Genomic DNA, 72,089 nt, shown 5'->3' on the forward strand with positions numbered 1-72,089 from the left:
CGTCTTATGGTATCACTCATCTCTAAAATTCTGCACTCGTGATCCAGTAGTTCCCGACTCCATCATGTATACATACATAAAGATAAAGATAAGGAAACAAACAAACAAAAAACAAGAAGAACCAGAATATGATCAAATATGATCAGGCTGGTGCATAGATCAGTGCCACACACTAGATTTTGGGCATATTTTGGTCTGTTAGAAGAAAGTGCCTCCCAAAATTTTAAAGAAAGAAAAACTTATATATGTACAAAAATAAGGGCAAATACGATGAAGGGATACAATATGAGTGTAAAGATGAAAATTATAAAAAATTTTATAAAAGGAATTGATAAGTTGGTTGAAAAAAGAAGAGGAATTAAAAAAAAGGGAGAGAATGTGAGACTAGAACAAAGGAGACTAGAACAAAGCCATACACTAGAGATTTAGGGTATATTTTGGTATGTTAGAAGAAACTGTATCCCAAAATTTTAAAGAGAGAACAATACACACACACACACACCCCCCAAAAATAAGGTTAACTACTATGAAGCAATAGAATATCACTCTAAAAATGAAAAATAAAAGATTTTTTACAAAAGGGATTGATACGATGGTTGAAAAAGGGAAAAAGAAAAATTTAAAAAGTTTGAAAAAAATTAACTTTTAAAGACTAAAGAATCATGGGGAAAAAAAGGCATGAATTCTATGTGCAGTATTCCCCTAGTGCTGGAGTTCTGCCATTCTCATTGATGGGTAAACTTGGTCTTGGCTGGCTGATCTTCTGGGGGAGGGGCCTGTTGCCGTGGTTCCCAAATGTCTTTGCCGGAGGCGGAATTGCCCCGCCCTTGCTGGGTCCAGGCTAAGTAATCTGCTCGGGTTTGCTTTCGGGAGCTTTTGTTCCCTGCAAGCTTTCCGTACAGCTTTGGAGAATGAGAGTGAAAATGGCGGCCTCCCAATCTCCACCCGGAGGAGCTGAGAACTCGGGGCCCCGCTCCTCAGTGCGCCCCCAGAGAAAAGCAGTCACTCCCGTGTCCCCGGTCTCCGGCCGCACTCCGTGCTCACCCGGCCTGTGACCGAGCGTTTCTATCTCTGGCACCCGACCCCGGGTGGAGTCTCCAAACCCAGCAGATCCCTGCAGTGCGCTCCCGCGCTGCTCCTCCCGGGGGAGGAAGGGGAGTCTCCCCGGATCTGCCACTTGGGTCCCTGCTGGAAGAGTAGTGGCCCGACTGCTGCGGATCACGGTTTATGACAACCCCGAGCTGAGAGCCCACTCCTTGGCTCCATCTCTGCAGCCGGCTTCCCTGCTCTGATACCTGGAAGCTCTGCCGCACTCAGGCACCCCGGTCTTTCTGTGACCCCGAGGGTCCTGAGACCACACTGTCCCCGTGAGGGTTCCACCCCCCGCTTAGCCACTGGAGTGATTTCCCTCAGCGGAGCGTACTTCTAAAATTTCCGATTTTGTGCTCTGATGCTCTATCACTTGCCAGTAACGGCCAACAGAGTCCCCCTCCCCTGCCGTCTATCTTCCCGAATATCACCTCGGATTCACTTCTCCACACGTCTTACCTTCCAGAAAGTGGTCAGTTTTCTGTTCAGTTACTCCTGTTCTTTTCTTTGATCTCCTGTTGAGTTCATAGGTGTTGAGAATGGTTTGATCCCTATCTAGCTGAATTCCTGGGACCAGACGAAATTTAGGTCTCCTACTCCTCTGCCATCTTGCTCCTCCTCCCCGTATATGTTCATTCTTAGGGAAAGCCTCAATCAGTGATCTTTCCAAATTACTCTAATGAAAGCTACAAGATGGGGGGGGCAGGACTGCTGATATCATATCTCTATTCCTGAAATTTTATTTCCTAACACTTTTCATATGTGCAATATATTTGCCTCTGGGCACCTGGCTGGCTCAGTAAAGCATGTGACTCTTGATCTTGGGATTCTGAGTTCAAAGCCCATGTTGGGTGTAGAGTGGGCGTAGAGATTAGTTAATGAAATATTTTTTAAAAAAATTATACACACACACCTTCATGTAAATCAAGGCCACTGCAAGTCATGGGTCTCATGTAGGCATAACAAAGGGCATGTGGAAGTATCACATGCATATTCATGAATTGTGCTTCAGATGTTTAGGGGGAGAGTCTAAAGTTGCACTGCTGTGGTATTTTAATCACAGCTACATACATATCCAAGGAGCAGACTGTGGCAAGAATAACTCAAAGGTGAGGACACATTCATAAAATTGTACGTCGTTTGGTTCCATCATGGAAAAAAATTGTTGCAGATGCCTCTCAGCCTTAACAGCCTGAAGATGTATTGTTAGTGTTTGTTATGAAGTACTATAATGAAACTATAGACTTGATCTGATAGAAGAAAACAAACATGATTCATTTAGTTTTGAAAAAAATGATTAAATTTTATTACTTAAAACATAAGTTTGATACATTCTGAGTAAAACAGCATCAGTGTAGTGGTTAAACGGGAATACTATACCTGTACACTGTATTCTGGTTGTTTTGATTAAGTTCTTCTGATAACTGCTCTTTAGTTCCCCAAAATAAGACTGTTTGCTCATCTTTGATATACAACCACTATTTTCATTAAAGGGAGAGGATGACCATCATTTCTCCATTATTTCTATCACATAAGCAATCCCTACTAACATATCATGAAAATCTCAAGTCTCTCAATCTCAAAGCCTGCTGTTTCATGCTCCTCTGGCAGAGCAGTGTTTTCTGATAATCCGTGGCCCTCTGTTACACAGACAAATCTGTAGAAGGGATCCTGAACATATTATTATTTACATCATTCTTTTACATATATTCTCTGCCCAACCCGTGTACTCATTCAATTCCACAAAACACTGTATGTTAAAATTCAGTGTTCCTTCAGGATATATGGATGTGAATGATTCCCATTTAATAAAGTAGGCCCTTTATCTTACTGATCTGCTCCCAGAGACCATCAAGGTAACACATGAAAAACATGTAATGAAGGTATAACATCAAATTCCAAACTTACATCAATAGTGAGTGATGCAGGCCTTTGAAGGAACCTCAAGTAATAGAAGTCTTTTTAAAAGAAATGCTACATTCCTAAAGCTCTCCTTGCTCCACTGACACTCATCTCTGAGTCTTAAAATGATTTTGACTTTTACTTACTGTGAAGAATTTAACATCTGAGGTTGACTAATCTTGGACTAGTTCTCCCTAGTAAAAATTCTCTGACGTATATATAGCGTATTGTGAAAAATGGTTAAATGATTTATGCCATTCATTACATTTCTAAGGTTCCTCTTCAGCATGAATTCTTTGGTGAATCCTGAGGTCAGACCATTGTCGAAAGGCCTTGCCACATTCAATACATTTGTACGGCTTCTCTCTAGGATGTGTTCCCTCATGACCCCAAAGGTGTGAACTTTGATAAAAGCCTTACCACACACATTTGTGTGGTTTCTCTCCAGGATGTATATTCTGATGTCTTATGAGGCTTGAATACTGCTTAAAGGCTTTGTCACATTCATTACATTTGTAAGGTTTCTCTCCAGTATGAATTCTCTGATGAATCGTAAGGTTTGAATTTTGACTAAAGGCCTTGCCACACACATTACATTTATATGGCTTCTCTCCAGTATGGGTTCTCTGATGTCGAGTAAGGCGTGAACACCAGTTAAAGGATTTGCCACACTCATTACATTTGTAAGGTTTCTCTCTTCCATGAATTCTCTGATGATCCCCCAAGCTTGAGCTTTGAATAAAAGCATTATCACATATACTAGATTCATAATGTTTCTTTTCAGTATGTATTTTCTGATGTCTAGTAAGGTGTATAAGTTGTGTATATGTTTTATTACAGTCATTACATTTATAAGGTTTCTCACCAGTATGTTTTTTTTTATGTTTAGTTAGGCTTGAACGCACAGTAAAGGCTTTGCCACACTCGTTACATTTGTGAGGTTTCTCACCAGTATGAATTCTCTGATGTTCCACAAGACTTGAACTTTGGATAAAAGCCTTACCACATTCATTACATTTGTATGGTTTTTCTCCAGAATGGATTTTCTGATGTTTCACAAGGCTTGAAATGTGGATAAAAGCCTTGGTGCACACAGTACATTTGTGTGGCTTCTCTCCAGGATGTACATTCTGATGCTTAGTGAGGTGTGAGCACTGCTTAAAAGCCTTACCACACTCATTACATTTATAAGGTTTCTCACCAGTGTGAATTCTTCGGTGAATCCTGAGGGTAGACCACTGCCTAAAAACCTTGCCACATTCAATACATTTGTATGGTTTCTCTCCAGTATGAATTCTCTCGTGATCCCAAAGATATGAACGTTTGGTAAAACCCTTACCACATTCATTACATTTGTAAGGTTTCTCTCCAGTATGAATTCTCTCATGACGCCAGAGATCTGAACATTTGATAAAAGCCTTACCACATTCATGACATTTGTATGGTTTTTCTCCAGTATGAATTCTCCAATGATTTGTAAGGTGGGAATTTTGATTAAAGACCTTGTCACAGATATTACATTTATATGGTTTCTCCCCCGTATGGATTCTCTGATGTCTTGTGAGGTTTGAGAACTGCTTAAAGGCTTTACCACACTCATTACATTTGTAAGGTCTCTGCTCAGAATGAATTCTCTGATGACTAGTAAGGACTGAGTGATGGCTAAAAGTCTTTCCACACTCATTACATTTGTATGGTTTTTCTCTAATTTTTGTTTTCTGGTGCTGTGTGAACAATGAAGGAAACATAAAAACCCTTCCATATTTATTACAAAGGTTGGTTTTGACACTAGGAAGAAATCTTTGAAGTGGCAAAACTGAAGAACAAGTTTTGACAGACTTCTCAACTTGATCACATTCATTAATTTTCTCCTCGGTTTGAAGTCTCTGCAGTTCAACCAGATGTGACTGAAAGCTTAACCCAATTCTATTTTCAAAACATTTTGTATACTTACTTCCTGCATAGACTATATTATTTTTTATTTTTAACAAATTTTTTACTAATGACTTCTCTTGTTTAAAATTTTGATAAGCACTTTTTCTTAAAGAAACACTCTGCTTTATAGGTAAATTAATCCAGGATTTGCTGTCTTGTTTATCTTTTCTACCAGGGAGATTTACAGTATCTGTCACAAGCACTCCTTTGGAATTTCTTTCTTCATATCCACACTTACTCTCAAATTCATACATATTTCCCCAAACTTCCCTGAAGTCAAAATTCTCAAGGCCATGGCTTTCATGTCTTCCCAAGACCACTAGTTGGCATAATTTTCTGTTATTTTCTTTCTTTGGTAATAATTCCTTGATCATGAATCTAGCAGAGCTTTCTGAAAGATATAGAAAACCATAGTCTTCAGTAACTAGAGTTGCAAAATGGATATTACACTAAAAGTAATACATTGAAGAGATAACAACTTCTCAACCAAAGTCTGCAAATGTTTAAGAATGCAAAGTGAATAGAATCCTTTAATAAAAGATGACATGTATTTCAAATTATTTTAAGGGAAACCTACTTTCTTTCTCTGTTTTTTGTTTTTTGTTTTAGAGGGGCAGAGGGTAGCAGAAGGAGGGGCAGAGGGAGAGATACAGAGAATCTTAAGCAGGCTCCACACCCAGCACGGAGCCCAGTGTGGGGCTCAATCTCACAACCCTGAGATCATGACCTGAGCCAAAACCAAGAGTCAGACACTTAGCTAAGCCACCCAGATACCCCTGGAAACCTGTTTTCAAACACCCTATGACCAAATCGTTCATATGTAAATTTACATAAGTTCTGAAAGAAAGTGTATTCTTTGACCACCACAACAAAACACACACCAATTGGCAGTAGACAAATGGGTGTCTCATACTGAAAAGAAAACAGATATTGAGGGGTCTGGGTTGTACAGTCGGTTAAGTGTCTGACTCTTAATTTGGGCTCAGGTCGTAATCTCAGGGTCATGAGATCGAGCCCCACATAGTGCTCAGCATGGTGACTGCTTGGGTTTCTCTCTCCCTCTCCCTTACCCCTACCCGCCTTTAAAAAAACAAAAAGAAACATATTCTACAAATGCATATTTACGGCATAATTATTATAACCCCTACCCGCCTTTAAAAAAACAAAAAGAAACATATTCTACAAATGCATATTTACAGCATAATTATTATATGCAAATAAATGCTGAATCACAGCTCTATATGAAGTAATAAGATTTTTTTTTGGACAAATTATCCATTTAAAAAATTAATGAGGGGCGCCTGGCTGGCTCAGTCAGTAGAGCATGTGACATACCAAGGTTGTAAGTTTGAGCCCCATGTTGGGTGTAGAGATTACTTAAAAAAATTTTTTTTTAATTAATAAGATAAATACACGGAAATTATGAATTGTAAAACTAAACGGGTAATAGGAAAATCAAGAAGAATTTAATACAACATCACTGGAATAACAAAATATTCTGAATATCTACTCTAAAGCTATCTATACTCTATGCAGAATAGGCATTTTGGAACATTAACAATTGGTGAATTGCAGTCATATTCCAAACTAGATGCTAAAATCCATAATCTGTAAATGACAAGTTATTAAATTCAACTTTTTAACTAAACCAAGATAAGTCCAACGGGTAAATAAGTAACCACAATTACACAAAATTATAGACTGTGAAATTCTAATGATTTCTCACTTAAGAACAAGAGAAAGGACTTATAGTCCAGAAAGAGCACACAAGATGAGAACTGGAAACTATGTTAAGAAAAGCTCCCACATATTCCTAGCAGTCTAAGTTACACACATGTCCACTGGCTTCTGAAATACCAGTTTTCAGAGAGTATTATAAAGAACTGGGTAAAAGGAACAGCATGAAAATCATTGAGTATCATAAGTGCATCTCTCCACAAAAACAGCAAGTAAGTTAGCAAAAACTGTCAGAATCAACTTTATCAGAATTCTGGAAACTAAACACAGGTTTACAGCAAACATGTAGATACTTAAGAAACAGGCAGCTGATCTCAGTTGAAGAGCTTCTGATATTTTAACTTCCCCTGGCCCAATCCCATTCTCCCCAGCATAGGGGCAGCCCATGTTCCTGGTATAGGTCTCCTGTATGGAGAGTGGCAGAACAGACTTGATTCTCTAAGAACTGTGGTTTTTACTTTGACCTGCCTGGTGGCTCACTGAAAAACTGCCTCAAAAAGTTTTACCTTTACTTTGCTTATTAATTCAAGAGGTGCTATGGGGCTGGGGTGGGGGCAGCATTTGACAAGCACATTTAAAGGCAAATGTATTAACAGATGACACTTGGGGCAGAAAGCAGACAAACTGAAAAGCCAGGGAATAAGGGCTGGGGAGTGAAATGCTTTGGGGAATAAGGACTTTGAAAGGCTGCTACACGTTCCTAGGAATCTAAGTCACGCACATGCTCAGGACTGGATCAGTGCTCAGAAAACACATGAGGCAGCCCTATGCCTCACCTCCTGCTAACCTTCAGGCTCAGCAAAAGCAGAAGGTAAAGGCTAAGGCATCGCTGTAAACTACCAAGCTGAGTTTCAGGTATTCCCAAACATACAGAATCTATTTACAAAGACTAGGAGTTTTTTGCTTTTTGGTTTTTTTGGTTCCAGGTGTTTGAGAAGTTCTGTGTTAAATCACTACCTGACCACTAAGCTAACCAGAGACTTGAGTGGCCACACATGACAAAGAATACAGACTTCACAAATCAACTCCAAAAAATTACTAAACAAAACAAACAACAACTACAATAAGCAGCAACATCCAATGCTGGGATGAGGATGTGGGTGGGGGAGAATGTGACTTCCAGAGTTGTCATAATATTCAAAATGTTTAGCTTTAAAGAAAAAAATTATGAGCATGCAAACCAACAATGATGTATAGCTCATATGCAGGAAAAAAAGCAATTTAACAAAAATTTTCCTGAGGAAGCCCAGATATTGGACTTTGCTAGATAAATAATTAAGTCACTATTTTAAATATGCTGAAAGAACTAAAACGAAACCATGTGCAAAGAACCAAAGGAAAAAGAACAATATTTCCTAAAATAGAGAATCAACAGAGACAGAAATTATAAAAATGAACCAGAAAAGAAATTCTGGAGCTGAAAAGTACAAAAACTAAAATGGAAAAAGCCCTAAAGGAGTTTAACACCAAACTCAACAGGCAGAAGAAAGAACTAACAAACCTGAAGATTAAGTCAACTGAGATTATCCAATCTTAGCAGGAGAAAGAAAAAAGAATGAAGAAAAATGAAGGGAGAACAAGAGACCTGTGGGATACCTTCAAGTGTACCAACAAAGATAATGAGAATCCCAGAAAGGACAGAATGAAGTGGGCAGAAAAAATATTTGAAATAATAAGGCAGAAAAATTCCCAAATTTGATGACATATCTACGTACCCAAATCTACGTATCCATGGAGTTTGGCAAGCCCTGAGTGAGGTAAACTGAATGTTGCCCACAGTGAAACACTTCATAATCAAACTGTCAAGAGCCAAAGACACAGAATCCTGAAAGCAGCAATGGGCAGTTCCTTTGGTGAAACTACCCACTGATTTCACACCAGAAACCATATGGACAAGAAGGCAGTGGGATGACATTTTCATAGTGCTAAAGAGAAGTAACGGTCTACTATGAATTCTATATACTTCTAAACTATCCTTCAAAATAGAGGATAACTTAAGACATTGCCAAAAAAAAAAAAAAAAACCACACAAAAACTGAGAGTCCCTTGCTAGTAGACCAGTCAACAAAAATGGTAAAGGGAATGAATGTCTCAGGCCAAAATGAAGGAAGAGACAAGAACTCGAATCCACATCAAGAAATAAGGAATAGTAATAAAGACAGTACATAGGTGTGTATAAGGTTAGTATTAATGTATTTTTGGTTTGTCATTCCTCTTTTTCCCTATTGACTTAAAAGACAAAACTAATTTTAAAATACATTGATGCCCCAAAGACACAGATGTAGTGGAAAGAAGGGCCATGTGCACCCCAATGTTCACAGTAGCAATGTCCGCAATAGCCAAACTGGAAAGAGCCGAGATGCCCTTCAACAGACGAATGGATAAAGAAGATGTGGTCCATGTATACAATGGAATATTACTCAGCCGTCAGAAAGGATGAATACCCAACTTTTACATCCACATGGATGGGACTGGAGGAGATGATGCTAAGTGAAATAAGTCAAGCAGAGAAAGTCAATGATCATATGGTTTCACTTATTTGTGGAACATCAGGAATAACATGGAGGACATTAGGAGAAGGAAGGGAAAAATGAAGGGGGGGAATCGGAGGGGGAGACGAACCGTGAGAGACTCTGGACTCTGAGGAACAAACAGGGTTCTAGAGGGGAGGGGGAGGGGTTGGCCCGGTGATGGGTGTTAAGGAGGCACGTCCTGCAGGGGGCACTGGGTGTTCTACGGAAACAATGGATTGGGGATCACCACATCAAAAACGAATGATGTGCTGTATGGTGAGTAACATAATAAAAGTAAGTCTATGTTGATGGTCACACAATATATGGAGACATGATTTCATGACAATAACAAGAGAGAAGGAGACAGGATGTAGAAGAGCCAAGTTTTCAGATAATACTTTGGAAATGTTGTGGGTTCAGGTCTAGAGCAATGCAATATAGTGACTCTAATGAATTTTTTCATTTCCCAGTGGCTGTACTGTGAGACAAAATACACTTTAAGTAAAAGTTTTTATGAGACAAAGGACAATATATACTTAAAAGAATAACTCATTAAGGAATTACAAATATGAACATATACACAAGGGAACCCCAAAATATATGAAACAAACATTTACAGAATTGAAGAGAGAAATAAAAATAGTTCTAGAATAGTGTCTGGAGACTTGCAGACCTCACTTTCAAAAATGGACAGTACAGCTAGACAGAAGTTCAGTAAGGACACAGATGATTTTAGGCCGACTATAAACCAATGAGCACTGACAGACATATACAGAGCACTGCACCCAGTAAGAGCAAAAGCCATTCTTCTCTACATGCATGTGAAACGTTCTCCCAGACAGACCATCTATTAGTCCATGAAGCAAGTCTCAACAAATTGAAAAAGAGTGAAATCATACACATTATTTTCTCCACAAAAGAACAAAACTAGAAAATGAAGAACCGAAGGAAAACCGGAAAGCTCAAAAATACATGAAAATTTTTAAACACTCTTAAACCAATGGGTCAGAAAAGGTATCACAAGGGAAATTAGAAAATACTTTGAGAGAAAAGAAACAAAACCACAACATAGCAAAGCTTACAGCATAGTGTGGTGTGGACATGCTTATACTCCTGCTGAGTGAAAGCAGTGTTACTGGTGGATCGAGAGACGCACCCCGCTCCCCGGTTAGACACTGTCCAATGTGCAGCAAAAGCAGAACTGAAGAAACGGCTGGGCGCCCTGAAGAGGCGGAGAGCTCTGGGGCCCCAGATGCTGATGTTTTCTAACCCCAGAAGAAGGTCGCCTAAGTACACAGAATGGGATGGATCCTGGAAGAGGCCTGGTGCCAGGACGGGGGAGGCTCCAACTCTGGCCCGTGTGGAACGGGAACAAAAATGGGACAAGGCTAAGGAAGGAAGGGGGCCGACCCCTTAAAACCAGCCTCCCAGTGCTCCTTAAGGGCAAGGGACCAAAGAAGTCATAGGGGCATAGGGCTCCTGGCCGGCTCAGTCCGTAGAGCATGCAACTCCTGATCCCTGGGTTTAGGTTCGAGCCCCACATTGGGTGTAGAGATTACTTAAAAATAAAATCTTAAAAAAAAAAAAAGGTCATAGGGGCATATAATATAGGGCCACAGGTCACGATAAAGATTTTGCTTTGGTCTTTGCATGAGCTAGAAGTTGGGAGGATGTACTTCCACATGTCTGAAGAAGGGAATGACAGGGGAAGGGAAATAAACTTTCCTCTAAGAGCTCGTAAGAAGGAAAAACTCTCCCACTACGAGAAAGTTGCCGAAACACTATTAACACTCTCTGCCCTTCTGAACTCTTGCCTGTGTTCCCACCCATTTGGCTTTTTCAGTGTTTTAACCTTGCTCTCCACAGTCTGGGGCTCTTTCCCTTGCTCCAAAATAAAGAAGATATTCAGGTCAGGAAGAGGGATTCCTGCTTATAAAAAGAAAGGAACATGATGTGCTGTGTCTCTTCCAGAATACAATTCCAGCCCTTTGTTCAACTGAGGAGAGAGGATGTTACAGATGTGTCTAGAAAAAAATTTTCACAAACTTGTTCAGTCTCTCCTGAAAGCTTAAGGGATATTTTTAAAGCACAGATATCCAGCTCTCTTCCAAGAACTACTGAGTCAAAAGTACAGGGATAAAAGTGGATCTAGAATCAGATATTTTTTAAAGTTTGCCCTAAGGTTTTGTTGTTACTTAGCTTCTGGAAGCGTCACTAATCTAGGGTGGAGTGGGGAGATCATCTGAAGAAAGGGGGAGGCGAAAGTCTAGATGCTGCCTCATAAACTTTTTCATTTCAGAAGGTACACGGCCTCAATCTCAGTCAAGCAGGGCAGGGGCTCCTAAGAAACTCACTGGGGCAGATCCCGACTTCTGGAGGAACATTATCCTCACCCAGGGAGACCAGGTTCCTGTAGTTCTCCACCATCACGTCCCTGTACAAGGCCCTCTGAGCAGGGTCCAGGCACTCCCACTCCTCCTGAGAGAATTCTATGGCCACATCCCTGAATGTCAAGCGTCCCTGAAATGAAAAACACATTTCACCAAGGAACGTTGGGGAGAATTCTCATGTTCACACAAAATGTGAGCAGGAAAGGGATGTCAGGATTGATTCAACTGAAATCAATGTTTGGACATCATTTTGAGCAAGAATAGATAACTGTGAGCAATTTATATATCCCTAATTTTGTTTTATTTTGTTTTTCCATCAGAGGATATCAGATCTACTAAAACACTGTAGATTTCCCATTTTTGTGGAAAATAGAACTATATAAATGAAAAATGTCTGACACACAGTTGTTTATGTGGACATGGTATATATTATGTTCTCTACACTAGTGACACTTCTACACACCTAGAGGATCTAGAGCACAAGAGGCATCTTCAGGTGTGACAAATTATCTGCAAAAATATAAATTACATGTTTCCATTTAAAGTCAGACATTTAACGATTATGGAGTTGATTAGCCAAATGGAGTTTATTCTACCAACAAAAAGAAACCCCAACGCATGAGGAGGAACTTTACCAACGCTGTACGTTAATTTAACAGACGAAGTAGGACACAGATTGATCACAGCAGATCTTGGAAGAAATACTGGATTAAAAATCATGCCAAACAGGACATTTAAAAACTTGTTATTGAGCAAGACCATTCCACCAAGCATCATAATCCATAGTAAGCACTGGAAGCATTTCCACCACAGGTGAGCCTGAGGCCCATGGGCTAGCCAGGCTCCTGCCAGTCAGCACTGCATGGTGTGCCTGAGGCCCGACTGGGGGGGGGGCACCCATTCCCATTAGCAGTTGTACCAGGACCTCTATTTGCAAGACATTTCCCAACTTACGTGAAGAGAAAACTTTACTGAAAGACAGAACAAAGACATCAAAGACTGACAAGCATAATTCTTACTGGAAGATGTGGTGACATAAAGACCTCAGTGATTTAGAAATTCAAAGCAATTCAAATGCAGAAGAAACATGGGAATTTAAAAGAAAAATCTCCATCATGTTGAGGAGAAATAATTTTGAGAAGAAAAAATGGAGAGCCTTGCCAAATGACACAGGAACCTGTTAATGTGTGTGTTACATGAAATTTTTCAATCAGTGAAATAAATAGCTACGAGATATACACTAAAAAGCCAAGTCAAAGAGATAAATTTAAACAAACAAAAGAGTACTAAATGGAACAGAGTACTTTGAGATTACACCAGGTGAGGTCTTCCAAAATAAGGTCAGAAAGCAGAGGGCAAGAAGGATTTAGGTTTCACTGCAAAACACTGATAATATAAGAAAGACACAAGCGTGTATGTAAAGAATTAAACTACGAAATATAAGATTGCTCCTAAAAATATATCAAAGGAAAACAGCAAAACATGAAAAACCATGTTTTAGTCCACAAAAATAATGAAAGTTACAAGTAGGTAGAAAATGGAAATACAAGGGATTGTCCTTTCCCCCCCCAATTTTCAAAACACGAAGAGATTACGGTACCAAGTTTTGCTTACATGGGGCGGTGGCGGGGCGGGGAGGTGGGAATCTCACGTGTCGTTGTGGGACAGGGTACTTTACAGCTTTAGGAGACCACATCGGACAGAATCTGTCCTTGTATAATGCACTGTCCTTGACCCGGTAATCACAGGTCAAGTGAGAAATCCTCAGACATCTGCAGAGAGGTCGGTCTACTCATACACAGCCACTGTGGCATTCTTCACATCAGTGAGAAATGGGAAAGTCCCACGCGTCTTCACTAAGAGAATGCTCCAGTGAGGATCGAAGAGCAAGCTGTGTCTGTGCTTATTAACATGAAAAGAACCTCTAGACATGCTGTGTACATTTTTTAAACTTGCAGAATAAAATGTTACAACAAACTTCATTGAGGAGTTTCTTCTAAAATTTTAGAACAATGTGTAAATGCATTTTTACAAGGTTTGGACTGACTCTTGCCACAGAACTGACAACAGTGGTTCCCCACTGAGACACGAATGGTGGAGGCCATGACAGGGAGGGGCGTCCCCTTCCCATCACATCTTAGTGCCTAAGCTGCTTCTTGGTTAGGAGTTTAATCAGTCAATCAATACATCTATTCATACATGACTTACTCATGTGATATTGGAAATAAAAGGGATATAATACTTAAAAATAATGGTGGAACCAGAATTTGGCTACAGCATCTCTGACGGCAAAGAGAAAGTTCTATGCTACGCATCTTGGCTACATTACCACCATTTTTACCTAAAACATCTGCTGCACAAGAGTCGCTACAGGAATGCCATGGTCAATGTGGGATACATGTGCTGAGAATGATTTTGAAAACCTCTTACCGTTGGCTATTTAGGTTGATTCCGTATTTTAAAGCCAATTATGGAATAAAACATCCTATTGATACCTACTTCTGAACTTTATTCTAAATCATTAGTATTTTAGAACCAGAAACACCACAGTTCACTTGTTTAGCTCTGAATGCATTTTAAAGTCAGGCAGAGCTGATTTCCTCTTATGGAGCTTGTTTTCCAGAATTTTCCAACTATTCCTACACATTAATACATGACTTCCACATGCAGCTTCTTTGATCCTGGCTACAGAGAGCTGACAGTGCATCCAGACGTGTCCCCTAAAACAATCCCTGCTGCCCAACCACACTGACACCACGGGGCCCACCCACACCTGTCTCCAATCCACGCCTGGTGTGAAGCCCATCAGGATGCGCCCAGGGCCGGGGGGCGAAGTGGGGCTCCTCAAAGGCTCCACATCACTGGGTCACCGTGAGGACTCGAAGTGGAAGGAGAGGGACGGAGGGAAGGCCTGGGGGAGTGTGCACAGACACGGCTCGGGCGGGACACGTAGAGAAGATCAGAAAGTCCAACAAGGGCACAGCAGGAATGAGACAGAACACCAACCAAGAATATGACTTTACCTGACAAACAGCCATTCCTGACTCCTCCCTTTCCTCTTCCAGGCTTCTTTCTCAGACAAGATCAGTCTTGAGAATTCAATCCTAAGGATCAAGAATCTGCAGTTTAATGCTTAGAATCAATCTACGTCCTTCCTGCACCACAACCTCACACAGGGAGACCTCTCCGTGTGGAAATGACAGTCCTCTGCTGCCCACTGCCACAGGAGGGGGGCTCAGGGACAGTGAACTCCTCCAGACACCAACAAGTGAGTGTCCCCACCCCTTTCTTCAGAACTGGCCGCAGCAGTGGGGACCTGGGCTGGACCCGACATTCCCCTCCAGGTCACAGACCCGCCCTGATCACACCCACGCACAGCAGGGCCCCCTCACCTCTCCCTCAGAAACGGAGGACCCAGAGCCTTGGTGCTCAGTGCTGGATACACATCAGAAGTGCCTGGGACACTTTAACTGGTACTGAGGCTGGGCCCTATCCCCCCGTGACCACTGGAAGGGGACTCTCTGGGAGGGCCACAAGAGCTGTATCTGCAATCCAGATTGCAGATCTGGGTGCAGCACACTCACAGGAGGCCAGCCCAGCACACCTCCCACCTTCTGGCTCTGCTCGCCCCTGGGGTCTTGCTGTCATGAGTATCCAGCCAGTGGAAGGGGAAGGAGCAGAAAGAAATACGCAGAGCAGGCAAAAGGGACCAGAATTGAGGGTGAGGGAGTAGATGGAATGTTAAAGAGAGTGGGGGTGGGGGACAGAAGCCAGAGAAGGCAGCCACTGAGGGGTGGTATCCGAACAAAGATCCAAGGAAAGAAGAGACTTTGCCACCTGCATGTGAGGGGCCAGAGACTTCTAGGCAGGACATCCATGTGAAGACCCTGGGGTAGTGGCATTTGGGGCTCCGGAAAGGGCAGGGAGGCCTGTACGGCTGGAGCCAGGTGCGTGGAGGAGAGCAGGAGGAGGTAAGATCAGAGAGTATTAAAGGAAGCAGATCAGAAAGTTCCAAAGCAGGTTAGAATTCTTCGGGCTTTTCCCCATACCTCAGACGACTTTTGGAAACCATGTATTCCCTTATCCATTTTGAGTAAACATCTAATTTTTATTTCTCTTGTCCTAAGTTAAAACACTAATAAGTAATGGGTCTTGTATACTTTGCAAACATGCCAAGATGCCCAGCTAGGCTGCAGGAAATACAGGGTCGCCCTATATGCGGAGGCAGACTGCAGGGGACACTTTTGGAGGAGTTTGGGGGGTCACTAATGGACATATTAAGGTGAAGACGCCAGACTGTTGTCCCAGCAGAGATGTTGAGGCAGCTGGATACAGGACCCAGGTTTCAGGGAAGAGGTCTGGAGGTCTGGGTGGAGCGGTGGAAGGAGACATCAGTGTTCAAAGTCATGAGATGGAGTGACGTGGAAAGGCAGGAGGTGGAGACAGAAGAGAAGGGGTTCAGGGACGAAGCTTAGGGGTGCTCCCGCAGAGACCAGGGAGTTAGGGGAAACAGGCACAGGAAACAGACACATGAACAGGGAGAAGAAAATTAAAACAGGTAACTGGAAGACAGATTTACTTTAAAAAAAGGTAGTGTGATGTGGAAGCCAAGAGAAAGTGCTTCAGGAAGAGGGAGCCCAGCTCGCTGTAGTTAGGACCAGCATGGTAAGAGCACACCAATTCCTGGACTGAGAAGTGGGGAGGTCCCCAGTGACTCAGACATGGAAAGTCTCAGCAGCATGGTGGGTATGAAAGTGAGAACTGGGGGGCGCCTGGGTGGTTCAGTCAGTTAAGTGTCTGCCTTTGGCTGAGATCATGATCTCAGGGTCCTGGGATCGAGCCCCACATAGTGCTCCCTGCTCAGTGGGGAGTCTGTTTCTCCCTCTCCTTCTGCCCTTCCCCCTGCCCATGTGCTTTTCTCTCTCTCTCTCTCATAAATAAAATCTTAAAAAAAAAAACAACTGGAAGCAAGATCTAAAGCAGAGTATAAGCATGTGTTTAGTGTATTCTGCTCTGAAATGGAGCATAAGAAAGAGCACTTACCAGAGTGGGAAATGTAGCTAATAGAGGATGTTTTATTTTAAAGAGGCGAGACTGTAGTAAAAGGCTTTTTTTTGTGGCTTCTTTTTAAGATGAGACATTACCATATGTATATGGTGAACAAAGTAACTGCCTAGAGGTAAGGTAAGAATTGATGAGCAGTGGCAGTGTGCAAAAGATCCTGAGACTGTCCGACCTTACCGCCCCTCGCTGCTGTTCCCAGAGACCCACTTCTAGCAAGCCTGCCCCAGTGAAAACACCCACCACCTGGGCCCCAGTCCCCCACTGTCTCCCTTCTTGACTCAGACACTCCTGCAAGTTCCCATGGTGTTTGTTCTACAAACCCAGTGGACACCCCACATTGAAGGACAGAACCTCCTAATCACCTATACACTGCCAAAGAATCCCACACTGTGTTCCTAACATCAATCTTCCGTTTTGGCAGGAAGACACCCACCACCCCAGGATCTGTTATGTTCCTTCTTGGAGATTGTCTAAACTCAGACACCTCCATAACGTCATAATACAAGAATAATGTCTGAAATGATCTACATACTCCAGCAAGACTCATGTATCTACTAATGAAATGCCCCAAAATGCCATTTGTAGCCCACAAAACATGTGTGCTACTTTCAGTAATAATGCTTTGCTTGTAATAATGAGATCCCCGACCAAAACCACTACAGATTACCCCCCAAATGGTGACACTTTCCCTTCAACCCCTTATGGGTCCTAAGAGACCCCACAGAAGTCAACCAAATAAACACCAGATGGGGCTTCTTGGATCCACCCCTCAGGATTCAGGCACAAACTGCCCCACAGCTGTCAGTTTGGCTGCAGATAACTAGACGGCTCGCTCCCTCCCTGTAAACGGACTCAGCTAAAGTGAGCAGTGGCCTCTCCATCACAGCACCTGGCTGGGCAGCCAGCGTCCAATGTCTGGTCAATGCAGGAAAGAGAAGCCTGTTTCTTCCCTCAAACTGGGCCAACTCTGGAAAGTCACCCCACCGCCAGAGCTCTCTGCTGTAGCCAGACAGTGGAGTCTGGATTTTTGTCCTGAGGGCAACCGGGAGCCAGTGAAGGGATTAAAGCCAGGGGATTCCTTCCGTGATGTCTGTCCGTCTAGTCCAATTCTCCTGTTCCTTCCCCCACGACCTCAGTCTGATGCATCTGCTCCCTGCTGTCCCGTCCCATCACCGGTTAAGGTCTCTCTCGTCCAGTGTGCTACCCTTCACCTCTCTGGAGACACCTTCTAATTTAGACTTCTCTATTTGCGTCTCCCTCTACTTTTCTCTGGTTCACTCCACTCTTACTGTCTCTCCACATCCACCTGCTCTACCCAGTTCTACCCTCTCTTCCTTCCCTTCTCTCACACGAAGTCTTTCCCATTCTCTGTCAGACTGTCTCTGCTTCGCCCCACACCCTCACACTCACAGGTATGGAATAAAAATGTTCTTTGCCTGGGAAGACCACTTTCCAGTAGGGCTTCAGGAATGGATACACACTATGACAAGCACAAGCACGTGGTTTGTGCGGCAGAGACCCCTAAGGCGGTGGGTGCAAAGTAGGCAAGGAGGGCCGGCTCCGGAGGTCGCGTCGGTGGAGGGGGCGTCAGAAGAGGATCGGTGCCTGCAGCATCCCAAGGCCACGGAGATGTGGCGTCGGGGTCTGCACGAGGGCCTCCGCCCTGGGGGCCACCGAGGGAAGACTTCACACGGCCTGGCGGAGAGGGGCAGAGGGCCAGAGCGTGGCGGGAGTCCCGGAAGGGTTTTCAGAGGAAAAAGACCGCAAGCGCTGTCTACCTGGACGGAAGGCGGGGACCCGCCTCAGCAACTTTAACTCGAAAAAGACGTGGACCCCCGGACCCGCAGAGGAGCTCCCAGGCCTGCAACATCTGACGGTGCTGCCGGGAATCATTGGGCGCGGACAAGCGCGCGAAGCGGTTTTATCTATGAGGCAACCCCAAACTCCGGGTGTTGCGGATCGGAGCCCTGGGGCGAGGGGAGGGTCCCACAAAGGCCAGGGTTGAACCAGAAAAATCTGTCACTGACTCACCTGTGTCCTTCACTGCGCTTCCGGGTCTGCAGGGTACTGCGCATGCGCGGCGCGCTGCGGGGGGGGGGTGGAGAAGGAGGGCGGGGGGACGGGCGGGGGACGGTGGCCTGGACTGGACACAAGGGGCGTGGCCCACGTAGGAGCGGGGTCTGGACCTCGGTCCTGCCTCTGAACGTTTCCTGCCCTTTCAGTCCAAAGGTACCTTACTCTTACGCTCCGCTTTTCAGTTTGTTTGAATCTCTTTGGTGTCTCGGGGACCGAATAGTCTCCTGGCTATTTTATTTTTTTTTAAAGATTTCATTTATTTGACAGAGAGAGGGAACACAAGCAGAGGGAGTGCGAGAGGGAGAAGCAGGCTTCCCGCCGAGCAGGGAGCCCGATGCGGGGCTCGATGCCAGGACCCTGGGACCCTGACCTGAGCCGAAGGCAGACGACTGAGCCACCCAGGCGCCCCTCTCCTGGCTATTTTAAATTAATGTTTCAAACAACTTAGTTGTGAGTGCCGCTTATATTAGAAGCTGAGATGTTTTCCTGTTAAATTGAAAGCTCAGCGGGTCGTGTTGGGGAATATAATTAAAAACAAAATCGTCTCCCAACCCAACAATCCTCTCCACAAAGGTAGTAGAGGAAAAAAACAGTTTCATAAGTGAATAAGCATTAAACCAGAATGTGATGTGCATCACAGGCAATCTTGAGAGATTGCAGAAATGAATTTCACCCTGTCATAAAAGACAAGGGGATACGAAGAATTGCATACATGTTCTCAAGATAGATCATAACTAGTTCTCAGGAAGACATGACAGCACCGTTTGTCACACATAGCTCATCCTAACATCACCAGGTAATCTGCATGGCCGTTTGTGTTAGATAACTGGCTTTAACCGGAGGGAAAACAAACTTCTCATATCTTTATGACAGGAGGGAGTTTTGCCACTCAGAGCAAGGCACCTGCTGAGTTAGGCACCTATCCTCCCACAGGAACTGAAAGATAAATATACTATTTCCTTTGATGTTTACATTTTAAAGAGATGGCTCCCAGATCCTTGAGCAAACATTCCTGAGTTACAGTGTTGGCAAGAGCCTTATTTAGCTTTTCAAAGACGTAAATACATTTCAAACAGGAAGACGAACTTAAAAGTTTTCTAAGGGAAATGCTCTAGGAAAAGAGAGGAAGAGAAGTCTCTTTGCTTTTTTTTTTTCCTCCCGAGAGACCTGTTTTCTTTCTCTCATTTTTAGTTTATATTTTTCCTTACAGAAACAATATGCATTCATTCACTAAAGCAATATTGTTTTTTAACATCTGCGATGTGCTCACAAGAATGGTAGTGTGCACTACATCTCAGAAACTGTGCTGGGAATGTCACATAAATTATGTGAGTTAATTCTTGTAATACCGTGGGAGTTGGGTTTTATATATCCATTTTCCTCAGGAGGATTTAGGTGCTGGGCTTTTCCCTATCTAGGGGTAGAGATTCTCTGTGTCTCTTTTGTTTCCCTATGACTGATTGTTAAAATGGTCTTCATGTGATGGTAGCTCAGTATACACGGAAGAAAAGAAGGCAAAGGAGTGGCGGGATTAGTGGTTCTGAGGGATTTTCTGATGGTTTGTTCATTTGTGCTTATGTATTTTGTTTTTAACATGTGGAGTGACCAGTGGGGCCCCCAGGAGTTGGAGACATCATGCTTTGAGGAATTCCCTACGCATAGGTTATAACCAAAAGAACAAATTTTCACTTATCAAATTTTAAGACTTTTGCTCCCCCTTTATGTGCGTCTGGGTATTCAGAAAACCTGAGTGCCAGTTCTGGATGGGCAGCCGGAGGAGCTGCCCTGAACTGAGTTCTCTAAGCAGTTCTCGGGAGGTAGGACCTCACGGTGGGTGTGGACGGGAGGAGTGCAAGAGGAAAATTCTGTATCTAAGAGGTTATTTGAGAGAGTGCCTGGTCTCACCGTTCTGTTAAACCCTGGGGACCCCAGCTAGGCAGAAGAGATTGCCTTCCAGGGTGCAGATTCTGGAGGCAGCTGAGCTCTGTGTGCATACTTTGTAAGGCCAGGAGTGTGACATAGAATTCTAAGAAATTTTGAGAGGAGCAGCTTTAGCTAGGACCTGGGAGGGCTTCATACGTTTATATAGCATGGGGTAGTTGTGGGCAGCCAGGGCCAGCCTCTGTGCGGTCCTAGAGACACATGGATTGTGGGAGGTGCTGCATTCAGGCCCTGAGAGGCCGCTGGCTTCTCTCTGTGTGCATGCTGAAGGGTTTGGATAGGAAAGAAGAGGCAGAATGGGGGAGAGTAGGGGAGATCAAGTACCCCCAGGGACAGCGCGGGATGGTGGTAGGAGGCCAGCCTGTGGAGTGTGAGGCCAGGCGCCCCTAAAGTTACTGATTTTTTAAAAGTAATATATTATTACACACCTTAGCCCTCCAAGTCCCACAGCTCAGGTCTTGTCCCTGGGAAAGTCTCTGGAACACCAGAGGGTTGAGTCTCCGACTCCGAGGTGAATGGAAAGTAGAAACGGAAATGATGTTCTGGGTGCACTAATGAGATTGCACATTCCGCCCAGGCAGGATCTGCATTTCTTTCTAGTATGCATCGCCTACACATATTCCAGTTTTTGTTTCGTTAAGTTGCAACAGTGTTCCAGGATCCAGCCACCGCCCACATCCACCTCGCACCGAGGTCCCTGCTCCCAGATCGCGGAGCTGCTCCAGCTTCTCTGGCGGGACTTGTAGATTTTGACTTGAACCGTTTTCAACCGTGAAGAGGGTAACATCTTACTCTCCAACCTAAGTGGCGCCCACAAAACTCTCAGCTTTTACCTTAAAATTGAAACATTAACTTGAAAAAGAAAGCAATGCTGCTGCCCAGGAGAAGAAACAGGACTCAAGCATACCTAAACCCTAAAAGCCCGGGAGCGAATCCCAGCTCCCGCCCCCGCACAGGCCCAGCCCAAGCCTGACCTCACCCCCACCAACGCCTCGTCTCTATGGTTACCGCCAGCCCCCTCCTCCCCCCGAGGCCTCGCCTCCCCCTCCCGCGGTCCTTTCGCAGGCTTGGCTTTGCTCCGCGCCCCGCCCAGGCCCCGCCTCTTCCCTCTGCGCGCGCGCAGTTGTCTGCAGACCCGGAAGCGGGTTTCGTGGAGCCGAGGCCAGTCTGTGGAGTGTGAGTTTCGTCTTTCTTGTTTAAACCTGCGCCTCGCAGTCCCTCCCCGAAAGCCCCCCAAAATTCAGACGCTTCCGTGGGAGGCCGGGGGCTTCCCTTGGGTTTGAAATCCGCGAGGTGGGTCCGCGCCTTTCTCGGCCCCTAGAGGGCAGCGCCGGCCGCCCCTCAGGAGAGGCTGGTTCTCACCTGGGCCGAGAGATTCTCAGCCCTCCCGGGAGACGCACGCGCTTCGCCTCCCCTCGCGTCCCCCTCGGCCGGCTCACCTGCTCCCCAGGCCAACGCCCGTCAGCCCCCGCCTCTCCTTACCCTGTGTTGGGGAGGTGACTGAAAAGGGCCTGTCTTGAGACAGTGAGTGCACCTCTTGGGGGAGGCGGGCATCTTATTACATCCCCCTTCTGGGTGAGCGAGGAACCCGAGAAGAAGAGACAGTGTCCACCTTAAAAACACAAGTCAGTCATTTTACTAGCAAAATGAGTTTATTCTGGAAGAAACAGAGGAATTTGCAGTTTGGGACACGCATGGCGTGCATAGGCAAGTCGGGAGAGAAAAGGAAGGTCAGCTTTTATTTTTAGGAGGAACTTGGGGGCGGGTTGCTTTAAACAAAAGTTCATTGGAGAACGGGATTGGAGGTGGTGGCTGTTTTTCGGCGGCTGCAAGTGGTGGTTAGTGCGTTTCCTCCTGCTGGGGCAGGAAGGGATCTTCCTTTTTTTCTTAAAAGCAGGTGAAATTCTCGTGTAAAAAATTTCCTCCCTTGTTAAAAATAATTCTTATCTGTTCTTTTCCTGCTGGTAAAGCAGGGTGCGGGGAGTGGTACTTGCCTGAGAGCTCCCACTTCGGGGTTTCCCACTCCTTTTTAAATGAGGTTTCCTTATTTATTTTCACAAGACCCACTGAGAGAATTATAGAAAAATGAACAAAGAAGAATGAGGGAGAACCACAAACAGATGGAAAAGTAGCAGCAGTGGGAGAAAAGAACATTGAGAAATTTAGAGTAAGAAGGAAATCTACAGGGAGATAGATGATGGGAAACAAAATGTGGAGAGGAGCCCCCCCCCCTTTCTTTTAAGATGGGCAATGGGAGCATAGGTAACAAAGGAGGAGGCACTTCCCAGGCAGTGAGGGGAGAGTTTAAAAGAACTGGAGTCGTGGCAGGGACTACTGGGTGTCCAGTCGGTTAAGCATCAAACTCTCCTGCTATCTCAGCTCATGATTTCAGGGTCATGGCATGGAGCCCCAAGTCAGGCTCCGGGCTCAGTGGGGAGTCTGCTCAGGATTCTCTCTCTCTCCCTCTGCAACCCCCACCGTACGATCTCTTTCTCTCTCTCTCTCAAATAAATAAATAAATCTTAAAAAAAAAAAAAGAGTTGACATCATGGCAGACAGAGCAATATGGTGCTGGAGGAAAGGAGGGGACAGTGGGAGACAGGAACAGAGGTAGGAAGCTGAGCAAGCTGGGGGTGCCAGAGAGTGGGCACAAAGGGGGCGTGGCAGGGAAAGAGCAAACTTTTTAAAAATTTTTTATTGTTATGTTAATCACCACACATTACATCATTAGCTTTTGATGTAGTGTTCCATGATTCATTGCTTGTGCATAACCCAGTGATCCACGCAGAATGTGCCCTCTTTAATACCCATCACCAGGCTAACCCATCTCCCCACCCCCTCCCCTCTAGAACCCTCAGTTTGTTTTTCAGAGTCCATCGTCTCTCATGGTTCGTCTCCCACCTCCGACTTACTCCCCTTCATTCTTCCCCTCCTGCTATCTTCTTCTTTTTCTTTTTTCTTAACATATGTTGCATTATTGGTTTCAGAAGTACAGATCTGTGATTCAACAGTCTTGCACAATTCACAGCGCTCACCATAGCACATACCCTCCCCAATGTCTATCACCCAGCCCCCCCATCCCTCCCACCCCCCACCACTCCAGCAACCCTCAGTTTGTTTCCTGAGATTAAGAATTCCTCCTATCAGTGAGGGCATATGATACATGTCTTTCTCTGATTGACTTATTTCACTCAGCATAACACCCTCCGGTTCCATCCACGTCATTGCAAATGGCAAGATCTCATTCCTTTTGATGGCTGCATAATATTCCATTGTGTATATATACCACCTCTTCTTTATCCACTCATCTGTCGATGGACATCTTGGCTCTTAGGGAAAGAGCAAACTTAACTGGGAGAGTAGATGGGAAGTAGAGATGGGGGAGGAAAGAGGCAGAAATGTGTGGAGTTGGATAATCAGAAAGGTTGGAGAGAAAGAGCAACAAGATGGGAAACAAGTTGCAGAATGGGGCAGAGAAGGGGAGAAGTTGCAGAAGGAATCCAGAGAAGGGGAGAAACAGCAAGACAGGAGAGGGGAACAGAATGAGCAGAAACCCAAGGGAAAAACAGAAAAGCAAAAAAAAAATAAAATAAAAAAATAAATATCAAGAGAGAGGGAAAGACAATAGTGAAGAAAGGGACCCAGATGAGTGATGAATTGATTGGATATGAATGAGTAAGTGTGTTACATTGATGCGTGGCTTTATAATACACTTAAAATTGGATTAAATTATGCAGATCAGGATGAGCATTGCAAAACTTCTGTCTAAAAGGCTTGTGCATTTTATAATTATTTATATCAGAAGATAACTTCTATTTGTAATCCTTGTTCAGTTAAGAGGACAGAGACTTGGGTCACCTTCATCCCTTTGCCTGGGTTCAGAGGAAGGTGGGGCAAGAGATGACTGTCACTACACGGTGCCTTTTTTTTTTTTTTTTTTAAGATTTTATTTGACAGAGACACAGCGAGAGAGGGAACACAAGCAGGGGGAGAGGGCAGGCTTCCCGCGGAGCAGGGAGCCCGACATGGGACTCCATCCCAGGACCCCGGGATCATGACCTGAGCCGAAGGCAGATGCCTAACGACTGAGCCACCCAGGCGCCCCTACACGGTGCCTTTTTAAGGAACATTAAAAGTGTTGCTTTTTTGTAATAGATTTACTTTATTTTTCTTCATCTATATTATTTTTCTTTTTGAAGCTTAAAATAAATCTTGTTTATTTAAGTTTTACTTTTCTATAAATAATTATTAACTTCTGAAGTAAGCTTTGGAGCTACCCTATAAACAGTTTATGGCATTCTTTTCTAACTATGACCTTCCCATTTTTAGGGGTGCCTGGGTGGCTCAGTTGGTTAAGTGTCTGCTTTCGCCTTGGTCGTGATCCTGGGGTCCTGGGATTGAGCCTGCTTCTCCCTCTCCCGCTCCTCCTCCCTCTGCTTGTGCGCACGTGCTCTCTGTCAAATAAATAAATATGACCTTACCACTTTTAAAAATTTTGATCTCATGCATTCAATTTAAAATTTTTTTTAACTTTTTCATTTTTAGATTTATTTATTTTGAGAGAGTGAGAATGAGAGAGAGAGAGTACATGACAGCAGGGAGGGTCCGAGGGAGAAGCAGACTCCCCACTGAGCAGGGAGCCCGATGTGGGACTCGATCCTGGGACTCCAGGACCATGACCTGAGCCAAAGGCAGTCGCTCAACCAACCGAGCCACCCAGGCGCCCACTTTTTCATTTTTAAGTTAATTGTGTCCAGTTCATACTGAGGTCTGCAGGCTCTCTTCTCTTTGTCATGTATATTGAGAACATTCTTTGGTCTCTAGTAAGTAATTTTAGATTGTTCCATGTGTACTTGGTAAATATGTCAATAATCTTTTATCTAAGTTGGAACCTGATTTAATCTGTTACTGTGATACTCAGTTTTCTTATCTTTTATGTGATCTATTGAAACAGTGGGCTACACGTGACCAAATAGATATTCCCCTCAAGTTCCTCTTGTCCATTCTTTGCAAATGTTGAAGAATGGGCTGATTTACTTGGAAATGTCACCTAACAGAACCCATCTGTTCCTGATGAGGAAATCTGTGACTATCTTGTTTCTATAGGTGACCCTCTTGCAGTGTTTACAGCAGGAATTCTTATGTGTTCAAAATTCTGTATTTTTTAAATGTTTTACTGCGATGTTCTGGAAAAGAGGAATTTAGTACCTGAGATCATTGTGATCATATCTTGACAAAAAGTTTCCTAGGGATGCCTGGCTGGCTCAGTCAGTGGAGGATGCGACTCTTGATCTCAGGGTCATGAGTTTGAGCCCCATGTTGGGCTCAAAGATTACTGAAAAGAAAAGAAATAGAAGTTTCCTTTGCTCAGACATGTGAAAGATGGTCCTGGAATTTTTAAGCGAGAAGAGTGATGTGGGCAAATTCTGCCCACTGGCCCCTTAAGGCCACCGTATGAGAATTCAGTTACACCAAGTTCTGCTTACCCAACGCAGACCTCCTCAGGATAACTTGGTGAAATGACTCCCTTGTAGGCCTCAGTGAGCCCACCCCAACATGGAGATGACAGACTAGACAGAAACTGATTTTGAGCAACACTGAACCCTGAATTGATTGGCAAAATTCAATGCATATCTTTGTGTGGCAATTCTTGGAGGGAGTGCCCAGTTGTCATTAGAATTTTAAAGTTGGGGGGTTGCTGAGTGGCACAGTCAGTTAAGCGTCCGACTCTTGATTTTGACTAAGGATCTTTAGATGGAGCCCTGCAACGGGCTCCAAGCTTGGTGTAGAGTTTGCTTGAGATTCTCTCTTTCCCTCTGTTCTTCCCCGTGCTCTCTCTCTCTCTCTCTCTCTCACTCTAGGTCTTGCTCTCTCTAAAATAAATAAATAAATCCTTTAAAAAAATTTTTTTAAATGGGTCCCGGTCCTCCAAAACTGAAACACAGAAACACTAGGGTGGAGGCAGAGAAGCAGGCTCCGAGTCCTAGACCATCATCAGGTGTCTTTCTCTGCAGCAGGGATAAATCTGTAGGCTGATGATGTCACTCCCTGGCATTGAACCCTCTGCTGGTCTCCCATTGTCATCAGGACAAAGACCACTCACTGTGGCTACGTAGCCCTGTATCATCAGGGCCACTGTCAGGGTCTCCAGCCTCATCCTGGGAACTTACACAGTTCACACAGCTCACTCTGCCCCAGTCAAGTTCACCTTGTCTCTGTTCCCAGACAACCAACCTTTTGTCACAGGACCTGGTCCCTACTCTTAACCTTTTGTCTCTAAATCATCTCGGCTCTGGCCCTTTCTCCTCCTTCAGGTGTAGGCTCAGAGATGTGTCTCCAGTCTCTCCCGCCCGCCTGTCATCTGAAGTGCCCTCCCGCAGTCAGTCTGCCATGTTACGCAGGTTGACTTGTCTCCATGTCGGTCACCCAGATGAGAAAAGCTCTTCTCCATTGACTGTTTGGAGTCTTTCCTGTTTTCCCTACAGTGGAGGGCGCCCAGACTGGCTGCTGCACCTTCCTTTGGGGTTGTGTTTAGATGCTAAGGGCTGTGGGTTGCACTGAGTAGTCCTCAAGGAGACCAAGGAGCTAGGGCAGGTGATGAGGATGGTGCCCATTATTCTGGAAATTTCAACACCAATTGATGTAACCCTCGCATGGCTGCTTATTTTACGGGATGTACTGAAGCCTAGAAAGCCGTGCAGACCAGGGTCCCCACATGTGTCACCCGTGGTGTCACTGCCCTCTGCCGGCCCCCGGGTCGTCCGCACTGTGCACATCGCCAGGGAGCAGCTGCATCTCAGGCAGGGGCTTTGCCTTCCAGCAGTTGATCTGCTCCGGGTCAAGGATCCGAATTTCCCTTCAGGAAGGGTGGGGACAAGGTCAGGAGCCTGAGGGGGCATAAAATAGACACGCTGAAGAACTAGAGGATCTTGTAATCTGCTGCGAGTGGGGCGAGGCGGAGAGATCTAGGGGCTTCTCTGTCTTCTGATGTCCTCACTGAACTCCATCCAGCCAATCTCCATCCAGTTTTTAAACTGACTCCATGTTGTCCCCGGTTGCTCACAAGTGTTCCCAGCAGGGCCAACTTCTTGGTCTCCATACTGAAGGCCCGGTGCCCTTGAGTTTGCCCTTGTGCCCATTACTGCTGTGGTCCCTGTGCCCAGTGGTCCCTGTGCCTTAGTCTAGTTTGCTCGTGTGTGCCTGGAGGAGAGGCCGGAAGATGGGGGGAAATGGAAGTGAGCCTAGAGGGGCCTGCAGGAGTGACGTGGAAGCAAGTGTGGGCCTCTAGATGGCCCAGTGAACGGCATGGGCATGTGTCCCAAGCATGGTTGTGGGGTTGGGAGATGTGTGCAGCCGTTGGAAAGGGGTGTCTCGGTTCTAGCAGGAGCTAGACCTGGAAGTGGGTTTATGGGTAGTTGTGGGGCTGCATGGGTCCGTTTGGAGTGCCATTGTCACAGCACGGGTTCCCAGGGACACAGAAGCTGAGACTGAGATTCGCCTGCTGGGGTTTACTGGGAAACTCGGGATGACAGCTGAGGAGGCGCGAAGGGAGTGGGCTTTGGCAGAGACACGTTACCCGGTGCTGTTGGTAGAACCAAGGCCTGAGCTGCGACCACAGGGAGAGCTGGCTGCAACAGGATGGTGCCTTGGTCCTGAGGGGGTGGGTCAGGAGGCGCCCCCAGCATCCGCTCCACGCAGTGACCTCTGTGGGGTCTGTGCAAGAGTCACTCATTGACTTCTGTGTAGGAATGCAAGACTTATCGTCCAATACAGAGGATTTGGAGGAAAGGTGTCAGAGAACCTTCTGGGGGATGACTTTGCTATTTTGGATTATTCTGATTTGCAAGTCAAGAACAATTCAGGTGCATTTTGGAGGATCTAAATGAGAGTTTGCAGTGTTTTTAGAAGATGGCGGGGTCTCATTGGGGCATGTGCATCCTTGTAGACATCTGTTGAGAGGGAGGAGGGTCTGAGTGAAGGACTCTTGGCTTTCTTTTTTTTTTCTTTAAGTAAGCTCTATGCCCAATGTGGGGCTCGACTTAACCCTGAGATCAAGAGTCACATGTTCTACTGACTGAGCCAGGCATCCCGGACTCTTGGCTTTCCGCTCCTGGTCAGCTCCCCCATCCCTCATGATGAAGACTGTTCCAAGGACACACAGGACCCCTGAACATTTCAGTTCCCCCAAATGAAGGCCATGCCGGAGAATGTACCAGTGTGACTTTGTGTGCCTGAGATTGTTCCGGGGTCACCAGCCCCACTCACCATCTCAGTACTGTATAGCATCCTTTCCCCACTGTGTCTTCAGTTTGTGTGTGTCAGGACTTAATTCAGTCAGGATACACAACTGATGGTTTTGCCCATCTTTCAGACGCACACACGCCCCAAAGCTTTGTATTCACTGTCTTCTTGCCCCTTTAAAACAAAACATTCTCTGTTAACTAATTGCCCCGCTAGTAAGCCCTCCTCTTCCATGCCCCCTTTCAGAACACCAGCCACTAAAAGCTTGCTTAGACCGTCTTCAAATCCTGCCTCCAGCTGTCACGTGAACCCCATCCAGTCAGGCCTTCAACCGCCACTGTGCCCCTGAGACTTTCTCATTCAGAGTCACCAGTGACCCCATTTCTCAGTCCAGGATTGACTTTCCTGCCTTCATCTTGCTTTTCCTGTCGGACACAGGTGGCCCATGTGAGCGCTCCCTCTTCCTTGACACGTCTGTTCTTGGCTTGAGGACATCCTGCTAAGCTTTACTACTCTGTCCTGTTGTTTTTCCTGATCACTGGTCGCCTCTCAGCTTTCCTGCTGGTGTCTGCCGAACTGCCTGATCTCTTGAGTGTGGGGCGCCCCACGGCCTAGTCCTTGTACCTCTGCTGTGTCTACACCCCTGCCTTTCCTCATCGCCTCCTCTCCTGGTTCTCAACACCACCTGCATTTCTCTCAGTTTCTGCTCCCCACCGGACTTCTGCCCTGACCTCCATCCCGTGTCCAGCTGCCTCGACATCTCTGCCGGGGCGTGGGCATCTTAATTTGTGCAAAACTGACCCAACCTCTCCCGGTGGCCCTCCCCCCTGCATTCTCCACATCTTGGTTAAGGGCGACCCTGTACTTCCTGAGGCCTAGATGCACATCTTGGCGTGATTCTAAATATAAGATGTTACCTTATTTGTAAATGTCTTAATGTATAAGATGAAGAAAATTGGATAATTTGCTTAAAATGAGAGGAGGAATACATGGTTTCTAAAGTTCTTTCAAGATGTGGGAGGCAAATGTTGCAGGACCACTCCCTTCCTGATCTGCTTCCCCAGGGGCCGCTCTGACCTTGTCTCTTGCTGGTCACCCGCCACCCTGCTGCAGCCATGCTGGCCTCTTCCCCTTTCCTGGGCCCAGGCTTGCTCCTGCCTCAGGGCCCTCCCAAGGCCTGTCCCTCTGCCTGCAACTGTCTGGCCCCTCAGATGCGGGTGGCAAACACCCTCCTTCGCCCAGGTCCTCGATCTGATACCGCCTTCTCAGGGGAGACTTTTGCCTACCCTCCCCCCCGACCTCTGCCGCCTGCCCTGCATGTTCCCTTCTGCCCCTTCCCTTTCCAGGTCTGGGTCCCGGTGACAACAGGGCCCCAGGGGCGAGCAGAGCCAGAAGGTGGGAGGTGTGCTGGGCTGGCCTCCTGTGAGTGTGCTGCACCCAGCCTCACACTGGATTGCAGATACAGCTCTTGTGGCCCTCCCAGAGAGTCCCCTTCCAGTGGTCACGGGGGGATAGGGCCCAGCCTCAGTACCAGTTAAAGTGTCCCAGGTGCTTCTGATGTGTATCCAGCATTGAGCACCAAGGCTCTGGGTCCTCCGTTTCTGAGGGAGAGGTGAGGGGGCCCTGCTGTGCGTGGGTGTGATCAGGGCGGGTCTGTGACCTGGAGGGGAATGTCGGGTCCAGCCCAGGTCCCCACTGCTGCGGCCAGTTCTGAAGAAGGGGGTGGGGACACTCACTTGTTGGTGTCTGGAGGAGTTCACTGTCCCTGAGCCCCCCTCCTGTGGCAGTGGGCAGCAGAGGACTGTCATTTCCACACGGAGAGGTCTCCCTGTGTGAGGTTGTGGTGCAGGAAGGACGTAGATTGATTCTAAGCATTAAACTGCAGATTCTTGATCCTTAGGATTGAATTCTCAAGACTGATCTTGTCTGAGGAAGAAGCCTGGAAGAGGAGGAAGAGGAAAGGAAGGAGTCTGGAATGGCTGTTTATCAGGTAAAGTCATATTCTTGGTTAATTTTCTGTCTCTCATTCCTGCTGTGCCCTTGTTGGACTCGCTAATCTTCTCTGACTCTAAAGTGTCCTGCCTGAGCCGTGTCTGTGCACACTCCCCCAGGCCTTCCCTCCGTCCCTCTCCTTCCACTTCGAGTCCATCTCTAGCTGCCTCAACGACGTGGAGCCTATGAGGAGGCCTCTTTGTGTCATGGAGAGATGACTTCTCTTATTTCAGTACATTTAAATGTGTATATATATATATATATATATATATGTTTGTGCATGAATGCATGGATGTGCAAGCCCCTAGTTTTTGAAAAGACATTAGCATTACTTCACAAATAAGTTATTAATTGTTGAGGTTAAATCTTAAGCATTTTCCATGGCTTTACATTTTTGCTACTCTAACACAAGTTAAACAGTATAAGAAGAATGACATTTATGTGCATGTGTGTTCATGTATAATGACCTTTTATCCATTTCCACGTTCTTAGCCTTGAACTTATTTCACATTGTCTCAGGGAACCCTCTGTTAGCGTACTCTTGATGCTGTCTGGTATATATGTTTAATTGTTTAAGTTCAGTTCCAAAGCCTAAACATCTGGATTCAGGAGCTTGTTCTGCCATTTCTTAGCATTTGAGCTTGGGTGGGTTTTGGGGAATGTGTGTGACACAGGTGTCTCCTCAGGACGATGGGAACAGATCTGTCTTTAATGCATGATGATGTTGTTACAGTTAGTGCGTGTAAAGCATTTAGTGTAATGCCTAGCACCTGGGAAGCGTTCAAGAGCTTTTATTCATTGCGGTTGCTATTATTATCCCAATTTTTAGATTCTGGCCTTTCTCTAAAGTCATTGTGGACATTGTCATTTCTGAAGATACCACTTGTGCCCTAGCTCATCTAGATATTGAATATCATTCAGTGCGTAAAACACAACAAATGACACTTCTTATAGGTAGCCCTGTATTGATTGTCTATTTTTTTTAAAGTTTATTTTTTCTTAGTAATCTCTACACCCAATGTGGGGCTCAAACTCACAACCCCAAGGTTAAGGCTCACATGCTCCTCTGGCTGAACCAGCAAGGCACCCCTGATTTCCTATTTTTATATTTCTTATATTGTCCACAAAAATGAAAAAAGCCATATTGATTGAGAAGCCATCCTAACCTCTTATGGAAAAGTATAATAGGCCAAAATAAGGGACACATAACTTGTTCAGAAATACCTTATGTGGATCTGTAAGAACACCCACTTCATCTGAATCCATCCTTACACATCTCTCCTCTTCTCGTTTTATGTGAAGATAAGAACTCTCTCCATAGTTCCTTGGTGAAATGTGTTCTCATTTCAGGGATGGTTGACCTTCAGGGATGTGGCCATAGAATTCTCTCAGGAGGAGTGGGAGTGCCTGGACCCTGCTCAGAGGGCCTTGTACAGGGACGTGATGGTGGAGAACTACAGGAACCTGGTCTTCCTGGGTGAGGAAAATGTCCCTCCAGCAGTGGGGGTGTGCCCTTGGGTATCTTTGTATCTCCCCTTGTTGGCCTGAGAGCCCCTGCCCTGCTTGACTGAGATCGAAGCCCTGTCGACTCAGTAATGAATGTGGCATCTGGACTTTTCATTTACACTTCCTTCCGATGATCAGCGCAATTAATCAGGCATGGTGCCAGAGCTCAAGTATGCATAAAGCCTCACGAAAAACAAAATATCCAATTCCATTTGTTCTACCCCTGTGCTTTTGATTCCCTAGTTCTTAGAAGAAAGTGAAATATTTATGTAAACTGTTCTCTAGGTCTTCAGAGGAGGCAGTGGGTGGATAAAATTTTGAAACTGTTGTTCAGCTTTTACTGAGGTGTAATTGACAAAATTGTAATATATTTAAAGTGTACCCCACAGTGATTTGAAATACACATAGGTTGTGAAAGGGTTTCCATAATCAAGTAAGACACATTACCTCACTTGTTTTTCCTTTCTTTCTTTTTCTTTTTGGTGAGAACACTTAAGCTCTGTCCTCTGAGCAAATTTCAATTAATGACATTATCAACTATAGTCACCATGTTGTACATTAGCTCCTCACACCTTATTCACCATGTAGCTGAAATTTTATCCCCTTTTACCAGCGTTTTGCCATTTCCCCTCTGCCTCGCCCTCAGCAGCCACCCATCCTCCCTTGTTTCTAAACATGGCTTCTTCCCACGTCATCATGCTCCCTCCGTGTTAAATGTCTTCCGTTTTGGCCCACATCCATACTATAATTCCTGCAGTTAAGAACGGGACAGCATGATAGTATTTGCCACACCAGTTCCTTCTTTTTTTCCAAGGTCGCAATTCTAACTGCCCTGGTACATTTATCTTCCCATAGATTGGCAAGTTCGATCACTTCTCCCATGTGCTCTTGACTTCCTGCCCTCCACTCCTCACCTTCCTTCTGGCCTCTCCTTACATGGTACCTTGATCGGGATGGACTGCGCTAGTGCTCACTAGCATATTAATTTTGTACTCTTAAACACCCTCATTCCCACAGGACCCCCTCACCAGCCACACTGCTCTCACTGTATAAGGAAGGATCCCTGTTTATCCACTGTATCACTGTTTCAGGACACTACGGAAATCTGTATGTGCAAGGGGTGACGAGGTACTCGGATGGCTGAGTAACACTGTTAGCAACATAACTCAGCTCTGGTGTCTCCATCGAAGTATTTATTTCAGAGCTTGTGGTCTTGACTGTGACGTGTAGGCAGTCGTGCATAAGAACACATTGTCTGAACCTGCAGGCCCAGGGCAATCCCGTTTCTCTAACTTTCTCTATAAATAGGAGTTAGAAACATAAACCCCGTGTGCCTACTGGCCCTATTTAAAAAACAGTGGTAATTTGGGGGCTCCTTGGTGGCTCAGTCAGTTAAGTATCCAACTCTTGATTTTGGCTCAGGCCTTGATTTCAGGGTCGTGAGTTCAAGCCCTGCATTGGGCTCCACTCTGGGCATGGAGCCTACTAAAAAAAAAAAAAAATAGTGATAATTTACTTCAGTGCTTTTTTTGTTGTTGTTAAAGATTTTATTTATTTATTAGAGCGCACATGCACACAAGTGGAGGGAGGGGCAAAGGGAGAGGGAGAAGCAGACTCCCCGCAGGGAGCCTGACGAAGATGCGGGGCTCGATCCTAGGATCCCAGGATCATGACCTGAGCCGAAGACAGACACTTAACTGACTAAGCCACCCAGGTGCCCCTTGCTTTGAGGCTTTTAACCATGTTAGCGCTATTAGAAGGTTTAGAATATTCCATGTTTTATAGTAAAGTCTCAGAAATTCCTTTGCTTAGTAAGATGCAGCAACCTTCTGTCATGATTTTAATCAGTTGGCCTTTTGCCTATGTCTTGGCTCAGCCTACCATAACAAATACCATAAACCAGATGGCTTAACTAACAGAAATTTATTTCTCACAGTTCTGGAGACTGGCAAGTCCAAAATCTTAGTGCTAGTCAGTTCATTTCTTGATGAGCATTCTCTTTCTGATTTAGAACACTGTCTTCTTGCTGTGTCTTTGCATGATGGAAAGAGTGAGAGGTAGCAAGCACTCATATCTCTTCTTATAACAGTTCTAATCCCATTCACGGTACTCCAACCTCATGACCTGCCAAAGAACCCACCTCCAACACCATCATATTGGGGTGGACACAGACTTTCCGACCATGCAGCCCGTATTATATTTTGTATGTTTTTATTCTGCAGTTTTGTCTAAACAGTGTTTGATCTGGCCTTAGTTAATAAGGTTTTCATGCACAAGCTCTTTATTACATATACTTTGTGGACAATGACCTAAAAAATTAAAGAACAGTGTGTAAAATAGAATTGCTCCATTGCTTGGCTGTTACATAACTGCAGGCATAAAATCATAATTGTGATTTATGGGGTGCCTGGCTGGCTCAGTCGGTGGAGCCTGTGCCTCTCGATCTCTGGGTCATGAGTTTGAGCCCCACGTTGGGTATAGAGATTACTTAAAATCATAATTGTGATTTCTGACTTCTTTCTCCAGCTATCATTCTTTATAATGTTAAAGTATTTACGTGACTTGATATTTCAAAAGTGAGTGGTCTTAACACAAATTCCAGTTCTCATATCGTGTGCTGGTTCTAGAATAGAAGCCCTTGCTTTTTTTCCTAAGAGAGATTTGTTAAGAATTCCACAAACTGTAATTTAATTTTGTGTAATTATGGTTACTTATTATTTCTATTGTGGTTTCACTATAGGTTACTAGAATGTTTTATTACTTGTCATGATTTATAGATGCTGGTTTTTCTGAACGTATTAATGCAACATAACTGACTTAAACCGCTTGTTAATATTGCAAAATGGCCATTCCAGGTGAATACGGTTTTATAACCAGTATTCAGAAAAATATTTTTGTAACTTTGTTTGATTAAATTCTTCCTCATCTCCCCAGTGCTGGTATGGTTTTCCAACTCCAAATTGCCATTTACTAGATTACTCGTTAGATAAGTTTGTTTCGGATTCTTTAGCATTGGAGTATTTCATGCTGTACTTGAGCATTGATTGGTACACAAGAAGTATACAGTAAACATGTATGGTATTTTTGTCTCTTCAGATATGACAGAGCCATATATATTCTGTGAAGTGGTGTGTGATTTTGGGCCACAATGGCAAAATACCCCTTCTTTCAGGGCTAGCATAAGTTTGTACACTGATTTTTTTTTTTTTTGCCATTGATTACTTAAATAGCCTTCTCTAAAATTAATTTGAATTACATATAATCACCCTTTTATCTTAAAGAATCCTATTTTGTGTTCCTAAAAATTGAAGATCATGGTTCCATTTCATAACTGATCAAAATATGTACTACTTTTGGTGTAATTTGTTTTTCAGTATGAAATTTTTCTGTAATTAATGGGAAACCTATGGTTCTTTATATCTTGTAGCCATCTCTTCCAAATGTATGATCAAGGAATTACCACCCAAAGAGAACAGTAATACAGGGGAAGTATTGCAGACGGTTATATTGGAAAGACATAAAAGCCGTGACACCGAAGATTATGCCTTTAGAGCAATCCAGAAAAATATTCGTGACTTTGAGTGTCAGTGGGGAGACGGTGAAAGAAATTACAAAGCAGTGCTTGTGACCCTTAACAAAAATCTCAATGGTGGAAGAGATCAATATGGTGGAAGAGATGCAGGAAATAAACCAATTGAAAACAGGTTTGGACTAAGCTTTCAGTCACGTCTGGCTGGAGTGCAGATACTTCATACTGAAGGGAAAATTTACCAATATCACCAAGCTGAGAAGTCTGTCAACGATGGGTCTTCAGTTTCACCACATCCCAGAATTCTTCCTAGTGTCCACACCAACATTTCTAACAAACGTGGGAATGATTTCTTGCGTTCTTCATTACTCACACAAGACCAGAAAGCACACCTTAGGGAAGAACCTTACAAACGTGATGAGTGTGACAAAGCAGTTAATCCCAGTTTACACCTCACTAGACATCAGATAATCCATCCAGGAGAGAAACCATATAAATGTGATGTATGTGGGAAGGTCTTCAGTCACAACTCACACCTTGCATGTCATCGAAGAATTCACACCGGAGAGAAACCTTACAAATGCGTTGAGTGTGGCAAGGTGTTCAGTCGCAATTCACACCTTGTACGTCATCACAGGATTCACACTGGGGAGAAACCTTACCACTGCAATGAGTGTGGCAAAGCCTTTAGTGAGTGTTCAAGTCTTACTAACCATCAGGTAATCCACACTGGGGAGAAACCTTACAAGTGCAATGAATGTTGCAAGGTCTTCAGTCAGAGTTCAGGCCTTGCAAGCCATCGAAGAATTCATACTGGAGAGAAACCTTACAAATGTAATGAGTGTGGCAAAGCCTTTACGTATAGCTCACAACTCACTAACCACCAGGTAATCCATACTGGTGTGAAGCCTTACAAATGTACTGAGTGTGGCAAAGCCTTTAATCAGAGCTCACATCTCACTAGACATCAAATAATCCACACAGGAGAGAAACATTACAAGTGTGACGAATGTGGGAAGGTCTTCAGTTACGATTCACACCTTGCACGTCATCGCAGGATTCATTCTGGAGAGAAGCCTTACCAGTGTAACGAGTGTGGCAGAGCCTTTAGTATGTATTCAAGCCTTACTTACCATCAGGTAATCCACACTAGAGAGAAACCTTACAAATGTAATGAATGTGGCAAGGTCTTCAGTCAGAGTTCGAGCCTTCCTAGTCATCGGAGAATTCATACTGGAGAGAAACCATACAAATGTAATCAGTGTGGCAGATCTTTTATTCAACGCTCAAACCTCACTAGACATCAGATGATTCATACAGGAGAGAAACCATATAAATGTAATGTATGTGGGAAGGTCTTCAGTCAAAATTCGAGCCTTGCAAGTCATCAGAGAATTCATACTGGGGAGTAACAAACATAATGAGTGTGATAAAGCCTTTATTGTAAGTTCAAGCATGAATTGGCATTAGAGAGTCCACCCTAAAGAGAAATCATATAAATGTAACGTATGTGGCAGGGGACTTACACAGGCTTCACAACTCACTAGGCATCAGGATATACATCTTTAATGAAACCACATTAATGTAATGTGCATGCTAAGGCTTTTGCCCGTGGATCAAAACTGCAGAACATCACAGGACTCATACTGGAGAGCAGCCTTGCAAGTTTAATGAATCTGAAGGCTTCCTGTCAAACATTCATGCCTTTGATGTCATGAGATTATTTATACTAGAGAGAAACCTACAGATTTACTGAACATCTAAAGGCCTTTAAAGCAACAGTGTGTCCTTGGGGTTCACCAGTTCATCGTAGAACAAAATAATTCATAATAGGAAGAAGTCTTACAAATGTAATGAATATTTTTATATTTCTTCCATAACTTTCACAACAGAATCCACATCAGGGAATTCTTATGAGGAATAAAATAACTAACTCTCAAGTTCTCTAAATTTAACCTGAGATAGTACATGCCACAGAATAATTTAAAGCCAAAATGTGTTAAAACTCTAGGTGGAAAAAAAAAGATACATAGAGATATAGCAAAGGTATATAGATCCTGAAGATATTATTCTGTTGTTTCTTTTCTAAATCTTTTCTAGGTTAAAGTATTATTGTTTTACATTTCACATTTAAAACTATGATCATTTTTTTTAAAGATTTTTATTTATTTAATTGACAGACAGCGAGAGAGGGAACATGAGTAGGGGGAATGGGAGAGGGAGAAGCAGGCTTTCTGCCGAGCAGGGAGCCCGATGCGGGGCTCGATCCCAGGACCCTGGGATCATGACCTGAGCCGAAGGCAGACGCTTAACCAACTGAGCTACCCAGGCACCCCACTATGATCATTTTTGAGCTACTATTTGTACAGGTGTGAAGTTTTCGCAGACACTTTTTTTTTTCTTTTTTTCTGGTATGGGAAATCAACTGGTCCAGCATCATTTTTTTTTTTTTTTTATTCTCTCTTCATTCAGTTGCCTTGGTACCTTTGTCAAACCTCAGTTGGAGGTACTTGTGTGGGGCCGTTTCTGGCCTTTTCCATTGATCTATATGTCTCTTATTCCACGAATACAATGTAGTCTTGATTACGTTTCACAATATTAGAAATCTAGAATGAGTGATTCCAACCACTTTCTTCTTCCTTTTCAGATGTTTTAGCTATTCTAGTTCCTTTACCTTTCCTTATAACTTTTAGAATAATCTTGTTTATGTCTACAAGATATCTTGATAGAAGTTGTGTTAAGCCTGTGTATCAATTTGCAGTCATTTGACATCATTTCTATGTTGTATCTTCCAATAAATGGCTGTGGTATGTCTCTATTTGTGTGATCTTTTATAGATTATTAGCATCAAAATCCCATCAGTGTTTTGTTAAATAACATATGTTTGTACTTTTTCCTTTTTAAGCAATTGTACCTATTGTATTTTTGATTTCAGTTTCCACTTGCTAATTGCTACTGCATTGAAATAAGATAGATTTTTAAAAAGATTTTATTTATTTAGAGAGAGCATGAGTGTGGGGAGCGGTGGAGAGAGGGGAAGAGAGAGAATCTCAAGCAGACTCTGCCCTGAGCACAGAGCCCGACATGGGACTCGATCTCACGACCCTGAGATCATGACCTGAGCCAAAATCAAGAGTCAGACACTTAACTGACTCAGCCACCCAGGTGCCCCGAGATAGATTTTTTAAAAATGTTGATCTCTCGTGTACTCAGAATTTACTCATCTCATGGGGTACCTGGCCAGCTCAGTCGGAAGAGCATGCAATGCTTGATCTCTGGGTCATGAGTTCAAGCCCCACATTGGGTGTAGAGATTACTAAATAAATAAATAAATAAATAAATAATTTACTAATCTCACTTACTTTAGAGATTTGTAGATTCCATGGGCTTTTCTAGGTATACTATTTCATTAGTTTCCTAATGCGGCTGTAAGAAATTACCACAAACTACATGGATTAAAACAAAATTTATTCTCTTATAGTACTCAACATAAGACGTCTAAAAGGGATCCACAGCACTGTTAACCTTCTTGATATTCCAGGGAGGAATATGTTTCCTTGCACTTTCCAAGTTCTGAAGACTGCTTATATGCTTTGCCTCATGGCCCACTTCCTCCAAGGTGACATCTTGATACCTATCCATCCTGATTCTGTCAGAGCAACAGCTTCTCTATGTCTCCCAACTCCACTGGCATCCTTCTTATCACACCCTCCTAATTATACCATGCCTATCAGATAATCCAGGATCATCGCCCATCCCAAGATCCTTAACTCGGGCACGTTTGCAAACTCCCTTTTGACATTGAATGTAACCCTTGCAGGTTATAGGGGTGAGGCTACGCCTATCCTTTGTGTGTGTTTGCGGGGAGGCATTCAGCCCACTGCAACTACAATACCTTCTGTCGATGGGTACACGATTATACCTTCCTTTCTGGCCTCCGTCACTTTTCTGTCCTTAACTTCATTAGCTATAGCTTATAGTATGTTGACTAGAAGTGGTAACAGAGGATATTGTTGCCTTATCCCCAAACTGTGGGGGAAGTATTCGGTCTTTCACCATTAAGCTTGATGTTCACTGTATATAAGGTTTTGTAGCTGTTCTTTATTGAGTTGAGGAAGTTTCCCTCTGTGGGTTGAGTTCCTTGTATATTTTGAATAATAACACCATATCAGATACATAGTTTGCAAATATTTTCTCCCATTCTATAGATTGCTTTTTCACTCTTGATGGATGCTTCTGCTGTGCAGAAAATTTTTAAAAAAATTTATTGATTCAAGAGAGAGAGAACACAAGAGAGAAAGCAGAGCAGGGAGAGGGAGAAGCAGACTCCCTACTGAGCAGGGAGCCTGAAGCAGGGCTCGATACGGGGCTCGATCCCAGAAACCTGGGATCATGACCTGAGCTGAAGGTAGACACTTAACCAACTGAGCCACTCAGGCGCCCCTGTGCAGAAACTTTGTAGTTTGATGTGGTCACACCTGTTCATTTTAACTTGTTTTCCCCCTGTGGTTTTGGTGTCAAATTAAAAAACCATTTCACAGGCCAACGTCAAGACACTTTTCCTTTTTTCTCTAGGAGTTTTACAGGTTCAGGTCTTGGACTTTAAGTTTTTGATACATTTTTAAAAATATTTATTTACTTGCCAGAGAACACAAGCAGGGGGTGTGGCAAGCAGAGGGAGAGGGAGAAGCAGGCTCCCCGCTGAGCAGGGAGCTGGATGCAGGACTCCATCCCAGGACCCTGGGATCGTGACCTGAGCCAAAGGCAGACGCTTAACCAACAGCCATGCAGGTGTCCCTTTGATACATTTTTAAAGTTGATTTTATGTATGATGTGAGGTAGAGTTCTACTTTCAACTTCTGCCTGTGGATGGAGATGCGATTTCCCCAGCACCATTTACTGAAGAGACTCTCCTTTCCCCGGTGTGTGTTTTTGGCACGTTTTGCACATCAGTTCGCTGTAAATACATAAGATTATTTCTCCTCTGTCTAGCTGGGGTCTTGCAGGGCCTAATAGAGAATTATCAGTCCAGCTTCCCTCTAAAATAGCCTCCTAGAGAATTGGGCTCTCTCACCCCTCCGCTTTGCCTCATCCTCACATTCTCCTTTCTCAGGACTGCTTAGAGGAGAACGGGTGGGGGCGGGAGGCCTCCTGCCTGTCAATCTCCAGACACCCAGATGCAAATAAAGGGGTGCAAAGGACTTAAAATTTGGTGATTGAGTTTGTAGAGTTTTGGTTGTTTTTGTTGTTAAAACCTGTGTTTCAGGGGTGCCTAGGTAGCTCAGTTTGTTGAGCGTCTGCCTTCAGCTTGGGTGGTGATCCCAGGATCCTGGGATCCAGCCCCACATCAGGTTCCCTGCTCAGTGGGGAGCCTGCTTCTCCCTCTCACTCTGCTGCACCCCCTGCTTGTGCTCTCTCTGTCAAATAAATACATTAAATAAATAAACAAATAAATAAATAAAATCTTAAAAACAATGCTGTTTCAAGAGTTCCTTTTTTTTTTTTTTTGAAGATTTTTATTTATTTGAGAGAGAGTGAGCACATGAGCAGGAGGGACTCAATCCCAGGACCCCAGGATCATGACGTGAGCTGAAGACAGACGCTTAACCGGCCGAGCCACCCAAGCACCCTCAAGAGTTCCTTGTAGCACCAAGTGTTCCACTCCTAGGGGGTCCGCTGGTTGCTCCACATGTCAAAAATAAAGAAGAGTCAAGAATGCAAATGAACAAACCATCAGAAAATTCCCTTGATACCATTTCTACTTCCTCTCTTCATGTGTGTTTGTTTGTTTGTTTGTTTTAAAGTAATCCCTATGCCTAATATGGGCATGAACTCAGGACCCCGAGATCAAGTTGCATGCTCTACCAACTGAGCCAGCCAGGTGCCTCTCTTCACATATATTTAGCTACCAACATACATAAGATCATTTTTAATCAACAATAGGGTGAGCTGTTTTACACACAACACTTCTGAGACCAAATGTATGGGGTTTTCTCTACACCAACCAATTCTCCAGCCCTCCGGACACCAACTGGGTGTCCTATAAATTCAATTCCGAAACCAACTGCTTGGAATTAGCGCAGACCCCAGAGATTTAGGACTCAGTCTCACAACACTGCCTCCACTTCAGATGCCAATTCCAAGTCCTGGGCCTCCGGTACTTCTAACCAACTGGCTATATACATGGCTACAAATTCCAGTATATTCCTGAGGTAGAAGTGGTGATATACAGGGATCATCCCTTCAATTCTTTATTCCTGATCTTAACAGAAATGCTTCTAACATTTGGCCATTAACATAAAGTTCTATATTCATTGTAGATGAAAACTGTGGATCAGATTAACTTTCCTCCTCATCTTATGTGCTGAGCGTACATTTCTATTTTAAATATAATAGAGTGTTGAAATGTTTAAAGTGCTTTCCCAAAGATGTTAGCATAATGGAGAAATGTTCTAATCACGTCACAACAGGGTGTATAACACCACAGAATAGTAAAATACAGGCATGACTGGAGTAAAACCTGCTGAGTCGTATATTTTAATGATTCATTTTGCATCAAACTTCAGAAGTCAAACTGCTTTCTTTTTGATGTCTCAATATGAGGGATATACGAGCAATACTACATACTTTCACGCTTTCTCTGTACTGGAAAAAGTCTGTAAATGAGAACTGCCAATACCTCGAAAAAGTGGGAAAGTTTCCTGGAAGGCGACCAGAGGCTTGTTGAATATTTCAAAGTTTTCAAGTCATTTACGTTTTTCTGATTTCCAATTCTTTTGAACTCTTTTAGGAATCTATATTTATGGAAACTATTCTCAATTTTCAAATTAAGATAAAGTTCAAAGTAATTCCTACAGGTTTTTTAAATCTCTTATTAATAATCTTATTTACTGTAATTAGTATTGTTCTTGTGTCTGCACATCTTAAAATGAGTATTTCAAAAGATCTACCTATTATATCAATTTTGATGAGACATTAGTCTTATGTATTTTTATGTGTTTTTCTACACTTCATTATATTCAATATAATTCTCATTTCTGCCTTTTGTTGGCTTTACACTATATCTTTTTAAAAATTCTTGATTTGGACCTGTAGGACATAAAATGTCCAGTGAAGTTTTAATATGTAAGTTTGCAGCTAACTTATTTCCTTTAAATACAATACTTCTTCATTAAATAAATACCACAGTTTGAACAAGAATTTTCTTACCCTTTCATACAAAAAAACTAGTTATCAAAACAAATAGTGACTTGTCTTTTAGGTTTTCAAAATTTTAAAGTTTCTGAAAGTAGTTTTCCATATATTATAAATTTGATAGATGATAAACCTTATCTGTCTTATTACAAAATAGCCTATATTGTGATGTTGACGCAAAATGAACGCAATATCCTATATTGTGATGTTACCTTTGTGGAGAGGATTTCTGGGTTGGGAGAAGACTTGTTTTTTATTTTATTTTCTCAGCTGTTGATACGGAATAAAGACTATGTCTGGGACAGTTCAGTTCAGTTTGTGTTTACTAGTTTAGATGCACTAAATCCTCACGAGGCCCTCACTGTGGGATTACACAAAGACCTTCCTGTAGGTGTCTGCACACACAGAGTTTTAAGGTAATTACCCAGTTCGTTCACATCTCTATGTACTCTCTACATGGCCAGTCTGAATGAGAATTCACATTACCAGGGCACAGAAGATAACCAGCCTTTCTTCACTTTAATAAAGAAAAGCTTATTCTCATCAGCTTATTTCTCTGATAAGGAGAAACTTTCTCTCACTTGAGAATAGGCAATGCTAAACTGACACCCAACAAAAGGGCATTTCTTTTTCTATTCCCCATTCACCCAGGAGGCCAAACTCCACCCTGGGCTCAGTTCCGAGGACTCTCATAGGGACAGGACCTGGGATATGAGGTGTGGTGGGCTAAGGCATATGATACTTTGGGTCACCAACCACTAACTTTTAAAACAAAACAAAACAGGGGCACCTGCGCGGCTCAGTTGTTAAGTGTCTGCCTTCCGCTCAGGTCATGATCCCAGCGTCGTGGGATCGAGTCCCGCGTCGGGCTCCCTGCTCCGAGGAGAGCCCGTTTCTCCCTCTCCTTCTATCTGCCGCTACGCCTACTTGTGCTCTCTCTCTGTCAAATAAATAAATAAAATCTTAAAAAATAAATAAAACACCAAAAACCTAGTAACTTTTAAAAAATTGTTACACACTGCCTTGTTATAATTTATAGTTGTTGAGACATTTTCAACTGTGAAAAGGAAAGCATCTTATTTTTTTTTTTTTTTAATTTTTAAGTAATCTCTACGCCCAACTTGGCGCTGGAACTCACAACTCTCTGAGACCAAGAGTTGCGCGCTCTACCAAGTGGGCCAGCTAGGCGCCCCCAAAAACGATCTTAGTCTCCCAACATAAATGGCCCCCACAACTTTAAACTTTTACCTTAAAACTGTGTGAGACATAATTGAGATAGGCAGGAGGCAAGGAAGCTCCACAGAAGAAGGCACGTTTCCAAACCAGGGAAACAGACCTGCGAGCCGAGAGGCGTGACTCGGGTCCCAGGCCCCGCCCACGTTCCGGCCCCGCCCCGACCAAAGGCTCCGCCCCGACCTCGCCCCGCCCCTTACTCTCCCCGCGTAGGCTCCGCCTCTCGCCCCAACCCCCTCGCCGCCCGTTTCTTCACGGCGCGCGTGCGGCTTCCTGAAGCCCCGGAGTGAGCAAAGGTCCCGCTGGGAAGCGTGAGTTTCCGTCTTTCTCGTTTAAACCTGCTCTTTGCAGCCCCCTCTCCTGCACAGACGGGGTGTGGGGGGGTCGCTACGGGCCTTCAGATCCTCGCACCCTCCCCTGCACCCCAAGTAAATGCAGACGTCGCGGGGCGGGGGGCCGAGCGCGCGTCCCTTTGGGTTTAAACTCGCAGCGCTTCCGTGTTGGGTCCACGCAGACGCCGGCTTCCCCGTGCGTGTCCTGCTGGGAGCCGTCTTCGGACCCCGGCGCCCGGCCCGCGCCCTGCAGAGCCCCCTTCCGCGAGGTGGAGCTGTGCCCTTGGCGCCCCACAGCCCCACAGCCTCGCGGTCTCGGCCCGGCTGGCAGCCCCTGCAGCCCCCTCAGGAGAGAGAGAGGCCGCGTCCTCCCCCGGGTCCTGGGGTTCGGGAGAGCTCAGCCCGCTTCTAGAACAGCGCCCCTCTGAGCAGCTCCTCAGGCCCCTCCCGCCAGTCCCCTCTTGCCCTGACCCCGCAGTGCGGTGGGTGACCTGGGCCTGCCTGGTGACACTTGGTGTTCCTCTGTCCCCGGTTCCCCCCGCCTGGATGGTGCGCTCCTGCGGGAGGCGGGCGTCTCGTTCCCTCCCACACCTACTGCGTGTGTGGTCGAGGGAGATCGGGGCAGAGACTGCGACTGGAGGGAAACGCAGAGGATGGGTGAGGGACTTGCAAAGGGACAGTAGGAGAATAAGCTGAGAAAGCGGGTGGGAAAAAAGAGAGAAGCGAGAGGAAAGCGGGGTCTCCGGGGAGGTGGAGGAGAGCAACGGAGAAGGGCCCTTGTTCGGGGGCAGGACCGGAGGAGCGACAGTGGCGAGGGAATTCAGGTGGAGGGCCGGGGGGAGGACAAAAGAGTGAAAGCCTTGGCCGTCCGAGCCCCGTGTGGCTGAGACAGAGGACACAGGTGACAAGGAAAGCAGAGGGAGAAAGAGACCAGAATGGCAGTATAGCTCCCTGGGGGTGCCAGAGAGTGCGGACCACGGGAGTACAACGGAAAGAAGAGAGGGCGGTAAGGAAGAGCAGGGAAGGAGCCCGGAGGGGAGGAGGAAGAGGGAGACAGGCATGGAGACTGGGGATCCGCGGAAAGACTGGGGGGAAGTAGAAACTACAGCGGAGAGAAGTTGCAGAGTGGGGCAGGACAGCTGTGAGAGGAGGAATCCAGAGCAGGACAGACAGCAGGACAGGCGAGGGGAGCCGAATGGGCAGAAACCCCTGGGGAATACAGGAGGGAAAAACAGGATCGATGCAGAGGTGGATAGAACGAGAGAGGAAGACACACGGCAGCCAGAGCAGGCGGTGGACCTCCGTGCAGATGATTCCGAGTCGGCTGGGTATGGATAATTAACTTGTGGAATACTGGTTTGTGGCTTTAAAGTTTGTTTAAATCGCATGGCTGAGGATGACAATTTCAAAACTCCTGTCTGCGACGCTTATGGGTTTTATATTTATTTGCATCCGAAGATAACTTCCATTTGCAAACCCTGTCCAGTCAGGGGGCAGTGACTTAACGCAAACAGTTGTGGGTCACCCTCTTCTCTTCGCCCGGGCTGGGACTCGGTGGGGGGGGGAAGAAGTGGGGCAAGCCGTGACTCCCTACACGCTGCCTTTGTAAAGAAACGTTACACTTACTGGGGTTTTTTGTGCGGTTTTTTTTTTTTTTTTGTAATGGATTTACTACCCCCCCCCCCACTTCTCTTTTATTTGATTCGGTATTCTTGTTGGAGCTTGAGATAAATCTCAGTTGCCACTTTTCTTTTTCCCTGTCAATTTATTTATTTATTTATTTATTTTGATTTTTTAAAAAGATTTATTTATTTATTTATTTGAGAGAAAGAATGAGAGAGAGAGACAGAGAGCACATGAGAGGGGGGAGGGTCAGAGGGAGAAGCAGACCCCCCGCGGAGCAGGGAGCCCGATGCCGGACTCGATCCTCGGACTCCAGGATCATGACCTGAGCCGAAGGCAGTCGCTTAACCAACTGAGCCACCCAGGCGCCCTATTTATTTTAATTTGGAGTCAATTAATCAACAAATGGTTTCAGAGGTAAAGTTCAGCGATTTAGATACAGTGCCCGTTACATCATGTGCCCTCCTTAACGTCCATCACCCAGTTACCCCATCCCTCCCCCTCCTCCCCTCCAGCAGCCCTCAGTTTGTTTCCTGTGATTAAGAGTCTTATGGTTTGTCTCCCTCTCTGATTTCATCTTGTTTTATTTTTCATTGTCACTTTTCTATAAATAATTACTAACTTTTTTTTTAAAGATTTTACTTATCTATTTGACAGAGAGAGACAGCGAGAGAGGGAACACAAGCAGGCGGAGTGGGAGAGGGAGAAGCAGGCTTCCCGCTGAGCAGGGAGCCCGATGCGGGGCTCGATGCGGGGCTCGATGCGGGGCTCGATCCCAGGACCCTGGGATCATGACCTGAGCCGAAAGCGGACGCTTAATGACTGAGCCACCCAGGCGCCCCAATTATTAACTTCTGAAATAAGCTTTGGTGGCCTCCTATACTCAAGTCACGTTGTTCTTTTCTCAGTATGATAAATATTTTTTTAAGTTTTTATTTTAATCACCCAGTCAGTATGAGATATGCTTAATTTTTTTTTTTACTTTGACACCAGAATTATTTAGATTTTTAAAAATTGCAGATTGTTTGCCTTCTAAATTTGTTTCTGGTTTAGATTGAGCCTGCGTCCTTTCTTCTCTCTCTCTTATTAAAAAATTATTTTACAGTGAGAGGGAGAGGGGGAGAGAGAGCGAGTGAGCACTGAGCACAGAGCCTGACCCGGGGCTCTATACCACAACCCTGAGATCATGACCTCAGCCAAAATCAAAAGTCGGCTGAGCCACCCAGATGCCCCTCTTCTCTATCTTATATATTAGAAAAAAATTTTGGTAACTACTACATATTCTTAGCTTGTTTCAATGAGTACTTGGTAAGGTTGTCAGTGGTTTTTGGCATTTGAAACCTAGTTTAACTAGCTGCCTAATGCTCTGTCTTCTTCCCTTATGTGATGCCTTAAAACTGGGCTGTGAGCTACTAAGTCGATGTCCTCAAGTCCCTTTCGTCTGCTTCTCTGCAAATAGAAGGATGGCTGGATTGACTTGAAACCTTTTTCCAAAAGAGCTCATCTATTTATGATGAAGAAATTTGCTCACAAAGTAAACAAAGGAATCTCCAACAAAACTGAAATTAAAAAAAAACTTGGTCAAAGTTTACTTCGATAGCTGACCCTCTTTTCAGTGTGTTCTGTACCAGTGGTTATGTTTTCGCAATTCTGATTTTTAAATGTTTTACTGTGATTTTTCTGGAAAAGAGGAATTAAATGCTTGGTATCAGTGTGATCAGACTTTCAAAGAAACTTGTCTTTCGCTGGGGCACCTGAAAGAAGGTCTTGGTGCCTTAAGGGGGAAGATGATGGGACACACTGCTTCTGGCCCAGGAGATTCCATTTCAGAATTCAGTACACCTGGTTCTGTTCACTCAGCTCAGACCCTGTCCGAAAGATCTCCCACTCTGGGCCTCAGTGAGCCAACTTGTAACATGGAGATGGGACACTAGGCCAGAAACTGAATCTGAGCAATACTGACTCCTGAAATGATCGGTCAGATTGGGTCTGTATGTGGCACTTCTTGGTGGGTGGAGTTCCCAGTTGTCGTTAAAATTTTAAATGGGTCCCGGTCCTCCAAAACTGAAACACAGAAACACTAGGGTGGAGGCAGAGACGCAGGCTCCGAGTCCTAGACCATCATCGGGTGTCTTTCTCTGCAGCAGGGATAAATCTGTAGGCTGATGATGTCACTCCCTGGCATTGAACCCTCTGCTGGTCTCCCATTGTCATCAGGACAAAGACCACTCACTGTGGCTACGTAGCCCTGTATCATCAGGGCCACTGTCAGGGTCTCCAGCCTCATCCTGGGAACTTACACAGTTCACACAGCTCACTCTGCCCTAGTCACGTTCACCTTGTCTCTGTTCCCAGACACCAACCTTTTGTCACAGGACCTGGTCCCTACTCTTAACCTTTTGTCTCTAAATCATCTCGGCTCTGGCCCTTTCTCCTCCTTCAGGTGTAGGCTCAGAGATGTGTCTCCAGTCTCTCCCGCCCGCCTGTCATCTGAAGTGCCCTCCCGCAGTCAGTCTGCCATGTTACGCAGGTTGACTTGTCTCCATGTCGGTCACCCAGATGAGAAAAGCTCTTCTCCATTGACTGTTTGGAGTCTTTCCTGTTTTCCCTACAGTGGAGGGCGCCCAGACTGGCTGCTGCACCGTCCTTTGGGGTTGTGTTTAGATGCTAGGGCTGTGGGTTGCACTGAGTAGTCCTCAGGGAGACCAAGGAGCTAGGGCAGGTGATGAGGATGGTGCCCATTATTCTGGAAATTTCAACACCAATTGATGTAACCCTCGCATGGCTGCTTATTTTACGGGATGTACTGAAGCCTAGAAAGCCGTGCAGACCAGGGTCCCCACATGTGTCACCCGCGGTGTCACTGCCCTCTGCCGGCCCCTGGGTCGTCCGCACTGTGCACATCGCCAGGGAGCAGCTGCATCTCAGGCAGGGGCTTTGCCTTCCAGCAGTTGATCTGCTCCGGGTCAAGGATCCGAATTTCCCTTCAGGAAGGGTGGGGACAAGGTCAGGAGCCTGAGGGGGCATAAAATAGACACGCTGAAGAACTAGAGGATCTTGTAATCTGCTGCGAGTGGGGCGAGGCGGAGAGATCTAGGGGCTTCTCTGTCTCTGATGTCCTCACTGAACTCCATCCAGCCAATCTCCATCCAGTTTTTAAACTGACTCCATGTTGTCCCCGGTTGCTCACAAGTGTTCCCAGCAGGGCCAACTTCTTGGTCTCCATACTGAAGGCCCGGCGCCCTTGAGTTTGCCCTTGTGCCCATTACTGCTGTGGTACCTGTGCCTAGTGGTCCCTGTGCCTTAGTCCAGTTTGCTCGTGTGTGCCTGGAGGAGAGGTCGGAAGATGGGGGGAAATGGAAGTGAGCCTAGAGGGGCCTGCAGGGGTGACGTGGGAGCAAGTGTGGGCCTCTAGATGGCCCAGTGAACGGCATGGGCATGTGTCCCAAGCATGGTTGTGGGGTTGGGAGATGTGTGCAGCCGTTGGAAAGGGGTGTCTCGGTTCTAGCAGGACACCTGGAAGTGGGTTTATGGGTAGTTGTGGGGCTGCATGGGTCTGTTTGGGGTGCCATTGTCACAGCACGGGTTCCCAGGGACACAGAAGCTGAGACTGAGATTCGCCTGCTGGGGTTTACTGGGAAACTCGGGATGACAGCTGAGGAGGCGCGAAGGGAGTGGGCTTTGGCAGAGACACGTTACCCGGTGCTGTTGGTAGAACCAAGGCCTGAGCTGCGACCACAGGGAGAGCTGGCTGCAGCAGGATGGTGCCTTGGTCCTGAGGGGGTGGGTCAGGAGGCGCCCCCCCAGCATCCGCTCCATGCAGTGACTTCTTTGGGGTCTTCTGGGCGTCCTTCCTGCACCTCATCATACGTTTTTACTCTTTGGAAGTTACTTGGTCAGCAGGCACAGGTGGCGGTGTCTTAAACAGACACAGAGACACACGTATCACAGACCCTTTTTATTCACTCTTCTTCCATCTGTAGAACAAAACATTCTCCATTAACTGTTTCCTCCTTGTTAAGTATCCTTTTTTTATGTTTTATATTCCATTTCAGAGCACAGTACACGAAACACTCTCTGTCTTCAAACCTGGCTTTCGGTCACCACTCAGACCCCATCTGGTCAAGCTTTCACAGCCACTGTGCTGCTGAGGCTGTCTAGGGACCTCCCTTTTGTCAGTGCAGTGACTGGTTTCCTGTTCTCCCTGCTCCTGTCACCAGCATGTGGCGCAGTTGATTGCTCCCTCTTCCTTGAAAGACCGATTTTCTTTCCCTTCTCTAACGCAGCTTGTGCCCTGAGCTCTGCATCCCGTGTCTGTGTGTCTCTACATCTCTCCTGGGATGTCTAACATTTGGGCCATTTGTCCAAAAATGGTCTTGACCTTTTCTGAAGGTCCTGTACATCTTGATTAAGGGCCATCTTGTACTTCCTGGTACTTAGATACACATCTCAGCATGAACATAAAATATGTAAGAAATTACGTTATTTGCAAGTGTTAATAAGATAAGAAAAAGTTAAATGTTTACTTAAATATGGTTTCTTTTTTTTTTAAAGATTTTACTTATTTATTTGAGAGAGAGAGAGAGAGAGAGAGCACGAGAGGGGGGAGGGTCAGAGGGAGAGGCAGACTCCGCGCCGAGCGGGGAGCCAGATGCGGGACTCCATCCCGGGACTCCAGGATCATGACCTGAACCGAAGGCAGTTGCCCAACCAACTGAGCCACCCAGGCGCCCTTTTTTTAAATATGGTTTCTTTCTTTCTTTTTTTTTTAAAGATTTTATTTACTTATTTGAGAGAGAGAATGAGAGAGAGAGAGTAAATGTTTACTTAAAATGACAGGAAGAAGAAAAAAAAAATGACAGGAAGAATACAGTTTCTAAAATTCTTTAGAAGACCACACCCTTCCCGATCTGCCCTCCTCTCTTGCTGGTCACCTGCCACCCTGCTGCAGCCATGCTGGCCTCTTCCCCTTTCCAGGGCCCAGGCTTGCTCCTGCCTCAGGGCCCTCCCAGGGCCTGTCCCTTTGCCTAGAACTGTCTGGCCCCGCGGATGCAGGTGGCAAACACCCTCCCTCCCCCAGGTCCTCGACCTGATACCGCCTTCTCAGGGGAACCTCTTGGCACCCCCCACCTCTGCTGCCTGCCCTGCATGTTCCCTTCTGCTCCTTTCCCTTCCAGATCAGGGTCCTGGCGACAGCAGGCTCCAGGGGGAGAGCAGGTGGGAGGTGGCATATCTGTTAGGATGGCTATCAGGAAAAGACAAGAGATAACAAGTGTTGGTGAGCGAGTGGAGAGCTAGGATTTCCAGTACTCTGTGGAATAGTAATGCTGAGAGCGTGAATCCTTGCTGCTGCCTTTTTTTTTTTTTAAGATTTTATTTATTTATTTGACATAGAGACACAGCGAGAGAGGGAACACAAGCAGGGGGAGTGGGAGAGGGAGAAGCAGGCTTCCCGCGGAGCAGGGAGCCCGATGCGGGGCTCGATCCCAGGACCCTGGGACCATGACCTGAGCCAAAGGCAGACGCTTAACAACTGAGCCACCCAGGCACCCCCCTTGCCTTCTTCTTTATCTTAGAGGAAAAGCTTTCTATCTCTCACCATTGAGTATGTTAGCAGTGTGTTTTTCATATACGGCTTTGATTATGTTGGGGTAGTTTACCTCTTCCTGGTTTGTTGAGTGTTTTTATCCTGAAAGGTTGTTGAATTTTGCCATTTTCCTGCATTAATTGAGATATTCAGGGTTTTTTTTTTTTCTTTCCTTCTTTCTGTTAGTACATTCTGTTAGGGTATTGCCTTGATTGATTTTTGTATGTTGAATCATCCTTATCTTGGAGGAATAAATTCCACTTGGTTATGATGGATACCCGTTTTAATGTACTATTGAACTTGGTTTGCTAGTATTTTGTTAAGGATTTTTGATTCAGTATTCATCAGGGATATTCTGTAGTTTTGTTCTTGTATCTCTCTCTGGGGTTCGTATCAGAATCATGCAGACTTTATAGAATGAGTTTGCAATGTTCCATCTTCAATACTTTGGATGACTTTTAGCAGGATATGTGTTATTTTTTCTGTAAATGTTTGGTAGAATTCTTCAGTGAAGCCATCTGGTCCTGGGCTTTTCTTTGTTGGAGATCTTTGATTCTGCCTGCATATCCTCTGTAGGTGTAATTCTGTTCACATTTGTTATTTCTTCATGATTAGGTGATTAGGTCTCAGTAGGTTGTATGTTTCCACAAATTTACCTTTGTCTTCTAGGTTATGTATTGTTGGCATGGAATTGTTCCTAGTACCCTCTTAGAGTCCTTTCTTTCTTTCCTTTTTTTTTTTTTTTTAAGATTATTTATTTATTTATTTGACAGAGAGAGAGAATACAAGCAGGGGGAACTGCAGAGGGAGAGGGAGAAGCAGGCTCTCCGCTTAGCAGAGAGCCCGATGTGGGGCTCGACCCCAGGACCCTGGGATCACGACCCGAGCCGAAGGCAGACGCTTAACCGACTGAGCCACCCAGGCGCCCCTAGAGCCCTTTCCCTAAAACTGTCTGTGTCATTAGTTGTAATGTCCCCTCTTTCATTTCTTCTTTTTTTTAACCTTTATTTCAGAGAGAAAGAGAGCATGGGGAGCGGAGGGGTAGAAGGAGGGGGAGACAGATTCTTAAGCAGACTCCACGCTGAGCGTGGAGTCCCATGTGGGCTCAATTTTACCACCCTGAGATCAGGACCTGAGCCAAAACCAAGAGTCAGACACTTAAATGACTGTGCCACCCAGGTGCCTCTTTTTCTTTTTTTTTTTTTAAATTGGTCTAGCTAAGGGCTTGTCAGTTTGTTAATCTTTTCAAAAAACCAACTCTTGGTTTGTCGATTTTTATATTTTTATCCTCTTTAATTTACCTCTGCTGTAATCTTTCTTCCTTCTGCTAAATTGGGTTCAGATTGTTCTTATTTTTCTGCTTCCTTGAGGTGTAAAATAAGATTTCTGATTTGTGATCTTTCCTCTTGTTTCATGTGAATAGTCACCATATAGATGCTCCTCTCAGTGCGGCTTTCACCACCACCAAAATGTGGTATTTTCATTTTCATCTGACGCTTTAAAAATTCCTTGTGGTTTCTTCCTTGACCCGTTGCTTAAGAATGAATTGTTTTAATTTCCACATTTGATTCCTTTTTGCTATTTGTTTCGAGTTTCAGTTCACTATGGTTAGAGAAGATGCTTTTTATGTTTTCGGTCTTCCTAAATTTGTTAAGATTTGTTTTGTGGCATGACATGAGGTCTGTCATGGAGAATGTTTCATGTGTGCTTTAGAAGACCATGTTCTGCTGTTGTTGGGTGGAGTGTTCTGTCTGGTAGGTGCATTTGGTAATAGTGCTGTTTAGGTCCTCTGTTTCCTTCTAGATCTTCTGAAACTGGGTATTGAAGTCTACTGTTACTTACTTCATATATTTGAGCGTTCTAATGATACACACCTATGTGTTTCTAATTGTTCCATCTTCCTGGTGAATTGACCCTCTTATTATAATGTCTTTTGTCTCTTGTGACAGCTGTTGTCTCATAGTCTGTTTTGTCTGATATAATATAGCCACCCCTGCTCTCTTTAGGATCCCACTTGCATGGAATATCTTTGTTCCTCTTTCATTTTTAGCCTATTTCTGTCCTCAGATCTGTGAATTTCAACAGTTCCGGGTCTTTGACTCACCGTTTTCTCCTCCTTCAGCCTCTTGCTCTGATCCCTGCTCGGGCATGCTGTAGGGTGGTGAATGGCAGGAGCCCTGGCTAGCCTCTTTCCTCCACCGTAATTTCAGAGGAAGTGCATACAGCGTTTCTGACTGAGTCATGACATTTGGTTAAATGTTCTTGCTTAATAATAGTTTTTTTTCCCCAATTTCCTTTTTGTCATTTTTTCAAGTATCTATTACTGTGATACGATTTTTTAATCTTAATCTGTTCAGTTAGTATATAACACCGATAACTTTTCTAATCTTGAACTGTTGCTTTATTAGTGGAATAAACAAACTGGCTTTTGTTAATGCTTACACACCTACATTTAAATGGATAAAATTATGTTTCTACTTTTGAATTCAGGTATTTTATAGAGACTGGAGTTAAAGTAGCCTATGTTTTTTTCATGTTTGTACCATCTTTTTCCTAGCCTACTATACAGTCATATTGACAAACTGAATTAAGTACAGTTTATACATTTTCATTTTCCCAAACATACTGAAATACATGTGAATGAAAATAATGAAGAAAATCATTCAAAATTATGTTGAGAAAACTGTTCTCATTTTGGTTAATTTGTATTGTTTATATGTGTGTGTACAAGTGCATGGATGTGAAAGTCCGTAGTTTTTATAAAAGACATCATTTCGTAAATAAATTTCATATTTTTTAGCAGTAGAAGTTATATCTTAAATATATTCCATGGCCTTCAGTTCTTTCTACACTGTCAGGCTAATGATTTAAATAGTAGAATAGTAGTAAGAATAGTAATGTTTAGGGGCGCCTGGGTGGCTCAGTTGGTTGAGCGTCTGCCTTCGGCTCAGGTCATGATCCCAGGGAATCAAGCCCTGCATCAGGCTCCCTGCTCAGTGGGGAGTCTGTTTCTACCTCTCCCTCTGTCTGCCACTCCCCCTGCTTGTGCTCGCTCGCTCTCTCTGTCAAATAAATAAGTAAAATCTGTAAAAAAAAAAAACAAAAAAACAAAAAAAAAACAACTTCCAAGTTATTGCCATTGTTATCCTCATCATGGTTTTTAGATTCTGACTTCTCTTTAAAGCCTCTGTCAGTTTTGTCATCTGAAGATAGCTCATTGATATCACTCAGCATATAGAACATAATATCTAATACTTTGTAGAGATAATGCAGTATTGACTTTTTACGTGTATGCTTCATTTCATGTATTGTCCACAAAAATGAGAAATCCACACTTAATTTGGAGGGTATCATAATCTCTTATGGGAATGCATAAGAAATTAAAATTAGAAACACATAAGTTGCTCAAAATACCATAACATGGATCTGTTGAACCCTCTACCAAATTGATACTTACACTTCTCTCTTCTCATTTTGTGTGAAGAACTTTCCCCATGGCCTTTTGGTGCAATGTGTTTTCATTTTAGGGACAGTTGACCTTCAGGGATGTGGCCATAGAATTCTCTCAGGAGGAGTGGGAGTGCCTGGACCCTGCTCAGCGGGAATTGTACAAGGATGTGATGGTGGAGAACTACAGGAACCTGGTCTCCCTGGGTGAGGATAATGTCCCTCCAGCAGTGGGGGTGTGCCCTTGCATATCTTTGCATTTTCCCTTGTTTGTCTTCTGGGAGCCCCTGCCCTGCTTGACTGAGATTGAAGCCCTGTTGACTCAGAAATGAAAAGCCTCATAATGTGGCATCCTGACTTCTACTTTCCTTTCGTCAGGGGTTCTAGGGTTTAAGAATGTATAAAACCATACGGCAGACTTTTAAAATATCCAGGTTCCTGTTTTCTTCCCCTGTGCTTTTGATTCAGTAGTGTTGGAAGATAGCTATACATTTGCGTGTTAGACTGTTTCCTATGCGCTCAGGAGGCAAGCAGTGGAGGAATTTGTGATATATTTGTTCCAGATCCATCTGTGATATCCTCTGTCCTCAACTGAACAAAGAACTGGGATTCTGGAAAAGCCATAGCACATCATGTTCGTGTTCTTTTCTTCGTATAAGCAGGAATTTCTGTTTCTGACCTGAATGTCATGTCCTTTTGGAGGAAGGGAAAGAGCCTAGACTGTGGAGGGCAAAGAGCAAATAGCGTAAAACCAAACGGGTGGGAATGTGTGACAGGTGGGAACACAGGGAAGAGCTCAGAAGGGCAGAGAGGAAGCTGCACCATTAGTAGTGTTTGAGAAACTCTGCAGTGGTAGAGTTCTTTGGGAAAACAAAGGCTTCTTTCTTGTGAGCTCTCGGAGGGGATTTTTCTCCTGGTTCAGATATCACTCAGTCTTCAGGTGAGTCACTTGGGTGGCACAGTTGGTTAAGCATCCGACTCTTGCGTTTAGCTCAGGTCATGATCTCACACTTGTGAGACTGACCCCCATGTGGAGCTCCACGCTCAGCGGAGAGTCTGCTTGTGATTCTCCCTCTCCCGTTGCCCCTCCCCCAGCTCACTCTCTCGCACATGCTCTCACTCAAAATAAATAAATAAAATCTTTTTAAAAATACAGATCAGTGCTGTTAGATGGTATGGAATATTGCATGTTTTATAGTACACTCAAAAGTTACTTTTGTTTAATAAGAGATATCAACTTTGTCATGTTTATTATGAGATATCCCTTTGCATTATATTCTGTATGTTTTCATTTTGCAGTTCTCAACAATTTTGTCTCTGATCTTAGTTAATAAATTTTCAAAGAATACACTCTGAGCTACATATATTTGGGGCCAATGAACTGGATAACTAGAGGGCACTGCATAGATAGGAAATTGCTCTATTGCTTGGCTGTTACATAACTATAGGCAGGGAATCATAATTGTGACTTCTGACGTCTTTCTCCAATTCTTCTATAATGTATTTTTCTGACCTAATATTTTAGAAGTCAGTGACCCCAACATATTTTCCAGTTTTCATATTGTGTGCTCTTTCTAGAATAGAAATCTTTCTTTTATTTTTATTTCATTTTATTATTTTAGAGACCGAGAACATGTGAGTGGTGGGAGGGGCAGAGGGAGAGGGAGAGATTCACAAGCAGACTTCTCACTGAGTGTGGAGCCTGGCACAGGACTCGATCCCACAACCTGAGATCATGACCTGAGCTGAAACCAAGAGTTGGACGCTTAACCAACTGAGCCACCCAGGTGCCCTGCTTTCTTTTATTTTTGAGGGGAAATGTTTAGAGCTCCACAGAGTATAATTTTCTATAACATGGTTACTTATTATTTATTGCTGATTTTATCAAGGGTTACTAGAATTGTGATTTACAGATGTTTTATGCAATATAACTGACATGCACCACTTGTTAATGTTTTAAAATGCCTATATTTCATAGGTACAGATAATTTCATAACAGGTATTTATAAAATTTCATTTTGTAAACATTGTTTTATTAAATTTTTCATTTTCTGGGGTGCCTGGGTGGCTCAGTCAGTTAAGTATCTGCCTTCAGGTCAGATCATGATCTCAGGGTCCTGGGATTGAGCCCGTCATCAGGCTCTCTGCTTAGTGGGGAGTCTCCTCCCTTTCACTCTACGTCTGTTTTTCTCTCAAATAAAATCTTTAAAAAAATAAATTCTTCATTTTCTCAATGCCATATTTGTTTTGCAATTCTTGATTGCCATTTATTTACATTATTCATCAGATAAACTTGTTTTGGATTACTTACCGTTGTAATAGATTATCTGTTCTTCAGCATTTATTCTTATACAAGTATACGGAAAATTATATTACAAAATTTTTTTCTCAGTTATGAGACATATATTTACTGCCAGTTGGTACATGCTTTGGGATCATGGTGGGAAAATACCCTATCTTACAACAAGTGTTGGTGAGGATGTGGAGAAAAAGGAACTCTTGCACTGTTGGGAATGCAATCTGGTGCAGCCACTGTGGAAGAGGGTTTGGAGGTTCCTCAAAAAGTTAAAAATAGAACTACAAAGATCCAGCAATTGCACTACTGGATATTTACCCCAAAATTACAAAAACACTAATTCAAAGGGATACATACACCCCTATGTTGATAGCAGCATTATTTACAGTAGCCACATTATGGCAGCGGCTCACATGTCCATCAATAGAAGAATGGATAAAGAAGACATGGCATATATATACAGTGGAGTACCAGTCAGCCATAAAAAACTGAAATCTTGCCATTTGCGACAACATGGATGGAGCTGGAGAGTATAATGCTAAGTGAAATAAGTCTGTCAGAGAAAGACAAATATCATATGATTTCACTCATATGTGGAATTTAAGAAACAAGGCAAACAAGCAAAGGGGGACAAAAGAGGGAAGGAGACAACCAAAGAAACAGACTCTTAACTGTAGAGAACAAACTGATGGTTACCAGAGGGGAGTTGGGTGGGGGGGTGGGTTAAATATATGATTAAAGAGCGCACTTGTGATGAGCACGGCGCACTTGTGATGAGCACGGCGCACTTGTGATGAGCACAGGTTGTTGTAGGAAGTGTTGAATCATTATGTTGTACGCCAGAAACTAATGTAACACTGTGTGTTAACTATACCGGGATTAAAAAAGAAAGAAAAATGCCCTTTCTTTGAGAGCTAAAAATTTTGTACAGCACGAGTGTTTTTGTCATTGAGTGTTTGAAACTAGGCTATCCTAAAATTACTTTGTCTTACAGATGAGTACTCTTTCTTCAGTTAAAAAAAAAAAAAAAATCCTCTTCCTTTAGTGTTCCTAAAATTTTGCACATCATGGGAAGTTTTATAACTGTGTTCAGTATAAGTATTACTTTTGTTGTCATACTGTGTTTTCAACACACAATGTTTATTTGTGAACTATAATTAATAGGATACCTGTGGCTCTTTATATCTTATAGATGTCTCTTACACATGTGATCAAGAAATTACAACCAAAGGAGAACAGTAATACAGGAGAAGTATTCCAAACAGTGATGTTGGAAAGGCATGAAGGCCTTGAAATCAAAGATTTTTACCTCAGGGAAATCCAGGAAAATATGCACGACTTTGAGTGGCAGTGGAGAGATAATGAAATAAATTACAAAGAAATGTCTGTAACCCATAAACAGTCTCACTGATAGAAGAGATCAGCATGGTAAAAGTGATGCAGGAAATAGGCTTGGATTAAGTTTTGGGATAAACTACACATGTTTCAAACTGAAGGGAAAACTTGTGAAAGTAATCAAGTTGAGAAGTCCGTCAACAATGGTTCCTCAGTTTCACCACTTCAGAGAATTCCTCCTACGGTCCAAACCAACATTGCTAGTAAATGTGGGAGTGATTTTATTCACCCTTTGACACTGACGCAAGAGCAGAAAGCACAAAGGGAAAAACCTTACAAATGTCATGATTGTGGCAAAACCTTTAATCAGGGCTCACACCTCACTAGACATCAGATAATCCATACAAGAGAGGAACCATATAAATGTAATGTATGTGGGAAAGTCTTCAGTCAAAATTCAAACCTTGCAAGTCATCAGAGAATCCATACCAGAGAAAAACCTTACAAATGTAACGAATGTGGCAAGGCCTTTAGTCAAAATTCACACCTTGCAAATCACCGGAGAGAAACCTTACAAATGTAATGAGTGTTGGAAAGCCTTTAGTGTGCGCTCAAGCCTAACGAACCGTCAGGTAATTCATACTGGAGAGAAACCTTACCAATGTAATGAATGTTGCAAGGCTTTTTGCCAAAGTTCGAAGCTTGTAAAACATCACAGAATACATAGTGGAGAGAAACCACACAAATGTAATGTGTGTGGTAAAGCTTTTGTCCAAAGTTCAAGCCTGGTTGACCATCAGAAAAGTCATACTGGCGAGAAACCAAACAAATGTAATGTGTGCAGCAAAGCTTTTATTGTGCTTTCAAACCTAATAAGCCATCAGACAATCTATATTGGAGACAAGCCTTATAAATGTAATGAATGTGGCAAGGCTTTTATCAAGCGTTCACACCTTAGGCATCATGAGAGAACTCATACTGGAGAGAAACCATACAAATGTATTGAATGTGGCAAGGCAATGATCTGACATCAGGATTCACCAAAGAATTCATGCTGGAGAGAAACCTTACAAATGTCACGAGTGTGGCAAAGCCTTTACTCGAGGGTCACACCTCACCAGTCATCAGATAATCCATACTGGAGAGAACCTTACAAATGTACTGAACATGGCAAGGCTTTTAGGTATTGCCTTAAACTCCGGTTTCACCAAATAGCTCACATTTACAAGTGTAACAAATGTGGCAGAGTTTTAAATTAGTACTCTTCACTGGATGTGATTAAATATCCAGTAGAGAAACCACACAAAGGTAATGTGTGTGGCAAGGATTTTACCCAAAGATCAAAAATTGAGGAACGTACTAGAGCAATACCTTATAAATGCAATGAGTGTGGCAAAGCCCTTACCTTGAGTTCCAAGTATTTTTCAACAACAGAGTCCATGTTGAAGAGAAACCATGTAAATGTGGCAGAGCTGTTATCTGGGCCTCACAATGACATCAAGACATACATCTTTCAGAGAAACCACACAAAAGTAACGTGTATGCTGTGGCTTTTGCCCCAACATCAAAACTGTGGAACATCAGAGAATTTATATTGGAGAGCCACCTTACAAATGTAAAGAATGTCGTAAGGCTTTCATCAAATGTCCATACCTTTGGAGTAATGAGAGAATTTATGCAGGGGAAACTACACCTATTTAAATACGCCGAATGTGGAAATGCTTTTAAGGAACAGTGTGTTCTTGGGATTCACCAATGAATTCATACTGGGGAGAATTCTTACAAATATGATAAATTTTTTGACCAATTCACAGACCACGCATCAGAGAATTCAGGAATAACTCGATATAACTGGAGTAATTAAGTCTTTAGTTCTCTGAGATTAACCTGAGATGTTAGTGCAGAGTAATTATGTCAAAAAATGTTAAAATTCCCATATCATGGGAACAAGGACATGTGTGGAAGTAGCTCATTATTTTCTGTGTATAAGGTATTTATTTACTTGAGTTTTCTTGAAAAGGCTACATTACTATTTATGAGTTTCAGCCTGAAGTTTGAAATCTGTTGATCTTAAGCCTTCCTTATAGGCCTTTCCTGATGGTCTCTGAGGAGGAATCAAGATGAAAGGGTCTGCTTCATTGGGTGTGACTTATATCCATTTCCCTGGAACAAGAAACACAGTCGTCAGATTCACGATTGTGTGAATTTGCACTGGGGAGGGCCAGAGAATAATGCAAACCTCCATATAAGTCATCATGCTTGTTACCTTCAGGGCCCCCTTCTCTAGGTGAATTAAAGGGACTGGCCTTTTCATGGGATGACAGTGCTAGTTTGTTTACTAGGGACTGATTATGTGATAGCAACAATGCAGGGGAAGATGGTAATAGCTGTTCTATACTGTCAATGACAAATGGATCTATTATTGACAGATTTCCCTTTTCTTGAAAATTGAAGAGAGCAGTTATCTGAGAAGGCAGTGGAATGGAAAGAACCAGAACAGTATGTGCATGATTCACAGCTAACTCCTGCCATTACATTTTGCTACTGTTTTCTTCAAAATGTATCATAGCTCTCATGTTGTAATTAATAAAGTTTAAATAATTTTTCCCCATAACCCTGACGGAGTCATGTTCTTTTTCCAACAAGTTTACCCCACCTCTGTAGAGTACTTCATACCACACACTGACAATGCACCATTAAGCTCTCAAAGTTGAGGGAATCTATAACAGTTTCTCTCCATGATGGAATCAAAGAACAATTTGGGGATTACATACTTACACTTTGCACTTGAGTTATTCTCTACATACTCTGCCCCAGGATATTTATGTGGCAATAATGAAAATGCCTTAACAGTGCAAGTTAAAGACTCTGATCCCCTAAAATCTGCCCCCCATCCATGAATATGCACCATATGATTATATGTCTTCATGTGTTTTGTGCCCAAATAAAACCCATGGTATGCACCTTGATTTAAATAAAGTGAAAGTAGGAACATAGCATGAAAAATTTAGACATAAAATAATTTCAACAATTAGGCTAAAAATAATCTATTTTGAACTTGGAGCACTCAAATAATTTAGGATGAACAGTATATAATGGGAACCTTTGTTTAATAGATAAACTAGAAATTTCATATATATACCCTCCAACACATCTTTTTGTTAATTTGCACTTGTGGCCGTCCACTGGAACAGGTGGAACCCTCACCAAAGTTGGCTTCCGATATCGAGACTGGTGATGCCGTGCACTAACAGCATATGAGAACATGTGTTACCTAGTGAAGATTTCTAGGGCGGGCACCGAGCTGGTCCAAAAATGACGTGAGGGAACAGGAAATGGTGACTGGTTTGGTGTGTTAAGGTGGTTGCTGGGTGGGGCTGGGGGAGGGTACCTGCTGTGGTTTGAACTTCCAGCTGGTATCAAAGGAGGGTTTTTTTTATCAGCTTGCCCAGATGGGCAGAATAGAGGTAGTAGTGAGCCTTAAAAGATGTCAGTAGTCAACCGTCAAGAAATGGATACTCTTTAGTAAAACACTGAATATTTACTCTTGAAACTCCTGATTTCTTGGTTGGGAAAGACAAAATTTTCTTCATGCTGATAATTTATTACATTCCCTTTCCTCCTCTACACATAGGTTCCAATGTATGATGTGGTTGTTGAAAATGCTTATAAAATACTATTTGATAAATTGCCTTAAGATGTTCTTACACTGGTTTAATGCAAGTTGTTTGGAAATGTTTATTAGATAATATTACTAGAAGCAATTTTACCAATGATTTTAAAAGGTCAATTTTGAATTAGAGTCTTAAGCAATATGTTACATGATCCATTTTCAACTGTAGTCAAATTTCTTTTTTTATTTTATTTATTTGACAGCACAAGCAGGGGGAGCAGCAGGTAGAGGGAGAGGGAGAAGCAGGTTCCCCTCTGAGCAAGGAGCCTGATGTGGGGCTCGATCCCAGGACCCTGGGATCACGACCTGAGCTGAAGGCAGACACTTAACCAACTGAGCCACCCAGGTGCGCCCCACCCCCAATTTTTAATACAATTTTTCCTTCCACACATTGTGACCCAGATTATATGTTTAGTTTACATTTTCCCCCGTTTTACACCAAAGGATACATAAATCAGGGGGTTGTTTTGAGATTTTGTGACATGAAAATGAACATAAGGCAGTGACAGGTAGAAAGTAGTAGGTACAAAATATGAAAAATTCTTTCAGGTCTTATGTGAAGTAACTTGAATGGCCAGATGGTTAACTGAAATCTCTTACTGTGATAGTTGGCTCTAGTCAGGTGCTTGAAAATCAAGTGTGTGGAGGTTAACAAGCACACAGTGAAGTACATGAAAATCTAATGATGAATAAGGTAGAAAGTCACCGAGATTCCAACTGTAGTTTCTGAAAAGGAGATAATCTGCATTACCAAATGCCTAGGGTCACTCTGACATTTCCCAGGGACTGATATCTGTCTCAGATCCAGAGGACCCTGCGCTGGAACATGGGCTCATATTTCTTATACATTTTCTTTTTTGAGCAATTATACATGGTACTACTGCATTTTTAGTTTCAGTTGCCAGGTGTAAATTGCTAGTATATAGAAATGCAATAGATTTCTGCATGCTTTTGTATTCTAACATCTTTTTTTTTTTAAAGATTTTATTTATTTGAGAGAGAGAATGAGAGAGAGAGAGCACATGAGAGGAGGGAGGGTCAGGGGGAGAAGCAGACCCCCCGCCGAGCAGGGAGCCCGATGCGGGACTCGATCCCGAGACTCCAGGATCATGGCCTGAGCCGAAGGCAGTCGCTCAACCAACTGAGCCACCCAGGCGTCTAACACCTTGCAAATTTTTACTTTTTCTAGAAATTTTTGTACATTCCTTTGGATTTTCTACAAATGCAACTTCAAACATGTTCCTATTGATGCTGTGACAAATTACCACAACCTGAATGACTTAAACTAACAAGTTTATTCTCTTACAGTTCTGGAGGCCAGATGTGTAACATGGTTCCCTAGCACTGTGCTCCTTCTGGATGTTCCAGGTTAGAATTTGTTTCCTTACCTGCCCACATCCAGAGGCTGCTTCCATCCTCTCCCTCATGGTTCCCTTCCTCTATCTTAAGCCAACAAGATAGCATCTTAAAACTTGTTTAGCTCTGCCCCTTGGCTTCCATCACTTCACCAGCTTCTACATGACTAACTCTTCCTCGTCCTTCTTATAAGGACCCTCAGGACCATACCGAGTTTACCAGATCATCCAGGATAATCTCCCACCTCACGATCTTCACCAGAGCACATCTGCAAACTCCCTTATGACATTTACAGTAACACTCCCATGTTACAAGCATGAGGACGTGAACATCCTTCGGGGTGGGGGCATTATTCAGCCTACCACAACCACGATGTCTTCTGCAAATGGGTACACTCTTTTATCTTCCTTTTCTCTATCTCTTTTGTTTACTCCTCTTCCCTTGCTTCACTGGCTAGAACTTCTAATAACATGTCAAATATCAGTGGTGAGAGTGGAGATCCTTGCCTTGTTCCCAGTCTCTGGGGGAAAAGCATCCATTCCTTCACCATTAAGTCTGATGTTTGCTCTAAGTTTTTGTAGGAGTTCTTTATTGAATTGAGGAAATGTCCGTCTGTTCCCAGTTTTCTGAAAGTTTATATCGTAAATGGGTGTTGAATTTTGTCAAATGCCTTTTCTGTATCAATTGACAGGATCCTGTGATTTTTCTTCTCCAGCCCGTTAACATGGTGGGTTACACTGACTAGAATTTGAAACCCCCTTCTGTCCTCAAGTAAACCCATTTGGTCATGGTGTACAATTCTTTCTGTGTATTGTTGATTTCTACTGCTAATATTTTGCTAAGAATTTTTGCATCTTCATTTGGGATTTAGTTGGTAGTTATCTCTTTTCCCCCCTTAATGTTTTGTGTAGTTTTGGTATTATGCTAATACCGGCCTCATAAATTTAGTTGGGAAAAGTATTGCTTCCCCTTCTATTTTCTGAAAGAAATTGTGTAGAACTTCTGTTAATTTGTAGGTTTGATAGAATTGTCTAGTGTTGCTATTGTGACTTTGTTGTATTAACATTTGTTAAGTAGAGCCCTAGATGTCAGATGGTGAACCATGAAAAGACTACAAGGGAAAGTGAAGTGGAGAAGTTTATTACTCACAGATCTGGGGGAGCTATTCTGCACACCTGTAGGGGTCATGTGAGGAGGCTAAGGCAGCGTGTAGGCAGAGAGCTTAGGGCAGGACGTGGGGCACATGCCTTTATTAGTGTCCCTCAGTGGTGTGCTTTGGGGTTCTGGGCTAAGGCCACATTGGTCAATTCAAACCAAACACAACAAGGTTTTGGTAAGCTTGTGGGAGTGGGGGGGGGATCTTATCTAAAGGGGCCAAAGGGAAGGCCCTGGGAGGTTGGGGAGAATGCTTATCATAGGGATCGTTGGGAGAGTTGTATCAGGAACCAACATTTGCCTGTGACTCTAACACACCACTCACTGTGCCTGCAGGTTTCTTTTTTTGGGAGGGTATTTTAAGATTACAAATTTACTTCGCAATTCAAAGTATTCCTACCATCTATTTCACATGGGTGATTTGTGGTAGGGTATACGTGTAGAGGAACTGGTCCATTTCACCTAAGTTTTCAAGTATATGTGTGTAGAGTTTTGTATTTGTCCCTTACTATCCTTTTGATGTCTGCAGGTTGTGAAGTACGAGTCCCTGTTTAATTTGTTATGAGTAATTTGTGTTTTCTTTTATTATCTTTGATAGTTTTGCTAGCGAATTGTGAATTATATTGATCTTTTCAGTGAACCAGCTCTCTTTTATTTCTCTGTTTTCCTGTTTTCAATTTTACTTACTTTTGCTCTTGCCTTTACTATTTCCTTCCTTCTGCGTGGTTTGTGTTTATTTTTTTCCGCTCTGATTTCTTAACTGCAATTTAGATTATTCTTGGATATTTTCCCCCTTTTCTAGTGTAAACATTGAGTGCTATCAATTTCCCTCTCAGGGCTGCTTTAGCTATACCTCACAGATTATGACATGTATTTTCATTTTCTTTCAGCCCATGTATTTCCCTTGAGTCTTCCTCTTTGACCTGTGGATTATTTGAAGGTAAGTTGTTTAGTTTCCAAGTGTTCGGAGACTTTCCTGTTAGCTTTCTGTTTTTGATTTGTAGTTCGATTCCATTGTGGGCAGTGGACAGAGTCTGTGATTCCATTCTTTTAAATTTGTTGAGGGGTATTTTTACGGCCCAGGATATGATCTGTCCTGGCACATGTTCTTCAAAAAAAAAATGTATAATCTCCTGTGTTTGGGTTGTGTTACAAAAATGCTGATTAGATCCTGTGACCTGATGGTGGTGTAAAATTCATCAGTGTCCTGCTGGTTTTCTCTCATCGTTCTATCAATTATTGAGAGACATGCACTGAAGTCTCAGGCTGTAACTGTGAAGGTGTCTATTTCTCCTGTAAGTTTCTATCAGTTGTTGCTTCACATATTTTGCAGCTGTTCTTTGGTGCATTTACGCTCATGGGTTGCTAAGTCACCTTGTTTGATTGACCCTTTTATCACTATGTACTTTCCCCTTTTTTTACTCAGTAATTTTATTTTCTCTGAAATCTATGTGGTATTAATATAGACATTCCTGCTTTCTTTTGATTGATGTTACATGGTCTAAGTTATACTATTCTGTTGACATTGTGGGTCAGATAATTCTCTGATGTGTGAAGCTGTTCACTGAAAGATATTTAGCAGCACCGCTGTCCTATACCCACTAGATACCAGTAGAACCACCACAATTATGACATAAAAAAATGTCTCCAGATCTTGGCAAATGTTTCCTTTGCAAATGTTATCATGCCTGTATATCACCTCCACCAGCGTAGAGATCAGGAAAGCAAAAGATACTAACATGCCACTTTGTTCTCAATTGCATTTAACACAGTATTACAATAAAGACCTGACATCAGAAATGTGAACTTTTTTTTTTAAAGATTGTTTTTATTTATTTATTTGACAGAGAGAGAGAGAGCGAGAGCAGGAACACAAGCAGGGGAGAGGGTCAGAGGGAGAAGCAGGCTTCCTGCTGAGCAGGGAGCCCGATATGGGACTTGATTCCAGGACCCTGGGATCATGACCTGAGCCGAAGGCAGACGCTTAATGACTGAGCCACCCAGGCGCCCTGAACAAGCTGACTTGCAAGCAGGATTTAAGGATGTAACTGTGCCTCATCTCCAGTTGGTAAAACTTACCATTAAGAAATACTTTGAGGGTTCAGGTGCCTGGGTGGCACAGTCGGTTAGGCGTCTGACTCTTGGTTTCGGCTCAGGTCGTGATCTCAGTGTTGTGAGATTAAGCCCCAAGTCGCTTGAGAGGCTCTCTGCCCCTCCCTCTCGTTCTCTGTCACAAACAAATAAATCTTAAAAAAAAAAAATACTTTTGAGGGTCCAGGGCAAGTTAAAATGCTAAATCATGGCCAAGTCTAAATGAAGGACATGGCCTAATATACTTTGAAGTAACCTGCAGTTGATTAAAGTATCTCCTGTGGAATTGCTCCTTTGGGACAAGATGGCTTACTGAATAGAAAGCACAGGTATGGCTCTGCTAGAGGACCCTGAGAAGCTCAAAGACCCTGAAAGAAATATGAAGAGTTCAGCATGTCTGGCAAAACATGGTTGTAGCTAATGGAAAATGTAGCTGTTTGGTATCACATAAGTGCTATTTAAAAATATCACGCTGTCGACAGAGCACCAAGTTTGCACTATAAAGAAACTGATCTCATCGATGTCCAATAATCTTTGGGACTGTACAATTTGATGGGAAGGAAGTACCCGGGGAAATGTTGTATGAGGAAGGCAGAGTTTCTAATACTCTAGCAGGAGTAATTAGCTGAAGTCAAGAATAGTGAAACACAAAGGACAAATGACTAGACAGCTATTCTCAGGAAAAAAGCAGGAGCTGAGGAAAGGATCATTCCTCATTCCTACCCCTCTTTGCTGTGGACCAAAGACTACTGGGTCCATCCTTTCTTTTTCTTTTCTGAATGGGAGGGTTTATTGAGGTTTTTCTCTGTTCCACCATAATGTGTTATGAGTGAGGACTCCACATGAGGCTCTCAACCAAGAAGAATCTCACAAGACTATTATGACACCCTCATATGTTACTGAAGCCATGTTTGTGTAGTTTTTTTTTCTTTTGGGACAAAGATAAGTATATTTTGTGTAAACAAAGAAGGGAAAATTATTTCTGGTAGAAGCTGTACTATCATATATTGTAATACCATTTCCAATTTAATTATCACCCTCTTGTGAGAGTATGCATGTCTCCCCTTGACTTAGGTAACCCTTCTCTTTGAGGGTAGCCCAATTTATAGCCAGCTTGACTGATTTGGCCAGCTTGGCTGATTTGGCGTATTTTAATTGTAAATGTAAGCTTTAAAAGCTTTGTTTGCTCCTTCTAATCCTCTCTTCTCTCTGGTGCAAGAATGGTATATCCCACATACACTCAAGTTTTACCCTGAATCCCAGACTTAAATGACAGAACCAAGCAAGAGGTGATAGATGTGACAGGAGAGAGAAATAAATGTTTGTTGTTGTAAGACCATGAGAATGCAGGGATATTTTTTTTACCATAGAAAATCTAGAAAGCTGACTGGTACTTTCAGTGACCTTTTCTTTTCTCCTTACCCATCTTAACCTCCCAAAGTCATTATCTCCAGTAATTGTACCACCTTTGAAATCATGTTTTCAGTAATTCCCTTCCTGTATTATCACCCTTGTTTCTTCCATTTTATATTCTCTACTTCCATTAGAATATCCATTTATTTTTAATTCATCTATAAACATATTCCCTTTCATCATCTAACTACCCCCAGTGGACTGTGTTCTCAGTTATAACATTTCTTGACTGGTTTATCATAATCAGATATTTACAAATAATCTCAAGAAACTTGCCTTCTTTCACTGTGCTGCGTTCACCTGACTAAGCAAGCCTCAGACCCAGATGAGCTCACTTATCAGTTTACTTCCCATTATAAGCAGGAGGCTCACACTGATCCGTCCAACACCCCAAGCAAACAAAAAAATGAAAGATACCTTAGGCTTAGGTGTTCTGTTGCTATCCCTTTTCCAAGGGTGTTTTTCAGTTTCTCCTGCTGTGGTGGCAAATTATGAAATGTTCTGCTTTCATTTTCATTCAATTCAGGATACATTCTAATTTTTTTTTCCAATTTCTTCTTTGTCCCAGGGTTAGTCACAAGGTCATTATTTTCCAAATATTTGTGGATTTTCCAGAGATTTTTCTGTTACTGATTTCTATCATAATTCCATTGTGGTCACAGACATATTTTGTGTGAATTCTTTTAAAATTTAGCAAGACTAGTTTGATGGCTGAGAATATGGTTTCTCTTGGTAAAGTACTGCGTGCACTTTTAAAGATTGTGTGTAATCCCCTTGCTAAGTGGAGTGTTCTTATAAAGAAAAAAAGTCAGTTTTCCACCTCCGGTGTAGGGAAAAATCCGGTTCTTCTCTACTGTGTGCTTCTTTCTTCTGTGTCTCCCTTACTATTCCCAGAGAACACTTCATATCTGACACTTCTAGTCACAAACTTGTGGAGGTTTTCCCCCACACCAACAGGCCAGTCTCCGACATCAGCTGGGTGTCCTACAATGAACCTCAACTCTGACACTATCTACCTGGATACCTCCTGCCCCTCAAAACACTTTAGACACCAGTTGCAAGTCCAGGTTGACACCTGTGCTTCTAACAACTGGCTATAGATCGGAGGTTCCAACAATCACCCCCATTGGCTTTAATTTGCTAGAACAGCTTACAGAAGTCAGGGAAACACATTTACCAGTTTATTAAAGGGTATGATAAAGGATACGGATGAACAGTCAGATGAAGAGATACATAGGGTGAGATCTGGGAAGGTCCTCAGTGCAGAAGCTTCTGTCCCCATGGAGTTGGGGTGTGTCACCCTCTGGTTGTGTTTACCAGCCTAGAAGCTCTCCAAACCTCCAACTACTGGGATTTTAAGGAGGTTTCCTCACATATGCATGACTGATCATTAACTCCATTTCCAGCCCCTCTCCTCTCTCTGTAGATGAGGGGATGGGGCTGAAGGTCCCAAGCTTCTAATCATGGCTTGGTTTTTCTGGTGATCAGCCCCACCCAGGAGCCCACCCAGAGTCGCCACATTATAACAAAAGATGCTCCTAGTGCTCTTATCACTTGGGAAAATATAAGGGTTTTAGGAGCTCTGTGCAGGAACCAAAGGCAGAGCCAATATGTATTTTCTGTTATCTCATGGCTCTGTAAATGTCAATTAGGTCAGTTTCATGTTACAATTGTCTAGGTCTTTATTTTCTGTCTACTTGTTCTATTATGGAGAGAAGGGCATGGAAATTTCTTGACTGTGACTGGATTGGTCTGTATTGTGGTCCTGTCTGCTTTTTCAGGGTTTTGAGTTCTGCTGTTGGGTGCATGGTTTAGGATTCTCAAGCCATTCTGGTGACTTTATCCCTTTATAATCATGAAAGAGATTTTGTAATTACTCCTGGCTGTATTATTTGCTCTCTCCTTTTAAAAAGATTTTATTTATTTATTTGACAGAGAGAGACACGGCGAGAGAGGGAACACAAGCAGGGGGAGTGGGCGAGGGAGAAGCAGGCTTCCCGCCGAGCAGGGAGCCCGATGCGGGGCTCGATCCCAGGACCCTGGGGTCATGACCTGAGCCGAAGGCAGACGCTCAACGACTGAGCCACCCAGGCGCCCCATATTATTTGCTCATTAACTAACTTTGATCTTAATATAGCTACCCTATTTTTAATAGTGTTTATCTTTTCTCCATGATTTTTCATTGTCCCTTAATTTTCGAACTGAATTTCTTGTAGGAAACGTTGTCGGTCTTCAAAAATTACAGTTGACAATTTTTGCTTTTCACTGGGGTCTTTAAAGATTTTTTATTTACTTATTTGACAGAGAGAGACACAGCGAGAGAGGGAACATGAGCAGAGGGAGTGGGCGAGGGAGAAGCAGGCTTCCCACCGAGCAGGGAGCCCGATGCGGGGCTCGATCCCAGGACCCCGGGATCATGACCTGAGCCGAAGGCAGACGCTTAACGACTGAGCCACCCAGGTGCCCCTCATTGGGGTCTTTAGACCATTTACTTTTACAGATATTATATAGATTTAAATTATCTTGCTGTTGGTTTCATCATGTCTCCTTTGTTCTTTCCCCTTTTTCTCTCTTCTTTGAAATAACTGAATTTTTAGAAATGGTTTTGTTTTAAATCTTTTTTGATTTACTGGTGTTAACTATAGCTATTTTTTAAGTGTTTGCTTTAGGGGTTGTACTACACAACTTATCAGTCTACCTTCATGTGACTTGACACTTATTCATATAGAGCATCAGACCCTTCCTTTCCATGTGTACTTCCATTTCTCCACTCCTGCCCTTTGCTATCATTATTATAGGTTTACTATTATATATGCTATAAACATATGTACTAGACTGTTTCTTCAACAGCCCACTGTATTTTAATGAAAAAATTTTTAAAGATTTTATTTATTTAATTGACACAGAGAGAGAGGGAACACAAGCAGGGGGAGTGGGAGAGGGAGAAGCAGGCTTCCTGCCGAGCAGGGAGCCCGATGCGGGGCTCAATCCCAGGACCCTGGGATCACGACCTGAGCCGAAGGCAGTCGCTTAACCAACTGAGCCACCCAGGCGCCCCAACAGCCCACTGTATTTTAAAGAGATTTGAAAATAGGAAGTCATTTTTAATTTACACATATACTTATTCTGGTGCTCTTAATTCCTTTGCATAGATCAGGAGTCTCCAACCTACAGAACATGAGCCAAATACGGCCTACCATCTGTTTCTAGATGAAGTATAGTAGGAATGCCGCCACACCTATATTTAGGTACTTTTGATCCGATAAGGACATATTGGAATAACTGTAACAGAAACAGTATGGCCTACAAAGAATAAAATATCTACTATCTGTTCCTTACATAAAAAGTTTGCCAACCTTGCACACACAGTTACATTCTCATCACATCTGAATTAGTATAAAATTTGGTATATTAAACATAACTAAAAAGTCAATTTTGT

General features: G+C 43.5%; 2 protein-coding genes across 2 annotated transcripts; one reads left to right on the plus strand and one right to left on the minus strand.

Moving 5' to 3' along the window:
* Nucleotides 1-2,417: 2,417 nt before the first annotated feature.
* LOC114202401 (uncharacterized) lies at nucleotides 2,418-11,714 on the minus strand. The gene is made up of 2 exons (XM_028095582.2): nucleotides 11,531-11,714; nucleotides 2,418-5,317 (listed from the first exon to the last, which is right to left on the minus strand). Exons 1-2 carry the CDS (start codon nucleotides 11,712-11,714, stop codon nucleotides 3,408-3,410), a joined length of 2,094 nt encoding a protein of 697 aa, XP_027951383.2. The 3' UTR covers nucleotides 2,418-3,407.
* A 10,068-nt stretch (nucleotides 11,715-21,782) lies between these two features.
* On the plus strand, nucleotides 21,783-38,729 carry LOC114202399 (uncharacterized). Its single transcript, XM_028095579.2, has 4 exons — nucleotides 21,783-21,823; nucleotides 30,789-30,878; nucleotides 32,231-32,357; nucleotides 35,814-38,729. The coding sequence occupies exons 2-4, from the start codon at nucleotides 30,864-30,866 to the stop codon at nucleotides 37,325-37,327; spliced, it is 1,656 nt and encodes a 551-aa protein (XP_027951380.2). The 5' UTR covers nucleotides 21,783-21,823; nucleotides 30,789-30,863; the 3' UTR covers nucleotides 37,328-38,729.
* The last annotated feature ends 33,360 nt before the right edge of the window (nucleotides 38,730-72,089 follow it).

This window comes from Eumetopias jubatus, unplaced genomic scaffold (assembly GCF_037043125.1).
Source record: "Eumetopias jubatus isolate StellerSeaLion01/CBP00866 unplaced genomic scaffold, mEumJub1_p1.0 scaffold_10, whole genome shotgun sequence".
Taxonomy (NCBI): Eukaryota; Metazoa; Chordata; class Mammalia; order Carnivora; family Otariidae; genus Eumetopias; species Eumetopias jubatus.

Bases quoted from the DNA above. Each gene is read 5' to 3' on its own strand.
- LOC114202401 (XM_028095582.2), bottom strand. From the start codon at position 11,714: ATGTGTTTTTCATTTCAGGGACGCTTGACATTCAGGGATGTGGCCATA. The intron at 5,318-11,530 runs GTGAGTTTCTTA...TATATCTTTCAG, and splicing joins AGAAGTCGGGATCTGCCCCA to AAAGCTCTGCTAGATTCATG.
- LOC114202399 (XM_028095579.2), top strand. The intron at 32,358-35,813 runs GTGAGGAAAATG...TATATCTTGTAG, and splicing joins CAGGAACCTGGTCTTCCTGG to CCATCTCTTCCAAATGTATG.